The sequence below is a fragment of the Carcharodon carcharias genome, chromosome 14, assembly GCF_017639515.1.
Source record: "Carcharodon carcharias isolate sCarCar2 chromosome 14, sCarCar2.pri, whole genome shotgun sequence".
Lineage (NCBI taxonomy): Eukaryota > Metazoa > Chordata > Chondrichthyes > Lamniformes > Lamnidae > Carcharodon > Carcharodon carcharias.
The window spans coordinates 147,270,686-147,342,774 of NC_054480.1; the positions used below are offsets into that span (position 1 = coordinate 147,270,686).

At 40.6% G+C, this 72,089-nt stretch overlaps 1 protein-coding gene and 1 long non-coding RNA gene across 4 annotated transcripts; one reads left to right on the top strand and one right to left on the bottom strand.

Moving 5' to 3' along the window:
• Positions 1 to 7,353: 7,353 nt before the first annotated feature.
• LOC121287252 lies at positions 7,354 to 11,269 on the bottom strand. Its single transcript, XR_005945165.1, has 4 exons — positions 10,984 to 11,269; positions 9,021 to 9,102; positions 8,108 to 8,188; positions 7,354 to 7,982 (listed from the first exon to the last, which is right to left on the bottom strand). It is a non-coding gene; the product is annotated as an uncharacterized LOC121287252 (long non-coding RNA).
• Positions 11,270 to 11,680: 411 nt separating this feature from the next.
• LOC121286708 (RNA-binding E3 ubiquitin-protein ligase MEX3C-like) lies at positions 11,681 to 41,986 on the top strand. Of its 3 annotated transcripts, none has more exons than XM_041203707.1 (2): positions 11,681 to 11,780; positions 40,049 to 41,986. In XM_041203707.1, the coding sequence occupies exons 1-2, from the start codon at positions 11,732 to 11,734 to the stop codon at positions 41,308 to 41,310; spliced, it is 1,311 nt and encodes a 436-aa protein (XP_041059641.1). In that variant the 5' UTR covers positions 11,681 to 11,731; the 3' UTR covers positions 41,311 to 41,986. The 3 variants fall into 3 exon arrangements, with proteins under 3 accessions (XP_041059641.1, XP_041059640.1, XP_041059642.1); XM_041203706.1 differs by lacking the exon at positions 11,681 to 11,780 and adding an exon at positions 12,283 to 12,419; XM_041203708.1 differs by lacking the exon at positions 11,681 to 11,780 and adding an exon at positions 12,605 to 12,743.
• The last annotated feature ends 30,103 nt before the right edge of the window (positions 41,987 to 72,089 follow it).

Consider the following 72,089-nt stretch of genomic DNA (forward strand, 5'->3'; position numbering starts at 1 on the left):
AGACAAGTTGCAAAAAAATGTTTTGGATTGGGGGAGAGTGGATTTTAGTAAAATAAGGCAGGATCTGGCCAAGGTAGACTGGGAACAGCTACTTGTGGGGAAATCTACAGAGGAGCAGTGGGGGGTGTTCAAAAAGGAAATGGGGAGGGTACAGGCTCAACATGTTCCCTCTAGGGTGATAGGAAGGAGTAACAAGCCCAGAGAACCATGGATGACCAGAGATATTCAGGTTACGATGAGAAGAAAAAGAGGCTTTTAGCAGGTACAAGGGAAGCAAATCAGTAGAGGCATTAGTGGAGTACAGACAGTGCAGGGTGGAGCTTAAGAAAGCAATTAGGAAAGCAAAGAGGGGAGATGAGAAAGCTCTGGCTGGTAACAGGAGGGAAAATCCCAAGATATTCTATAAGTATATCAATGGGAAGAGGATAACCAGGGAAAGAGTAGGGCCCATAAGGGACCAATGGGGCAATCTATGGGTGGAGCCAGATGACATCGCTAGAGTGTTGAATGAATACTTCACATCCGTCTTCATCCAACAGAACGAGGTTGAAGGTATCGAACTCGGGAAGAGAGACTGCGAGGTTCTTAAGCAAATTGATACAGGGAGTGACAAGGTATTGGAGGTGTTGGCAGGCTTAAAAGTGGATAAATCTCCAGGTCTGGATGATTTGTGTCCCAGACTGCTGAGGGAGGCAAGGGAGGAGATCGCAGGGGTTCTGACCCAAATTTTTAATTCCCCTCTGGCCATGGGGGAGGTGCCAGAGGACTGGAGAACAGCTAATGTGGTTCTGCTATTTAAGAAGGGTTGTGAAGATAAGCCAGGGAACTACAGGCCAGTGAGTCTCACGTCAGTGGTAGGGAAACTATTGGAGAAAATTCTGAGGGAGAGAATCTATCTCCACTTGGAGAGGCAAGGTTTGATCAGGGATAGTCAGCATGGCTTTGTCAGAGGGAGGTCATGCCTAACAAATTTGATTGAATGTTTTGAGGAGGTGACTAGGTGTGTAGATGAGGGGAGTGCAGTTGATGTAGTTTATATGGATTTCAGCAAAGCCTTTGACAAGGTCCCACATGGGAGAATTGTAAAGAAGGCAAATGCACATGGGATACAGGGTAAACTGATACGGTGGATTCAAAATTGTCTTAGTTGAAGGAGGCAGAAGATGATGACAGAAGGATGCTTTAGTGACTGGAAGCCAGTGTCCAGTGGCGTACCACAGGGATCTGTGCTGGGTCCCCTATATTTGTCATTTATATAAACGACATAGATGACTATGTGGGGGGTAGGATTAGTAAGTTTGTGGATGACACAAAGATTGGCCGGGTGGTTAACAGTGAGGTTGAGTGTTGGGCACCCATCCCACCACCTTGCTGCCCACCCCTGAGCTCACCCCCATAATGCATGGGGTGGGAAGGTGCCAAAATTGGCAGCCTGCCTGCCGTATTTAAATGCACAATTAAAGGTCAATTAGAATTGTTACCAAGCCAAACTTACCCTGATAATACACTGCCCATGCCATAAAACATTTGGCGTAGGCAGTGAGAGGTTGTGGGGAGGAACTGATTTTTTTCACGCCAAGTTAAGAGGTTCGCTCTTCGGGTCTGCCCTTTGCCGATTGTGGGGCAGCACCCCCACTTAGGCTGAACTCCCCCTTCCTTTCTAAACGCCCCCTCCCTTAAACCTACCCCCTCATCCTCACTGCCTATCTCCTTAATCTACCCAAACCCTCCCAGCCCAAGACCCCAGACATGCCTGCTCCAAGGATCCAAGGCCTTAGGGTCCTCTCTTCACCAGCAGTCTCGGCAGCGACCACTGACACCTTCCTGGCGCTACAGGAACTGATGGAGTTGCCAGCCAATCTAACTGGGGCTTCAGTCCCATAAGGCCCTCATTAATCACCCATGCATCACTTTATGGCTGCAGAATGGGTTAGCGTGGAGCATGTTGGCTCCATACTGATGTGGTTTCTGAGGGAGGCGGTGAGAGGGAGTGGGGGGCCGGTGGTGGCACCATCCCATCTCCCAACCCCTGTATAATTCAGCCCCTAATTTCAAAAATGGCTTTCCCTGCCCTCACCTTCATAGCAACATGCAACAGAATAGCCTTGTATCTAGGTCCTATAAACCTCAATTGTAACAATAGTGGTTAAAAAAATGTCCTCCTCTTTATATCTAAGCTTAATAATTAGCTTTTTTGATTATTTTTGTCTACCTGGTTAGCTGGCTACTACATTTTATGGATCTGTGTTCCTGAACATGTAAATCTCCTTGGACCTACATTGATCCTAGCTTTTCACATTTAAATCATATTCGGAAAGGTGCTTTTATAGTCCAAAATGGATGACCTCACAGTTAGCTGCTTTGAAATTCATTTAGTGCAGTTCTGCCACCTCACTTAATCTTTCAATGTCTCTTTGTAACTTTATACTCCTGTTTACACAACTTAAGATACCACCAATGTTTGTGTCAAAAGCAAACTTTGATATTTGCATGTATAATCCTTAGATCACAATAACACTGACTGGGGAAAAATTAAACTTTAAAAATAGAGCAGGATATTGTCCAGGATGAAGTCCCAAGAGTTGTGCAAGTTCAGCTATCTATAGATGATCTAAGAGTTATAATCTACCCAAAGTTAAATTTGGCAAGAATTGGAGAACTATCAATTGTTTTAACACAGTATAAAGAGGGGCATAAAGGGAAGAATTTTCTTGTGGGCTCAGGACCCTGGCATTGAGACAAAAGGGGAGGTAGACCAGGGAGTTACTTTTCTTTGCACTTGCTGTCCAATTAAGGAAGGTGGGTGAGCTCCTGATGTTGCCAGCCCTTGAGGCTCAGCATCCCCAGCAGGACTGAGGCAGGTAGGAGACTTCAAGGGCAACTCAAAATGGAGGCATAAATTTAAAATATAGATTCAGAGGGGCCAAGCAAGCAGGCTCCTTGGAGAGGAGAGAGTTCCCTCCGGCAGCAGCATTGAGCTGCAGGTGTGGTCATTGCTGCTGGTGACCTCCTGTCTGGGAGATGGAATTTCTGGCTCTAATTGCTCCTCAGCCTGATGCAGGGAGGGGGCCTCCATTGATGGGGGGCCTCCTCATACTGCTGGCAAAATGCCGGTCGTCCCACTAAGTCAATCCTAATTGGGGACTTAATTAATTAAATTGCCTCCGTTCAGTGGGCAGCTGATCCGCATCCAAGCTTACCTCTGGGAAACTTCCTCTGCGGCGGGTACGTGTTGATGAGTAGGGTTGCAAACTGTGATTAATGCATTCCTGGAGGTTACATCACGTGACTTGCCCCCACGTTCAAGCCATTGGTTGGCCATCCTTGTGACGCCAATTGGAAAGCAAAAAGACTCATTACTCAATTGCGTGATGCTTGACTGTCAGCAAAACAGCCTTTTTGCTCCCATTTTCAATATTTTTATATCTGGTAAAGAGAAATGTTCAAAGAAAATTAAAAGAAAACAAGCTTTTTAAATGTCCCTACGATTTTTCTTCAGGAGTGTACTGGAGATTTACCTTCAATTCTTGGAGAATCCAGGCCATTCCTGGAGGGTTGGCAAACATATTGAGGAGCCATGCTGACAGATCGCCCCGTTATTTTCCCCAGCCCCTCACTACCCAGTCCTGAGAAAATTCTGCCCAATAATTCACTCAGCAGGAACCTTTGGAACCTTCAAAGACAGATGCTTAGAAAAGTGTGGATGTAATGTTGCTCATAAACTACTGGGGAATTCTTTACACATGAGTTATTAGAAGTAGGACTGCACTTTCTGCTCTGTGTGTCATCTTTGGATGAAGATTTTGAAACATTAATAAAATAATTGCCACACATATTACTCTCTCCAGCTTTCTGAAAGAATAAAAAATTATCCTAATAGACGGGCAAGCATCCCCTCTCCTGCACTGTATACACTCTCTGATGTATTACCCATGTATTACCCCCAACACCTTGTGTTCTTAGATTAACTGGCTGAACAATACATTAATTGCCAACTGTTGCACGCATCCAAAGAACTTAGCCAGATCATGATACGGGCTAGTTAACTAACTGACACAGATCAAAGCATCATGTATCCTGATCTGTCTGACAGTTGTATCTGAAACCTGTGAGAAGGAGCACAGTCAATAATTGGCTGGAGTCTCTATTATTGACAGCTGCGCAGCTAGAAACCAATAATTAGAAGATTATCTGCAGTTTTCCACATCCCCCAGGTGGTTAACTTCACTCATTGTTTACATTGCACCCCAGTTGTTTGAGATTGAGTTATGTTGAAGGATACTGCAGGAAAAGTGTCTTCATTGTTTTTAAATTTGTTTTTGTATTCATTCACAAAGTGTGGGCATCACTGCAAAGGCCAATGTTTAATGCCCATCGCTAATAACACTTACTGAGTGGCTTGTTAGGTCATTTCAGAGAGTCAAGATTCAACCACATCACTGTGGGTTGGATGTGCATTTGGTCCAGACTAAGTAAGGATAGCACACTCCCTTCCCTATAGGACATTGGTGAACTATATGGGTTTTTTACAACAATACTGTAGTTACATGGTCACCATTACTGATTCTAGCTTTTTATTCCATATTTTATTTATTAGCTGAAGTTCTCCAGTTGTCATGGTGGAATTTGAACTCACATATCTAGATAATTTATTACTTAGCCTAAATATTGACTAGGTAAAGACATATTTCAGTTCATAGGAAACAAAAGATCCACTAATGGGAATGGTTGGTAACAATGAACCCAAGTAGAATATCCAGAGCAAAATACAAAAACACAATATTGACATTATTAATACTTCTCATACTAGTAATGACATTTACTGTAGTAACCATACTGTAATCCATGCCACTTTAAGAAACCAAATATAAAAATAAAGGCACTATTTTCTGCTTGTTTTCTGAAGACATCAACTCCTTGCTGGGGCACAAAGCACCCTTCAGTTCCTTACCTTTATTCATGGGTGACATTGTCACAGGGCTATCTGAAGGCAGGGGTTGTCATAGCAAACTTATATTTTATCCTTACTCAACGTGTACTCAACATGCAGGATTTGCTGCAAAACAGTTAAATCAGGAACGCTGACAGATTGTTCCTATCCCTAACTCAGAGGCACTGAAGCCAATTATACCTCCATTACCAAATCAAAATTGGGACCTGCTTGGTCTATTATTTCAGTCACTCTGCTGGATAAACTTTGAACCATTAAGGGTGCACAAACATTAATTTGTTAACCTTTTAGATAGTTTGATAACAGCAATTTGCATTTAAACCTTCAATGTAGTAAAACATCCCGAGGTGCTTCACAGGAGAATTATCAAGAAAAGTTTGATGCTAAGACACATATGGGGATATTAGAATAGGTGACCAAAACATTGGTCAGAGGTAGGTTTTAAGGAACGTCTTAAAGGAGAATAGAGAGGTGGAGAGTCTTTGGGAGGATATTCCAGAGCTGAGGGCTAAGGTAGGTGAAGGTATAATCATCAAAGGTGCAGCAATTAAAGCAAGAAGCCAGAATTGAGGAGTGCAAAAATCTGTGTCGTAGAGCTGGACAAGGTTACATAGATAGGGAGAGGTGAGGCCATGGCAAAATTGGAAAACAAGGATGAAAATTTTAATATTGAGGTATTGCTGGATCAGGAGCTAAAATGGGTCAGTGAACACAGGTGTGATGGATGAAGAAACTAGTGCAAGTTAGGATATGGGCAGCAGAGTTTTGGATACCTCAGACAGTGATCAGGGAGAGAAATATGGCAGGACTTTTGTTTTGGAGTCAGGAAATGATTCTGGCTCCACATGCCAAACGTGATTTTTGTTGATTGGTCAATTAATGGCCAGAAGGCCACTTGCTGACCAACTAATTACAGCGGGCAGGCTCCCAATACTGTAGGGCCAATAGAAGGTTCCCTAACAGTGAGATAGCTGCAGCCTGCTGATGCAGGTAAGGGAGGGAGAGGGCAACTCAAAATGGAGGTGATGTCTTAACACTTTTAAAATTTTTGAAATTACAAATGGCCACAGTTGCCAGACTGCCTTCGTGGAGGAAGAACACTTCCCAGCTGTCCTAAAGCCATTTGTAAGTCAGCTGAGGTGAGGAGGGATGCCTAAATAGCGAAATGGAATGCCTGCTCATTGCTCTACCTCCTCCCTTCTCTGGCCGTGTTTCGACCATTGCAGTGGGCCTATTTGCCAAATAGAATTGCCAGTTGGTGCAGGAGATAGGCTTTCATAGGCCTCTTAATGGCTTCAATTGACTACCCACCAGTTGCAGATGGGTTGAAGTCTTGCACCCATGCCCCCAACCCAGTTTCCTTAAAAATGGTGCAGAGGAGGAACCAAGCCAACAAATCAGTATGCCAGCCAGCCGTGGGGAACTCTGGGCCTGTCCACCTCTGTTCCCGCCTCCAGCGGGCTTACAAATTTTTGCCTATAGAGTCAGTGGTCAAGGAACACAGTTTGTGGCGGGGTCGATCAGTAACGGCTTTGGTTTTCCCAATGTTTAGTTGGAGCAAATCTCTGCTTATCCAGATTTTGAAATCAGGCCAACAGTGTGACAAATCAGAGACAGTGGGTGAGTTGAGAGAGGCAGTGGGGAAGTAGAGTTTGATATTGTCAGCATACATGTGGAACCTGTACAAGATAGACAGGGCAAATGTAGCATTTTTAAAAACAAATGTCATGTATGTAGGCATTATAGTTTTCTTTATTTGGCCATGGAATGCTGACATTGCTGACAAGGCCAGCATTTATTGCCCCTCCCCAATTACCCTTGAGATGGCGGTGGTGAACCACCTTCTGGATTCACTGCAGTCCATGTATTGTAGGTGCACCCACATTGCTGTTAGGGAGGAAATTCCAGGATTTTGACCCAGTGACAATGAAAGAACGACAATATATTTCCAACTTAGGATGGTGTGGGATTTGGAGGACAGCTTGCTGGTGGTGGAGTTCCCTTGCACCTGCTGCCCTTGTCTTTCCATGTTGTAGAAGTCAGGGTTTCGGGAGGTGCTGTCGACGGATCCTTGGTTAGTTGCTGCAGTGCTTCCAGTAGATGGTACGCACTGCTGTTACTGCCTGCTGGTGGTGAATTTCTTCCTTTAATCTTTTTCTCTGGCTTAAAAAAATCTACCTAAATTTCCTTCTAACTATCAACTAATTTACTAATCTTTAGCTTGTTTCTCCTGGCAGATGAACCCCTCACATAAATGAACCATTTACCTGGAATTAGATGCAGCTCACCTCACTTCAGAGGCTCTGTAGTCACCTGCAATCTGCCTTCCATTGTGCACTACTTTTTGCTAAAAGCCTTAAACCCTTGTCCTAATAAATAAAGTAAAATATAGACATTGTAACACGCTTTAAGAATTTTAATTTGTCTTACAAAAGATTTTAGAATTCGAATGTTTCAACTTATGCCAGACTTAGTTCTTGTTATTTTCAATTCCCTTGGTATCAAAATTTGTGTCCAAAACGGAGGCTTTCCTATCCAGACTTCTGGCTTCTTTATGATTCTGAAACCATCTCTCTTTGTTACATCAGGAGGTATAGTTTCAATGAGATATGAGCCATTAACCTCAGTCTTTCTTTTTCCTGAGATAGAAAGCTCCAAAGCACATTGCGCAAGTTTTAAATATCTCCTGGCACCATTCAAAGACTATTCAGTCCTCCTCGTATCCTGGCTAACATTCCTCCCTCAACCACAAACAGATTAACTGGCAATTCATCTCATTGGTGCATGGGGGAATCTTGTGTACAAAATGGCGACTGAATTTACCTACATAACAGCAATAAATGCACTTCAAAGTAATTCATTGTTTGGGAAATATGAGAGATGTTCCTGAACGTGATGGTATTTGTTCCTTATTTACCCTTTCATCCTTGCACTGATCCTCACTCCTATAATTGAGAGATGGAGTAGATAACATTGTCTTTTGGCTTTAAGTTTTTACAAGACTTGTGTTTTTCAAGGTGTGCCATCGTCTCTGCAAAGTGGATAAAAATAGCTGATAAATCTTGTCATACAAACACATGGGCAAAGTTCAACATACATGTTTGAGTATTATATCGTCATGAGTTTAATCTCCAATGTAACTTGAAATTTTCTGACCTTCATTGGGCATTTTACTTCAGAAATCAGAAATTCCAAACCTGTTGGAATGAGTGACCAACAAGGACAAGGTGTACAAATCTGAAATAGTGAAATATATATATATTATATATATATACACTTATATATAAACACATTGATGTGAACTAATCTTATTACTAAAAAACAAAATTTTAATTCAGATTAGTAACTGTAGGTTCTCATATTTCACAATAACAGGCCATAGAAATTAAAGTAAAACATGAAATTTGTAATTGGTATTGAAATTGCTTTGGTAGTGAATTTTAAACCAAATTCTGCTCTTTTTTAATTTATCATAAATATTTTACTGGTAACGTTCATGTATAATTTACAGGATATGTGGTCCTAACAACTACCATATATTCATGAGCTTTGTTTGGAAATTGCAAGGTATTACACCAAGAAAATGTGTTTATGTGTGGCAGAATGCTACCTACCACTTGTTGGGAAATGTTATTTTTATTTTCTGGCACTGTGATCACTCAGTGAAAATGTAATTGAAAGAAAAAAGACAAATCCAAGCGGCGACATGACTTATGTTCCTTTCATGTGAATTATATTTGATGCATTACGTGAACAATGAAGTTAAAAGATCTGACTCATTGCTATATTTCAGGCCAATGTTTAACAGTCTGAGAAATGAATTGGCAGGTAACCAAATTCTCCCACCCCCAACTGGTGAACATATACCATGGATTTTATGGAGTCAGGAAAGGACAGAAAGACTCTCCTATTTCTACATTTGTCTACTTGTGAGAAACATTGAAATGTTAACACAACACTAATAAAAAATGTGCCAAAAAGCTCTAAGGCCGCTTCTAATTGACTACAGTTCAGAGGGCATAACAAGATATCTGATTCAAGAAGTATTTAAAAAAATCATAAAAAATACCTGGAAAAACTCAGCAGGTCTGGCAGCATCGGCGGAGAAGAGTACAGTTGACGTTTCGAGTCCTCATGACCTTTCAACAGAACTAAGTAAAAATAGGAAAGGGGTGAAATATAAGCTGGTTTAAGGGGGGAGGGGAGTGGTTGTTGGGACAAGCAAGCAGTGATAGGAGATAACCAAAAGGTGTCACAGACAAAAGAACAATGAGGTGTTGATGGTGGTGATATTATGTAAAAGAATGTGCTAATTAAGAATGGATAACTGGACAAGCAAGGTAGCTCTAGTGGGGGGTGGGGTGAAATAAGACTAAAAGGGCATAAAAGGTATAGATAAATGACTGGTGGAATACATTAAAAATAATGGAAATAGGTGGGAAAAGAAAAATCTATATAAATTATTGGAAAAAAGGAGGATCGGAAAGGGGGTGGGGATGGAGGAGAGAGTTCATGATCTAAAATTATTGAACTCAATATTCAGTCCGGAAGGCTGTAAAGTGCCTAGTCGGAAGATGAGGTGCTGTTCCTCTTGAACTGAGGACTCTGGAAATTTGGATTTTTCCCAATCACTTGTTAATGTATATGCCAAGTTGTGTTAAATTGAAGTATGCAATAAATGTTGCAGATTGCAATTGAAACTATGCAGATTATACATAAATCATTACCTAAGAAATATCATTTTTTTTATTTGATGTATCCATTACTTTTTGATTAATACATGCTGATGTGTGTTTATTATTTTTATGTATAATTCTAAGCACAAAGTAAATCTTTCTATATTCTGTTTTCATTGCTACATTCAGACGCATTATTTATTATGCAGTATGAAGTAATTTCTCCCCTTCCTTCCTGAAGGTATTAGATCCTTTATGAATTATGAGCCTTGATACACAATAGACTATTTGATCGTGGAAGAGATCAGAACGTAACAAAAAGGGATCCTTAATCCAATGTTTATCTTTCCTTACTCTCAACAGCAATTTCTAATGAGAAGCCCAAGTGGTTCAATTGGTAGTACTCCTGCCTCTGAGCTAGAAGACCTAGGTTCAAGTCCCAGTCTGGGATTTGTTAGCAGTAGGAGTATTCATGTGACTTAAAACAGGTTATTAATCAGCTAAAACAATCCTTCCACCATTCTCCAAAGGGAGGAGTGTGAAGGTATTCCAAACAAAGTATTCTGAGCTATCACCACATAAACCAGACGAGTGATTGAACTTGTGATCTTGATGGCTGCTTGCTATATTGCTCAAGTTTGCTTTATTAACAAAAACATGAAATTAAGAATGATTAACATATCTAAATGTGATTTCCCATTTTTAAGCAATATATTGCTTTGATAATTCTATGCGCCTGTTCCAGTCCTATAACAAATTTTCACCACCAAACGGATGTCCCAAAGTGTTATACACCCAATGAAATACTTATTGAAGCGCAGTCACTTTTGTCATGTAGGAAACACAGCAGCCAATTTACACACCGGCTTTCACAAACAACAATGTGCTAGTGACTACATACTCTGTTTCACTAATGTTGATTGAGGGGTGGGGTGGGGGAATAAATATTGGCCAGGAGACTTCTGTTCTTCTTCAAAAATAGTCCCACAGGATCTTTTACATCCATCCAAGAGATATAGAGAAGGGTCTTGGAGTTTAATACCTCATCCAAAAGGTGGCACCTCCGGCACTGCAGCACTCCCCTCAAGTGGGAGAATCAGCCTTGATTATTTTTTTGAGGGAGGGGAGGGGAGGGGAGGGGAGGGGGAGGGGAGGGGGAGGGGGAGGGGAGGGGGAGGGGGAGGGAAGGGGGAGGGGGAGCTCAACCACGCCCACGCCTCCGCCCCCGCCCCGGGAGTCGGATTTGAATCCAAGGTCTTTTGCCTGGGAGGCCAGAAGTGCGACCACACTGACTGGGCGACCCAGAACCCCATCTCCAGGAAGCTGATGCGTGGCTAGAGCTGCACGGACACTCACTCGGCCCCCGGGATGAGTGAAGTTTCTTCGCCGACGGGCAGCCAACCGCCTCCATTCTTCCATGTGGTGGTGTCTCTGGCCTGTCGTTGAGCACATAACATGTCAGCCTGTGTGTGTGTGTGTGTGTGTGTGTGTGCGCGCCCTGACCCCTGACCCGGCGGCGGATGGCCGGTTCCCATTGTTTTGCTGTGGTGACGTCACTGAGCACATTTCCCGGTTTGAGTGAGTGAGTGAGTGAGGGAGTGAGAGAGAGAGAGAGAGAGAGAGAAACAAAGAAAAAAAGGAGGGAGGGAGAGACAGACACACACACACACACACGGCGGAGTGGGGGGGGGGAGGGGGACGGGAGAGGAAAGGGCACAGGGAGCGTGAGGCGTTCAGGCACAGGGCGGGCGGGAGGGAGGGAGGGAGGGAGGGGGGGCGGGGTGGGAGGGGGAGGGAGAGAGAGACAGCGCGCGCGCGACACACAGAGAGAGAGAGAGAGAGAGAGGGACAGAGACAAAGGGAGGGAGGAGAGCGCGAGGTCGGGCGCAGGCGCAGAGAAGGGAGGAGAGCACGAGCTCTGAGCGGGGCGGGAGGAGAGAGAGAGAAAAAAAGGGAGTGCATACGCGCGTGCGCGCAAGGGAGCCCCCGGGGGGGTGGGGAGAGAGAGGGAGGGAGCGAGCGAGCGCGCGCGAGCCAGCCAGCCAGCCAGCGAGCGAGCCCGGACTCTCGCGCACCGAGAGCCAGCCGGCCGGGCGGCCGCGGGATGCCAGGCTCCATGTTCTCGGAGATGGAGCCTGTCAGCGACACTGGCGGTAACAACAACAACAACGGCGGCGGCGGCGGCGGCGGCGGGGAGAGTGGGAGCAGCAGCGGCGGCGGCGGTGGCGGGACCGGTGCGGTGGTTGTTGTTGGTGCCAGTGGAGGGGGGGCCGCCGCCGCCGTCGTCGTCGCTGCTGCTGCTGCCGGCGGCGGCGGCGGCGGCGGGGGGGGGACGGAGGAGGAGCAGAAATCATTGCGGCTCGCCTTGGATCACCTCTCCATCTTGGGGCTGGGGGAGGAAGGAGACGGCCTCTTGGGCGAGGTGGGGGGAGGAGGAGGAGGAGGAGGAGGAGTCGGTGGAGTGGTGGTGGTGGTGGCTGAGGAGGACGAGGAGGAGGAGGAAGAGGAGGAGGAGGAGTTGGTGGAGGTGCTGGAGGTGGAGGAGGAGGTGGAGGAGGAGGAGGAGGAGAGCGGCATGAATGGGCTGGTCGGGCTGCCGCACTCGGCCGCCTCGCTCTTCCACCCGCCGCTGGTGCCGCCGCCCCCCCCGCCGTTGCCGCCGCCGCCGTTGCCGCCCCCCCCCCCGCTCTTCACCATGCCCGGGGACCCCGGGCGCAGGAAGAGCGTCAACATGACCGAGTGTGTCCCGGTGCCCAGCTCCGAGCATGTGGCCGAGATCGTTGGAAGGCAAGGTAAAGACTGAGAAAGCCACCAAAATAATAAACACAACACTTTATTTTTTTTTGGGGGGGGGGGGGGGGGGGCAGGAGGAGGAGGAGGAGGAGGAGGAGGAGGCGAAAAAAAAGTTTTGCCAACTCCAAAGGAGGATGGAAATAGTTTTAAGCAGCAGCAACACAAGCAAGCTGGCGATGCAAGATACCTATATTTAAAAAAAATGTGCGTTTAACTTTTTAAAATAAAAGGAAACTTGATCAAACACAGGCTGGAATGCAAAAGAAAAACCCTCGAGAGGTCCAAACGTTTTCTTAACGCATGGGATTTATTGTGCAAAATGTGTACGTTGGGATGGGGGGGGGGGGGGGAGACCTGTATTTGAGTGGTTTATTGTTCCAAAAGGTGCTTTCATTATGGGGGTCTCACCTCCCTAAAGTGTTTTGTTGCGGTAGTATGGTTCGATTTGACTATTTCATGCCAGGAGCTGATGGTTTATTAATAATTTTTTTTTGTGTGCTCGCGTTATTGAAAGACGTTGAGACTCAAGTTTGGGTTTAATGCAGTTCCTTTGTGTGGGCTGGCGCGAAGGGATAGAAATAGCTTTTTTTTGTGTGTGCAGGACTTGCATGGATGAAGTAGCGCAATTGAGGCGTTGGAGCGTTTAGTAACGAAATCCCCATCCGATGTAAATCTTCAATTCCTTTGTGAATTGCAATCTGCGAACAAAATATTGCTTTATTTAAATACTTCATTTTATGTGGAGAATATTGTTCACTTGGAAATTGGGACGGTTCCGTTATTATTTTTCTGGGTATACATTCCCTAAACACACACACACACGCACACACAAGCTTGGTGGATGGATATTCTGAATCCAACGCATTGTTGGAACTGGCCATTGTGTAAGGCTGGACTGAAAATTTCCTTCAAACGCATTATTTTGTTCCAGTATTATATAAGCAGAAAGTGTAAGTTTTTGTGTTGGAATTGAAGGTGACGATCATTTTTTAGTAAATGGAGACCGATTTTTCACTGGTTCATTGTTTCCTTTGTTCAGGAATCAAACCATGCTCTGATTTATATGCTGACATCATAGGCTGTAGGACTGGGAGTCTGGGATTGATTTAAGTGTTTCACATTTTTGCTTTTGTTTCCAGAGCTGCAAATATTGCCATAATTTGAATAGATTAATTTCCATAATTCCTTTAGATAGCAAAATTGACTTAAGGCATTTGAGCATTGTTTTTACTAAAGTGAGTATTTAAATTGGAAAAGAAAATGTGGTCAAACTAGGGTTCTTGCTGAGCCATTGTGCAATTTTGAATACTTACAACTGTCGTGCACATTTATTTGGTAAATGCTAACTTAATAGGGTTTTGTTTTTATGTAAAGATGAAATAACCTGTTTAGCATTACAAATACACACTGAAAATGTTTAATAAAATAGATATATTCTTTCAACGTGGGCTTACGGAAATATCTAAACTGGATTTTGAAGAAAATATTTAAACTACAGGAGTTATCACTTTGCATTTCTGCTAATGAATGATACTGGCATAGTTATTTTTGACCCAGGTATGAATAACCTCTTTAAAGACCACTAGAGCAACATAATAGTATAGAAACTTGAGCACACTTGGAAATTGCAGATCTGTATATTCATTGCAAAGTAAATGGTTGCTTTCTTGCAAGTTTTATTTTCCTTTCTCCCTTTGCTCCTTCATTCCCTTCTTTTGAATTTAGATTCAAATTTGGAGCCTGATTGGCAGCCGTTGGATGCCTCATGCAAGTAGCTGAGCATTTTTCATTGTTGAGGCTAGACACCGAGCTCTTGGGCTGTTTGACTGGAGAGTAATCACATCCAAGCTTGATAGTGCCCTCAACCTGATGCTTACACGTACATAAAGTGGTAATCAAGTGTGGGAACCCTCAACAATTATCGCGTGGGCTCAGTTGGTTTTGGGTACACTTGCCAGATAAGTGGTTGAAAGTTTTCATTTTCATATGAAGTGCATGTCAGCATGCTGAGCAATTTCCAGAAACTGAATTTTGTGTCACCTCACTTGAACCAGTTATGTCACTTTGGCCTTGAGTGTTTAAATTGACTTGCAACAAAAAGTAAATAAGTTCAGGCAAGAGTAAGTTACTATTTTAAATTTCCACTGCTAAACCTGGATAAATTCCACCCGGTCATACAGCCCTTGCCAAGTGAATAATGGCTTTATTTCTGATTTTAGCGATCCCTTGAACAAACTAGCTTGGCCTTGTTTAGCATTTCCCTAAAAAATGTACCACCCTCTAGTTGGTGCTCAGTCAGCTGCGCTAATAAAATGAGACTTTTTGGAAATTGAACATTTTAGATTATATTTCCTGATTTGTGATTCCTTCCCTTTCCCCTCCACTTTTGTGTTTTCCTATAATTTCATGATGCCTTTCTTTTTTAAACTTTATTTCCATCAGTTTATGCTTATTACATGTTAACTTTAGAAAGCAATAGATTGGTAGCATCATACCTTATCAGTAAGACCAGTGCTTTCCAATGGGGGAAAAGGGGCAAGAGTTGTTTGGGGCTGAGCTGGCAGTTTGAGTAGAGGGCTGGGATCAGTTTATATATAAAGCCTGGGAAAACCTTGAAAAACAGGAGAAAATAATTTGAAAATTGAGATATGCATATACTCTCTCAAAGCCACTCACCATTGGATATGCTTGTTTTGGTATTCAAAATATAATTAATTAAATAAACCAATTAGCTGCTGTTTTCAGAAATTATTGCTATATAGACTGTGGTTTTGTCCTCCCTAAAACAACTACACTTTTTTTACATGCAACATTTCATTTCTTACAAAAATGTAAAACTTGAATCTGCAAGAAGGGAGCGAGAAAGCATCACATGCTGTTATAAATTATTTCCGTTCCCCCCCCCAATCTAATTTTTCTTGCTGTTCCCTTGAAAGTTTTTATTTTATTCATTCATGGGATGTGGGCTTTGCTGGTTGGGTCAACATTTATTGCCCATCCCTAGTTGCCCTTGAGAAGGTGGTGGTGAGCTGCCTTCTTGAACCACTGCAGACCCTGTAGTGTAGGTACACCCACTGTGCTGTTAGGACGGGAGATCCAAGATTTTGACCAGTGACAGTGAAGGAACAGCGATATATTTCCAAGCCAGGATAGTGAGTGAATTGGAGGGGAACCTCCAGGTGGTGGTGTTCCCAATTATCTGCTGCCCTTGGCCTTCTAGATGGAATTGGTCATGGATTTGGAAGGTGCTGTCTAAGGAGCAATGGTGAATTCCTGCAGTGCGTCTTGTAGATGGTACACACTGCTGCTACTGTGCGTCAGTGGTGGAGGGAATGAATGTTTGTGGATGTTGTGCCAATCAAGTGGGCTGCTTTGTCCTGGATGATGTCAAGCTTCTTGATTGTTGTGGGAACTGCATTCATCCAGGTAAATGGGGAGTATTCCATCACACTCCTGAGTTGTGCCTTGTAGATGGTGGACAGGCTTTGGGGAGTCAGGAGGTGAGTTACCTGCCGCAGGACCTGCCTCTGCCACAGGACTAGCTTCTGACCTGCTCTTGTAGCTACAGTATTTATATGGCTAGTCCAGTTCAGATTCTGGCCAATGGTAATCCCCAGGATGTTGATAGTTGGGGATTCAGTAATGGTAATACCATTGAACGTCAAGGGGCGATGGTTAAATTATGTCTTGTTGGAGATAGTCATTGTGTGGTGTGAATGTTCCTTGCCACTTGTCAGCCCAAGCCTTGGATACTATCCAGGTCTTGCTGCATTTGGATGTGGACTGCTTCAGTATCTGAGGATACGCGAATGGTGCCGAACACTCTGCAATCATCAGCGAACATTCCCACTTGTGACCTTGTGATGGAGGGAAGATCATTGATGAAGCAGCTGAAGATGGTTGGGCCTAGGACGCTACCCTGAGGATCTCCTGCCGTGGTGTCCGGGAACTGAGATGACTGACCTCCAACAATCACAACTATCTTCCTTTGTGCTTTTTATGACTCCAGCCAATGGAGAATTTACCCCCTGATTCGCATTGACTCCAGTTTTGCTAGGGCTCCTTGATGCCGCACTCGCTTCAATGCAGCCTTGATGTCATGGGCAGTCACTTTCACCTCACCTGGGGAGTTCAGCTCCTTTGTCCATGTTTCATGGAAGGCTGTAATGAGGTCAGGAGCTGAGTGGCCCTGGCGGAACCCAAGCTTGCTGTCAGTGAGCAGGTTATTGCTAAGCAAGTGCCGCTTGATAGCATTGCTGATGACCCCTTCCATGACTTTACTGATGATAGAGAGTAGGCTGGGGCAATAATTGGCCAGGTTGGATTTGTCCTTTTTGTGTTCAGGATATACTTGGGCAATTTTCCACATAGTCGAGTAGATGCCAGTGTTGTAGCTGTACTGGAACAGCTTGGCTAGGGGTGTGGCAGGTTCTGGAGTACAAGCCTTCAGTGCTATTGCCGGAATATTGTTACGGCCCGTTGCCGTCGCACTATCCAGTGAATTCAGTTGTTTCTTGATATCACGTGGAGTGAATTGAATTGGCTGAACACTGGCATTTGTGATGCTGGGGAACCTCCGGAGGAGGTCAAGATGGATCAACCACTCAGCACTTCTGGTTGAAGATTGTAGCAAATGCTACAGCCTTAACCTATGCACTGATATGCTGGGCTCCCCCATCGTTGAGGATGGGGATATTTATGGCGCCCCCACCTCCAGTGAGTTGTTTAATTGTCCACCACCACTCATGGCTGGATATGGTAGGACTTAGAGCTTGGATGTGGTCCGTTGGTTATGGGATCGCTTAGTCCTATCACATGCTGCTTATGCTGTTTGGCACCAAGTAGTCCTAAATGCACCAGGTTGACTACCGCCACCTGCAAGTTCCCCTCCAAGTCACTCACCATCCTGACATGGAAGTATGTTGCCGTTCCTTCAGTGTCTCTGGGTCAAAATCCTGGAACTCACTTCCTGACACCACTGTGGGTGTACCTATGCCAAATGGATTGCAGCAGTTCAAGAAGGCAGCTCACCACCACCTTCTCAAGGGCAACTAGGGATGGGCAATAAATGCTGTCCCAGCCAGCTAAGCCCACACCCCATGAATGAATTTTAAAAAACCCTCATTTTCAGGTATGCCTGGGGCTGCTCCTGGCATTCCCCCTTGCATTCTTCTTTGAACTAGGGTTGATCCCCTGGCTTGATGGTAATGGTGGAGTTGGGGATATGCTGGGCAATGAGGTTACAGATTGTGATTGAATATAATTCTGCTGATGGCCCACAGCACCTCGTGGATGCCCAGTCTTGAGTTGCTAGATCTGTTTGGAATCAATGCCATTTAGCACAGTGATAGTGCCACACAATATGATAGAGGGTATCCTCAATGTAAAGGCAGGACTTTGTCTCCACAGCAAAAGACACGCCAATTGATACTGTCATGGCCAGATGCATCTGCAGCAGGCAGGCAGGTTGGTGAGGATGAGGTCAGGTATATTCTTCCTTCTTGTTGGTTCCCTCACCACCTGCTGCAGAGCCAGCCGAGCAGCTGCGTCCTCTACTGAGCCACTCTTGGTGATGGACATTGAAGTCCCCCACCCAGAGTACATTCTGCGTCCTTGCCACCGTCAGTGCTTCCTCCAAGTGGTGTTCAACATGGAGGAGTACTGATTCATCAGCTGAGAGCAGTACGTGGTAATCAGGAGGTGTCCTTGCCCATGTTTGACCTGATGCCATGAGAATTCATGGGGTCTGGAGTCAATGTAGGGGACACTCAGAGCAACTCCCTCCTGACTGTACCATTGTGCCGCCACTTCTGCAGGGATGGTGATAGTGGTGTCTGGTACATTGTAACATATTCCGTTAGGATGACTGTCAGGCTGTTGCTTGACTAGCCTGCGAGACAGCTCTCCCAATTTTGGCACTAGCCCTCAGATGTCAGTAAGGAGGACTTTGCAGGGTCGACAAGGCTGAGTTTTGCCATTGTTGTTTCCCGTGCCTAGGTCGATGCCGGATAGTCCGCCCAGTTTCATTCCTTTCTTGAGACCTTGTAGCAGTTTGATACAATTGAGTGGCTTGCATTGGTGTGGTTTTGGAGTCACATGTAGGCCAGACCAGGTAACCTCGGCAGATTTCCTTCCCTAAGTGAACCAGATTGACAGCGGTTTCATGGTGGTCATTAGATTTTTAATTCCAGTTTTTTATTGAATTCAAATTCCACCAACTCCCGTGGCTGGATTCGAACCCAGGTCCCCAAAGCATTACCCTGGATCTCTGGATTACTAGTCCAGCAACAATACCACTACACCCTCCCCCATTCTGTTAGAGTTCTAAGGATCCCTCTGGTATCCTGTCCAAGTGGATACATGCAAGGCAGATGGTGAGTGTCGGTGGGCTATTGCTCTAGAGGTAGAGAAGATCATTTGACTTTGATCTAGGCCTTCCCTGCTGGAATATCCAGCAGTACTCTGAATAGTGACCAGCAGTGGACAGGCTCGTTCTATGCTTGTTCCCTTCGCACAAGCCACTACTGCACTTGCTGTCCAAAGCCCTGGGATGAAATTTGGGGTAACTAGTATTTCTACATACATGTCCCTACCAGATATCTAACCTGCAACCCCCCTGGTCAGTTCCATATGGAACAGTGTTTAACTGATTTTTTTTTTCAAAAAAAAAAATAGCTAATACCTTAAACACTCCTGCGCGTTGTGCTGATCAGGCTGACAGGTTTGTAAATTTTTTTCATATTTAAAGCTGTCCACCTGTTGTCTGGAGCGTTATAAACTGAGCAGCCAGTTAGATTACAACACTGGCTGTTACAAGTATACATCCTCTTCTGATATAGCAATTTAGATCTCTGGTTTGAACTTCACTGTTTGCTCTAGACTTTTTTCTCCATCTAATTAGTTTAAAGTAAAAATGGGTGATGATTACTGTTTTGGTAACCCTGAGATAGGAATGAAATTAAATTTATTTGATTTTATAATTTATTTAAGATCAGTTGAAGGAGTAGGAAAGAGACTAAAAAAGGAAAGGCACTTGCCACTAGAGTCAACCAATTGTTAGTAAGTAACCAGTTCTAGAGTGCAGGCTGTAATCTTGGCCAAAGAGCAACACGGAGAATAGAAATTAAGATTTGCCTTAATTCTGCTTACTATAAACTGATAAGTCTATTGTTGATGGTTTGATTCACAGCATTAAAAGAAGGTGCCTATTTGTAATAGACATCAGGATATCTCATTACCATGTGAAAGAACAGTTTTGACTTGTGCTTGGTCACAATTAAATTACATCCCTTTTAGAAATGTCACTTTTCTAAAATTGGCAGTGAATATAATCTCTCATTTTTAGGAGTTAATTGTTTGTTCAACATCACTAGGTCTGGGCACACAGCACAAAACTGCTTAAAATTATTACCAATAAAAAGACTGAATTGGCAGAAGGGGCTCAACATTTTCTGTGTCACAACTCCGGCATTTATCCTTGGACTTCATTCATTCTGCAAAATCAAATTGAGAGTCTCGCTGAATTAAAAATGCTAGAGAAGGCTGGATGACACAACCAGCTGGAATACCATTCTTTCACCCCTGACACCTGGGTTTAATCCAGTTTGTGCAACTTGATGAGTGCTCACTTGCTGACTTGTGGGCTGTTTCAACCCCCAGGTCTGGGAGCAGCACAAAATAGCACAATGCGTGACCAATAAATATGCTGAATTGAAAGTCTTGCTCAAGTAGGATACATGGGTCACTATAGTAAAAACAAACATTTGTACAAATGCAATAGGAGTTTCACATCTGAAAATGGACATAAGGCACATTATTGAGGAAGGGGTCACTCCGTAGACCTGTGCTCCGCATCCAGTTTATCATTTGCTCATGCCCATAGTTCAGTAGTCTTCTATGTTTAGTGAGCTGATTTTTGTACTAGAATCCTTAGCATCATTTACTGTTGCACGTTAAATACCTTCTGTGGACACAGCTTTCTAATAGTTAAAATTGTAATTGAGGTATATGTATATGTCAATATAGCAAATTGTTGGGGAAATTCCTTTTTAGAAAGTTTAATAAGGTGGGGAGGGGATACTTTTTGTTGTCATCCAAATTAACAGAAAGGTCAAAAGTACAAACTGGTGGATACTTGATGTTGCAATTTTTATTTAAGGGGATGGACTTTATATATCCCTCCTGACATGCCTACCTGCAGCAATGTACATTACCTAAGGTTGTGCCCTATGCATTGCCCATGTGAATTTTTTTTTTTCATGGGATGTGAGCATCACTGGTTAAGCCAGCATTTATTGCCCATCCCTAATTCCCCTTTTTCAGAGGGCATTTTAAGAATCAGCCCCATTGCTGTGAGTGTGGAGTAACAGGTAAGCCAGACCAAGTAAGGGCAGCAGATTTCGTTTCCTAAAGGACATTAGTGAACCAGATAGGTTTTTATGACAAATCAGCAATGGTCATCATTCGACTTTATTGAATTCAAATTTCACCATGTGCCATGGTAGGATTCAAACTCAGGTCCCCAAAGCATTACAGTGGGTCACTGGAACACCAGTCCAGTAACAATACCACTATGCCACTGCCTCCCCTCCTGAGTCAGCAGGCTATTCAACCACAGGGAGCATCATAGTTTACTCTTTAATATACATGCTTGAACTTGGTTTTGGGATAACTACTTTATAAATGGTTGTGGTGGGGATTTATACATCGCAGTTTCTTCAGTTGGGCAAGGGCTCATTTTAGAATTCAGGTAATAATTTTAAAAATAAGTCCTATGTTCCTTAACTGCTGCTTTTACAAAAGTAAGGATGTCATGTTGGAGTTGTATAGAACCTTGGTGAGGCCACAGCTGAAATACTGTGTGCAGTTCTGGTCGCCACATTATAGGAAGGATGTGATTGCACTGGAGGGGGTGCAGAGGAGATTCACCAGGATGTTGCCTGGGATGAAACATTTATGTTATGAAGAGAGGTTGGATAGACTTGGGTTGTTTTCGTTGGAGCAAAGAAGATAGGGCGACCTGATCGAGGTGTACAAGGTTATGAGAGGCATGGACAGGGTGGATAGGGAGCAGCTGTTCCCCTTAGTTGAAGGGCCAGTCATGAGGGGACATAAGTTCAAGGTGAGGGGCAGGAGGTTTAGGGGGGGATGTGAGGAAAAACTTTTTTACCCAGAGGGTGGTGCCAGTCTGGAATGCGCTGCCTGGGAGGTGGTGGAGGCAGGTTGCCTTACATCCTTTAAAAAGTGCCTGGATGAGCACTTGGCACGTCATAACATTCAAGGCTGTGGGCCAAGTGCTGGTAAATGGGATTAGGTAAGTAGGTCAGGTGTTTTTCACATGTCAGTGCAGACTTGATGGATCGAAGGGCCTCTTCTGCACTCTGTGATTCTGCTTTGTCACACTGAGTGTGTATGTCTCCTGTCTTACTCTACGGCAGGTGCAAGGTTTATCCATGTCTTTGATTTCTGCTATACTCAATTAACTCAGCATAAACTTCTGAATTCCAAACTTTTCAAACTGCAGCCTGACCAAAACACACTTGCCTTATTCTACGGAAACCCCTGTTCTTCCCAGCTTCATCAATTTCCCATTATATAGTGCATCAATTTCAAAATCCCTGCCCTCTTTTACTCCTATGGTCTTGACCCTCCTCCTGACATCTTTCATTTTGTTCTAATATTCCTCTGGCTCTTTCCATTTCCCCTCTGTTCCACTATCAAGTAGCTGAGCCTCTAGCTATCACTGCTGCATTGGTTTTCCAAAAACCCTCAATTTTTCTATGTAATCTTTTATTCAACCGTGTCCGAAAATCTTATTTGTTTCATCTTGCCTTTGGTCAACAACCTAAACCTCCCATAATTACTTGGTCAGCACCTAATGGCATTTCTCCTATTACTGCTTGGTGGTTTTTCTTTTTCCTCTATAAAGTGCTTTGGATACCTTATTACACTTATGACGTCCTTACACTTAAGACATCATTAAAGAGCCAAGTTGTTTTGGCAGTGCTGTTACTATAACTCAGTGTAGATCACAAAGTTTTTTACAGTGCTGAAATGGCATGCAAACTTTGATATGAGAAAAGCAGTATTGCAGTGGTAATTATTTTAAATGAAAGCAGCAAAATTTTATTTTACCTGTTGGCTATGGTAGTTTCAATAAAATGTGAAACAGTGACAATGAGAAATATAGAGCATAATTACATGTTCTTGTAAACTGACTTTTTAAAAGCTTGATGTGGCGGAGTGGTTTCGAATATTTGTCCTTCTATCTCAGAAACCTGAATGTGTTTTCAGTCAAGTCTTTTTTTATGTGGTGGAAGCTGTAAGATTCTTGTAGAAAATTAATTTGGGCAGGCTTGATGTTTATAGTGGGTGGGTTTTGCAGCACAAATTTACCCATGGACTTTATTATGTTGATGTAAAGATGGCTGATGATGAAGTGGAATCCTCTCACTATGTTAGAAGGATACTATGCTCTTATGGTTGAATTTGAAATATATTTTTGGGGAAGAGTAAAAGGCAAGCTTTATACTGGCTCCAATGGCTCGGATGTTCTTGATAACTGATGGAGTACTTAAAATGGAAGTGTTTCGTTCAGCTGCACTGATGCCCTTGACTTTGTGCATTGTAAAACACGTTTAAAAAAAATATATGCAATATATTACACATACGATTCATAGAGTCATTATAGCTTAGCAAGAGGCCATATGGCCCATTGAGTCCATGCTGGCTGTCCACTGAGCAATCCCCAGCTTGATCCCCGTGACCCTGTAGGTTTTACTTCCATATAAGTGCCAATCCAAATTCCTTTTGAAATCATTGACTCTTTCTGCTGCCACCACCCTTGTGGATACAATCATTGAAATAAATGTCCTGGTAAGTTTTTTTTAAAAATAAGAACTTTAATGCATTGAGTGTACATTAAGGATTAATTGCAATGAATTCAGAAATGACGCTGCAGGTTAAATGTACCTTGAACTGTGCTTACACATTTTTCTTACCAATTTAAGTTAATTGTTTTGGGATTCTTTATCATTCTAACTCCCAATTTAAAAATGTGCTTGGAAAAACACTTGATCACAGTGTGAAACTTGAGATGAAGCATGATATGCTTTTACATTTTGAAATTTTTGAGTTGATAAGTGTGCTTTGTCACTGTAAAAAAAAACTATAAAAGCTTAAAAACTAATACAAGCTAAAAGTAGCTGGCAGCTGAAGAATCACTCTAATTATGCATGAAAGCAAGTCCTTAAGTATGCTTTGTAGCCTAAGATGAAGGCATACCCAATTTTTCTTTACCTGTATTTATGTGGGGGGGGAAAAAACTATATTGCACATGGAAATCTAATTTTAAATGGCACAAAACGGGTAATGCAATTTTTAAGTGGGGTAGTTTTGGAGTATTCTACCCATCAAAATTTAACAGGATGCACTATTTTTAAAGTATTACATTACAATTCAGAAGGAAAAGTAATGGAATTTCAATTTTCAGTAAATAATTATATCCTCAAAAGTTACCTGAACAATCAATACTCTAAGTTGTGGTTGATTACAAAGATTTTATTTAAAAAGGCAATAATATATTTCTAGTTTTAACTTTCATCCAACCTGCATGCATTAGCCTTTGAACATGAAATAAATACTGCTACAACAAGATTAGAGATGTCCTCTGGTATATTTCAGCCTTGAATTTTGCAGATTGATGTCTGTTACTTTTAGGCAACGGTGGATACTCTTAAGTTATGCTGAACAGGAATCAGATTAATTTGCAATCAACATGAGGGAATAATAAGTGATCTAGCTAACTTGCATTCTTTATCTTTTTTGCACGTTGAAGGATTTTAAATGGTGAAATCGACACACAGGATAAATTTTGTTGTGTGAAGAAACATATTTAAGGTTATCATCCCAAAATATTCGATTGAAGGCTCTGCCACCTGTCTACTGATGCTAATGGGACTACTGTGTGCTTTCAGCATTGTGTTTTATTTGATTACCTTGTCTTGCAATTTTTTTCCTTTTTATCTTTTTTAAAAAATGATCTGTGGCCATTTAACTGTTGGTTGAATTGGTTGGGAGGTTGGTAAGGGGAGAAGAGAGAAAATAATGATGTAACATGAGATTGTACACGGCAAAGCTTCAAATTTGTCAATTATCAATGCTTGTGAAATGTAGGTTTTCGTAGACTTAACCACCTTTAGATACTTGCCATCATGAATACAGTGATATAATTGCTGAGTGATTGTTGTGAGCAGTCTTGGGCACTTTTGCAGTTATTGTTGTACTGCAGCAGGAAATGGTGTACCTGAAAAGATTAAGAATTCAAACAGGATTGCAAAAGAGCAAACGTGTTGCAAAATATTGTGAAGAAAAGCTAAATCTTTGCTTTGACTGATCTATGCAATAATTGCAAGAATCGATGATTTTAACCTCAAGTTCTAGATGTTGAATGGTGAAGATTCTACCATTACTGTGAGGTGGTAGAAATTCTGGCATGTTAAGGATGAAGTGAGGATTCAGGTTTGTAAGTGTTGGGAGAGGGTTGAATGAATATTAGATTGTCTAGCAGTTATCTATGAAAGTTAGCTAAACTCGAGAAAATGCTGAAAATATTTCATACTTTATTCCAAAAGTCTCTGCATAATATGTTAAACTCATTGGTTTCAAATCAAATATAAATACTTTTTGCCAATAAAATTGCTGTGTTTACTTTTCATAATATATTTATTTTAATTTAACCCCATTAATTGTGTTTGCCTCTGCCTCAGCTCCTCAGTATAGCTTACTCGTTGATTACAATCCCCTGCCCTCTGAAAGCATTCGTTTGATGGGGTGAATTTTTATTGTGATTATATTTTATTTCCAAAAGAAAGAAGGAAAATATACTAGCTTTCTAGTAATGAGACCATATTTAAAGTGTGCATTGAACCACTATCATTTTCTTTCTAATCATGTAGTGAATGGTCCTAAATGTGTTTTGTTTGTGGGGAAGGGAAACTACATGCAAAGGTTGCTGTTGTACACATCAGGAATACTCAGTGCCTCTTATTGTGAATTCCCTGCCGCCTGCCAAGACCATTTGAAACATCCAACTTTGAATCTTCAGGGAAGAATGAGAGTGGCGAGTGCAAACATGAAAACTATTCTGCGCAGGCAGATACCTCAAAACTTTTTAATTTAAGGAGGCTGCCAACCGCTGAGAAAATGGAGAAAGATTGGGGGAAGGTGAAGAGGGGGTGGTAAAGGCCAGTGAAAGAAAGGAGCTGAGTTTCAAAGGTGGAGGGAACTAAGCAGGATGCTCCAAAGGGTGCCCTGTGTAGTGTCTGGCAACCACTGGTGAAGTAAAGGGAGAGGATAAGGTTACAAAATTAGTCCATTGTATGGCTGGAGGAGATCACTATAATAAGTTGGTGGATTTGAAAGGGGCCTGAGAATATTAGAGTATTAAGAGCTAGTACAGTTTGCAGAAGACAAGGATTACAGGACTCCCATATTAGGACAAGGTGCCATATTCGATTGTAATTTATGGAAGGTTGAGATTGAAAAAGCCAGGTAGGAGAAAATGGATTATGGTGATGAATGTTTTGAGGCACTGGGGCAGATGGGCTAAGTTATTGTGGTGAAATAAAAGCTTGGTAACAATGAAGAGCTTGGGTTTAAGTAGACCATCAATGATTTAGTCTTGAGATGGAAGCCAGAGAAGTGGAATAAAGGCAAAAACAGGCTGGTGAAAGCCAAAGAGGATTAATTTGGTTTTGCTGATATTAAGTTTACAGAAAATTAGACAGATGTGATTGGCAGGCAGTTGGAGAATGTAGTAACAGTATGGGCCTATATAGTATATACATATACATAGGGTTAGGAATTGTCATCATGCATCTGAATTGACCCCTTGCTTGGTGCAGATGATGGCAGATTACATTCGCACAGGAAATTAACTGTGATCTTGGCAAAGCAAAAGTCATGTTGCAAGGCCTCAAAAAAGGAAAGGTGGCAATACCCTTGTGAGGCAATGTTTACTGAGAATTTTGGAGTGAACGGATATATCAGAGATAAGGTAATGGATGGAGAGAATGACAGTTGAAGTTGATGGCATGGACAGGCTTGCATTTATATAGCCCCTTTCAGAACCTCATCACGTTCCAAGTTCTTAACAACCAATTAGTACTTTTTGAAGTATAGTCACTTTTACAATGTGGAAAATGCAGCCACCAATTTTCGCATAGCAATATGCTAATGAGCAGATTTTTTTTTGAGATGTTGGTTGAGAAATAAATGTTAACCACGTCACTGGGGGGATCTCTGCTCTTCTTTGAAATAGTGCCATAGGAACTTTCCCCTGAGAGGACAGCCGAGGTCTCAATTTGACATATTAGCCAAAAGATGGCACCTCTAACCATGCAGCACTCTAAAGCGCTAGAGTGTCAGCCGGGATTATTTTGCTCAAATCTCTGGGGTGAGAATCTTGTGGGAGCCCATAACCTTCAGGCAAGTGTGCCGCCACTGAATCATGGCTGGTAAAGGGTAAGAACGATGTTGATCACGAGACTTTTTTGTCCTTTCATGGGATGCAGGCATTGTTGGTAATGCCAGCATTTTTCACCCATCCCTAATTGCCCTTGAACTGTATTTCAGAGGGCATTTTAAGAGTCAACCACATTGCTGTGGGTCTGGAGTCAAATGTAGGCCAGACCAGGTAAGCAAGGCAGATTACATTAGCTTTTACAACAGCCAATAGTTTCATGATTACCATTACTGAGACTAGCTTTATAATTGCAGATTTATTAATTGAATTCAAATTTCACCAGCTGCTATGGTGAGATTCGAATCCATGTCCCCAGAGCATTGGCCTGGCCTTCTAGATTATTAGTCCAGTGGCATTATCACGAGGCCACCAACTTCCCAATGAAGATGTGAAGTTGGGTGGTCAGCAGTTGGGATGGGCGATGATGTGAGAGAGCAAACTGCAGGCTTCAAGGATGTTTCTGCTGCAAGCGAAGACTGTAAACAAACTACAGAGAATGAGATTGGAAAGGAGGAGGGAAAGCTGGTAATTCTTGGGAGGCAGTAGCAGCCTTGGAAAATAATAAGTTAACCAATTTCTGGTGTACAATGATTGAGTTGTTTCTGCTCTCTAGGAAGATGATGTAATCATCTTTAGTCAGGGTGATGTAGTGATGCTCTATATTGTGGTAGTCCAGTTGTATCTGACAACATTCAGTCATGCTATTCAGTTGACAAGTACATTTGAACTTATGAGTATAGTGGGAGTGCAGAGTTAACTGTTGTTTTAAGGGGGAGGTGGTTGGAGATTACAGAGGTAGAAAGATGGAAATGATGCAATCAGAGAAATTTTTAATGGAGAAAGGGAAAGTTGAAAGCCCAAACATTTCCGATGTCTTTTAAACAACATCTAAAAATTTGTGAAGCTCAGCTTGTTAATTTTTGAATTATTTGCATCTACGCGCATCTTTTTGATTATAGCTGGGGAAGATTCTAGTGTCAGAAATTCTATTTGGTAAAGCTTTAAGCAGAAAATTTATACATTTGGACTGCAGCAGCTACAGACAAGACATACTTGGTTGAGATTGTATATTGTAAACCTAGTTAATTTTTATCATAAATTAAAACATACCCATAGATGGATTGTTTTCGTTTTAGGAAGCTTTTGCCATTTTGAGTGTTTCTAATGGTAGCAATGACATTTGTGGAATTGCACAGTTTGAAGTTGACTTGAAATTGAACAGATAATTGGTGCTAGAGTTTAAGACGCTGAAGCCCTGCTTATTTTGAGATTCATTACCAGTGCTAAGCAGCACAAAATGCTTTAATATGTACTTAAAGATATAACGACAAGTATATGTCAGTGACTATTAATGTTTTTATTTAATGTATATTTTAGCATGTTCATTTATAGTCATCAAGTTTAATTTAGTAATGACCTGCCGAGTTTTTCCAGCATTTTCTATTTTGATTTGGCAGTGCTTTGATTTTGGTGGGAATAGTGTTGAAGTCATTGTGCAGCTGTTGGTAAGCACTTGGGCTGTCTCTGCAGTAGTACTATAATCAACGTCATGATTTAAAATCCCATCCTTTCACTTTTGACACATGTTTTTTTTTAGATAAGGCTGATAAGTGGCAGTCTTTTGGCTATTCCTAAATTAGATTTGGATGGTCCTAGTCCAGTTGCTAGTGGTTAAGTCCAAGTTTAAAAAAACTACCCATAATTTTGCACTTGAGTGTGTGGTCAGTAATTCTCACTTGATGAAGTTTGGGAGACCCTCTGAGATTGTAATTCAGGGCAAATGAATTCTCCATTTATATCTAACTTTGGAGTGGTGGACTGATGCCAAAAGTATAAATATTTTCTTTTCTGTTTGGTATCCTTTACTTTGAGCTGCATGACATGTCAAAGATACTGGCAGTATGGTGTGAATTTTAAGATAAAAGCAAAAAACTGCGGATGCTGGAAATCCAAAACAAAAATACCTGGAAAAACTCAGCAAGTCTGACAGCATCTGCGGAGAGGAACACCGTTAACGTTTTGAGTCCGAATGACCCTTCAACAGAACTCAAGGGTCATTCGGACTCGAAATGTTAACTGTGTTCCTCTCCGCAGATGCTGCCAGATTTGCTGAGTTGTTCCAGGTATTTTTGTTTTTGTTTTGGTGTAAATTTTAGTCTTGCCTAAATGAGAGTCTTTTCCTTTTAAAGATTCAGCGGTGCACTATTGAATTCACAATAAGCAAGCAGCTGAATCCAAATCTTAATGGCAACAAGAGCCTTAATTTCTTTGAAAGAAAACACTGGGCTGCTTTGGTTCAGTACATTTATGTAAGGAAGGAAGGGCCCAGTTTCCCTAATCTGCTGACTCAGTTGATCTCAACCTTGCCTGCAATGGAAGGAAGGATAGAGGGTGTTTAAAATTTGCATCAGGGCCAGAGGGCAGAAAAATTAGACTATATTTCTGCTTGTGAAATTCTTGCTCCCTGCAAGAAAGTGTTTGTGAGAAAATTAGGGAGGATAAAATCTTGCTGATCTACAATACTTTGAGTGGCGGAATAGTCCATTTAGTAGCTAGACTGGCATCTGAGTAAAGACCCCTTAAATGGGGTACCAAATGGCCTATCAGTAGCCATGGGGCAATAACTCAACATGAGTCAACACCATCAGGAGAGATGAGGGCATGCTGCAAGATCACACTTGTACGATATGGTGCCAGATCGGCTCAAAAATGCACCTGGTAATTGTTGACGATTCGTATGTGTAAAGAGTGTGTTTTTAAGCCCACCTTATTCTCTCTAATCACTGCTTTTGCTTTAATATTGTCCTTTTAATCTGATCGCTCAGCACCTGCAGTGGAGATTTTGCTGGAATTTCAGCTCTTGTGCAGATATACATGCAAGAGGACCGAGTCCATTGAGTGATATTAAAAAGGTCCAATTATACATATGTTTTATCTGTGATTCTGAAAACACAAAGGTAACAAAAATGAAACCGATCTGACAATATTGACAAATCGGATTGATTGAGTTTTGTTAGCAATTGAGCACTGAAACATTAAAATGGAGAGAGAGTGTTTTCTGCCAGGCATTAGATAAAGGGAATTTGAGGCAGTTGGCGTGGACTGAAGTACGGTGTGGTGAAGAGGTCCTAGCTGCCTAAGAACTTTGCACTGCAGGTAGTTGACTGACTAAGGAGGCTTTGATGATGCCACTTGGTGAGAACACCGGAAGCAATTCCTTATTACTGGTACCCTTTTTTTTTAAATGTTATTCAACCATTACCTTAAAGAATAGAAAACCCACCATTTTAAAATTCAGCTTTCACCAGAAGTTGTGTATCCACTGAATAAACATTCAGTTGTCTCAGGAAGTTTCTGGCACTCTTGTTTTACACATGAGACTGTCAGAATTCAATCACGCCCACTACCCTTATGCAATGCGATGCTTTAATAGCTGCTGAAGAGATGGCCTAGTTTTAGTCAACTAACTTTTGTTTCAACCAAGGACCACTTATGTTAATAAAATGGCAAGTAAATTATAAACTCCTACAGAGTTACATGTATGCTATACTTACTAAAGGGGGATTCCAATTCAGATGTTGGTTAAGTAAAATATCAGTTCTAGAATATTGGTTGGGGTATAAAAACTTGGATTCATATTTTTTGCACAAATTAGCTTTTGTGGAGATTGCCAGCTTGAAATGTCAGTCTGGTGAACAGGTGGAAAGGAAAGGATGCTGTGAATGCAGGAATTTCACAGAACACAATGAACTAGGAGCTGACACTTGAAGGGCACCATATCAGATGGAACAAACTGTCAGCAGCGTGCTGTTTGGATTTAAACTGCTGACTATGGGTTTGCAGGGTGAAATTGATGTTCGTTAGTGAGAAGCTGTCAGTTGGGGAGGAGCAGTGTCTGACTGGGTATGAGTTGGTAAATAGGGTGATGTATTATGAAATCAGATGTGAAGTATCTGGGATGCAATGTCAAACTAGAGATGGGTGCGATCAATCACTTAGGAGATGTGTGTAACTCAGATGGTGAGATTTTTGTGGATGCTGTTTAAGATGGGACACGTGGTCAAGGATACAGGACATGTATCCAGTAATCCAGTTGGGATTATTTTTTTTTTCACCGACCCTAGTTGTTTTTAAGAGTACAGATACCACAAAACTATGATAAACGTATATAAAACACAAACTTGTCCCCAGTTAAAGCATTGTGTCCAACTTTAGGAACGGCTTTGTGGAGGTTACAGAAGAAATGTTCCAGGGATCACAGTTACGAGGATAGTTCTCCTCAGAGCAGTAAGAAGAGAAAAGCAAAATACTGTGGATGCTGAAAATCTGCAACAAAAATAGAAATAGCTGAAAAAACTCAGGTCTGACAGCATCTGTGGAGAGGAACACAGTTAACGTTTCGAGCCCGTATGACTCTTAATCAGAACTAAGAAATATAGAAATGAGGTGAAATATTAGCTGGTTGAGGGGGGTGGGACAGGTAGAGCTGGATAGAGGGCCAGTGATAGATGGAGGCAAAGAGGAGATTGCCAAAGATGTTATAGACAAAAGGACAAAGGGGTGTTGACGGTGGTGATATTAGCTAAAGGATTTGCTAACGGTGACATTAAGAGCAGAAAGTTAGACGAGCAAGTGACAGATGGCCCTAATGGGGGTGGGGTAGGAGGAAGGGATTGAAGTAAGCTAAAAAATAAGAGATAAAACAATGGATGGATATACATTTAAAAATAATAGAAATTGGTGCGAAAAGAAAATATATAAATAAAATTATTATTGGAAAGGGGGGGACCGGAAAGTGGGTGAGGATGGAGGAGAGAGTTCATGATCTGAAGTTGTTGAACTTAGTATTAAGTCCGGAAGGCTGTAAGTGCCTAGTCGGAAGATGAGCTGCTGTTCCTCCAGTTTGCATTGAGCTTCACTGGCACATTGCAGCAGGCCAAAGATGGATGTGTGGGCGTGGGAGTGGGGCGGTGTGTTGAAATGGCAAGCGACAGGGAGGTCTGGGGCATGCTTGCGGACAGACCGAAGGTGGTCACCCAGTCTGCGTTTGGTGTCTCCAATGTAGAGGAGACTGCATTGGGAGCTGCAAGTGCAGTGGACTAAATTGAGGGAAGTGCAAGTGAAGCGCTGCTTCACTTGAAAAGAGTGTTTGGGCCCTTGGACGGTGAGGAGGGGGGACGTAAAGGGGCAGGTGTTGCACCTTCTGCAGTTGCATGGGAAGGTGCCGTGGGAGGGGGTTGAGGTGAAGGGGGTGATGGAAGAGTGGACCAGGGTGTCCCGGAGGGAACGATCCTTGCGGAGTGCTGCCAGGCGGGTTGAAGGGAAGATGTGTTTGGTGGTGGCATCATTCTGGAGTTGGCGGAAATGGCGGAGGATGATCCTTTGAATGTGAAGACTGGTGGGGTGATAAGTGAGGACAAGAGGGACCCTATCATGGTTCTGGGAGGGAGAGGAAGGTGGGAGGGTGGATGCGTGGGAGATGGGCTGGACACGGTTGAGGGCCCTGTCAACCACCATGGGTGGAAAACCTCGGTGAAGGAAGACATGTCAGAGGAACTGTTTTTGAAAGAGGCATCATCAAAACAGATGCGACGGAGGCAAATGAACTGAGAGAATGGGATGGAGTCCTTACAGGAAGTGGGGTGGGAGGAGCTATAGTCGAGGTAGCTGTGGGAGTCGGTAGGCTTGTAATGAATATTGGTGGACAGTCTTTCACCAGAAATTGAGACAGAGAAGTCAAGGAAGAGGCAGGAAGTGTCAGAGATGGATCATGTGAAAATGATGGAGGGGTGGAAATTGGAAGCAAAATTAATAAAAACAAAAAAACTGCGGATGCTGGAAATCCAAAACAAAAACAGAATTACCTGGAAAAACTCAGCAGGTCTGGCAGCATCGGCGGAGAAGAAAAGAGTTGACGTTTCGAGTCCTCATGACCCTTCGACAGAAGTTCTGAGGTCATGAGGACTCGAAACGTCAACTCTTCTCCGCCGATGCTGCCAGACCTGCCGAGTTTTTCCAGGTAATTCTGTTTTTGTTTAGCAAAATTAATTTTTTTCCAGATCCAGACGAGCATGAAGCAGCACCGAAGCAGTCATTGATGTACCAGAGAAAAAGTTGTGAGAGGGCGCCTGAGTAGGACTGGAACAAGGAATGTTCCACATACTCCATAAAGAGACGGGCATAACTGGGACCTATGTGGGTACCTATAGCCACACCTTTTATTTGGAGGAAGTGAGTCGAGTGTAAGGAGAAATTGTTCAGTGAGAGAACAAGTTCAGGCGAGGAGAGTAGTGGTGGATGGGGATTGTTCGGCCCTCTGTTCAAAGAAGAAGCAGAGAGCCCTCAGACCTGGGGGATGGAGATGTAGAGGGATTGGACATCCATAGTGAAGAGGAGGCGGTAGGGGCCAGGAAGTTGTTAATATGATGTCGGGTGTCAGAAGAATCGCGGATGTAGGTGGGAAGAGACTGAACAAGGGAAGAGAGAATGAGAGATTTGATAAAGGTGTTTAAAATTGTGAAGGGTAATGAAGGGAAAGTTATGATCCTGTAAATAAAGAGAAACCATTCCCAATGACTGATGGATTACAAGAGGGGACAATTTAAACTGATTGCATCGCCTCTGATTCTGTCATCAGTGAGTCGTTAGGATTTGGCATACACTGCCTGACAGGGTGGTAGATGCAGATTCAATAGTAGCCTTCAAAAGGGAATTGAATAAAATAAAAAAGGAGGAAAAGTGCAGGGATATGGGGAGAGAACGGGGAATGAGATGAATTGGATTGCTCTTTGAAAGAATAGGTGCAGACTTGATGGGTTAAATGGCCTTCTGTTCTATACAATTCTATGCTACTATGATTCTATGGAAAGTAACCCGGGCCATTTTTTAAATAACTGAAGAGCTACTTGAATGTTATGATAAGAGACTTCATTTTAAATAGCCACTTTTCATTTTTGCACTTAATGAGATTCCACAAAAGTAATCAGGTAAATGACAAGTTCATCTATTTTTGGTGGTGGTTATGGAGGAATTTGGGCCAGAATAAAGAACTTCCTACTTTAAACAGAGGGCAGCAATTTAAGATGAAAAGTGACGAGAAGAAAAAAACTTTAACGCAGTGAGTGGTTAGGATCTGGAATGCACCACCTGTGTGTGTTTTGGAGGCAGATTCAATCGTGGCTTTCAAAAGGGAACTTGATACTTACCTGAAGAGAGAATTTGCAGGGCTATGGGGAATAGGCAGGGGAGCGGATCTAGCCGAGTTGCTTTTGCATATGGACATATCTGGCTGAATGGCCTCCTTTAAGCATTTTATGATTTTCTGAAAACTGGTAGGATCTTTCTATTTGAACTATTAAATGTGAACAACAGCAACATAAATAACCCTGATCTCCTTTGGTATTGACTAGAACGTGAGCCTAAATTGTGCTGCAGTCCTTAAGTAGAACTTGAGTCCACAACTTTCTGATTCAAAGCATGATGCTACCAACTTGGAAAAACTGATCCTTAGGAATTAAATTGATCAGTACAATGAGTTTGGATGTCTTTACTCTGTACCTTAACTGAGAAAAGAGCACCCAGCACAAAACTGCCATCATTTGGCATTAAATTGGCACTTAGAGGATAGCTGATGTGAAATATTTAGAAAAAAACTCAAAGCACTTGATTGGATTTGCCTTGGTTTTGATGGGTGCCAAGGTAAAGTGTTCCATTGTCAGCATTGATATTCCTTAGCATCAACCAGATGCCATCTTCAAGTATGAGGAATAAGTGTTCAGAGTCATACATTTAAAGTCTGTATATGGAAGACCTATACATAGTTGTTTTCCACCTGCTTAAATGGTTATATAATTATTCATTGCTTTCATTCGAGAAGAAGACATATGGTGATGCGTAGTCACAATTTATTGTAAACAACTTGGATCCTGTGAAAGATTATGCATTTGAAATAATAACTTTTTTTGGATGTCTGCACCTTTATTATATAGCTTAGTAAGAAAGAGTGCTACTGAAACAAGATTTATTGGCCACTTGTAATAGGGAATTATGGAAATGTTAATTAAAATAATAATGAGTAATTAAATATAGGTTATCTAATTGCAGAAAACTAGGGAGCAGAAAAATCTACAACACCTTAGCATAAGATTGCATCCATCTTAAACTGTATGGATAAGATGAGGTTGATTTGAGACCGTTTTAAAACAGGAATAGCCAAACTTCTATGGGCCACAGTTTGTACCATGAAGCTTAGGTGATAGCACAGTTATAGAATGCTAAACCACAGGTGCGTTGTGCTGTTAGTAGAGCTATTGAATTAATCCCACTCCTCTGCTCTTTCCTGTTAGACCTTTACATTTCCTCCTTCAAATACTTGAACAATTCTCTTGAATTCTTTTGAATCTGCTTCCACCACACTTTCAAACCGTGTTCATGATCACAACTTGCTGTGTAAAAAGAAAAAAAGTTTCCTCATGTCACCTCTGATCCATTTGCTAATCATCTTAAATTAGTGTCATCTGGTTATTGATGCACCTGCCATTGATAATATTTTCTCTTCATTTAATCTTTCAAAAACATTGGTTGGGATTTTCCAGCCCCGTCCACCACTTGGATCTTATAGTCCCGCCAAAAGTCAATGGACTTTTGGCTGACCTGCCACATCCCCCACAGTGGCTCCCATCACGCCCGGAAAATCCCAGCCATACGTTCTTAACTTTCTCTGCTCTAAATATAACAACCATAACTGCTCCAGTGTCTTCACATAACTGAAACCCTCACCCCTGGTATCCTTCTAGTGTGGTATCCAGAATTGAACACATTACTCCAGCTGAGGACTAGCCAGTGTTCTTTAAAGGTCTAGCATAATGTCCTTATTTTTGCACTCTGTTACAATAATAAAGCCAAGAATCCCACATGCATTTTTAAACAGCCTTCTCAACTTGCCTTGCCACCTTCAAAGATTTCCGTACACACACACCTCCAGGTTCCTGCACCCTCTTTTAAAATTGTACTATTTCTTTCATATTGCCCCTCTTCATTCATCCTACCAAAATGCATCACTTCAGACTTCTCTGCATTAATAACTGCTGTGTCTGACCATTTCATATATACACTTTATAAAACATTTCCATGGATCTGCATGTCAAATTGCAGATACCAGCATTTCTTGGTATTCTGATTGAAAATGTATTTGGTGAGGACCACCACTGGCAGCATCCCTTTCCAAACATCAGGATCCCACAATAAGAAATGAGAGCCCACATAGAACTGAATTTGAGAGCAATATTACCAGAGCTTGATGCCACTCGTGTTGTAAGGATATTTCAGCTTTGTGAGGTCATGACCAGAGCAGTTTCTGGCTCAAAGATTGGACCTTTGGATAAGCTAGAGATCTCTATTCTCTAACAGTTGAAAAGTCTGTATGGGTCAGTACTGGCATCAGTGGCAAAGCTTTAAATTTTCTCCCACCCATGGAACACAACATTATTACTTTGAACATTTTTTTTACTAGAGTATGGACTTAATGATCAATTTGCTCATTGAGTATATTCTATCATAATGTAATCCATGGGAAGACTTTGAGCTTGACTGTCTAGCCTTTTAACTTTCTATTTGCCACAATTCTGCAACTATCGATCTGCTAAAACACTCATTCATCTATGATGTCCTTATCCTGAGCAAAATTCTGTCATCCATTGCAGTCAAAACCCCAAGTATACATTTTCTGGCATGCAGCTGGATCAGTCATCTATCTCTTGATCTGGCTGGACCACATCAGGTGCCATCAAGCCTCATTCTTTCCTAAAATTGCCTACAACTCCTGTACAGCAGAGATAAATCCGACTTCATTACTGCATTTCCAACTGCCTCTGTGTTGTCAGACTGATGGTCTGATACCCTGTTTTAGATAAAACTGCAATTTCCACCAATTAAACATTAAGAGTTAAGCCACTATTTTGGATCTCTGACACAAATTCTATACTTGCCACTGACTCCATACCTCTTCTCAGCCATTGCCTAGGGTAGAACCAGATGGTTTTCAGCCTCTACTTTCTGACTTGAGCAAAGCTTCTAATCCTCTTATCCTCTTACCAACCTTTTTCCACCTCTAACATTGCCGGACGACTCCTTTGCCTCAGTCCATTTTCTATAGAAGCTCTCAGCTTTTGTCACTTTCAAATTTGATTATTCTAACTCTCACCTAGACAGTTTCATTTTTGCCCTCATCTAAAGTGCTGCTGCTCACACCCTATCCTATATCAAGTTACACTCAGTCATCGTGCCCTGCCCTTGCTTACCTATGACCCTTAAAGCCTGCTCTGCCATTCAATAAAATCGTGGCTGATCCTGCAATATCCTACATCCCTGGTACCCAGAAACCTGTCAACCTCAGCCTGCCAGCTGCCATGGCTAAAGGCAACGCAACCTTTGGAATTCCCGACCATAGCTGCAAAGAACTGTACCTGTTCCTCTGACTATGCTTTCTCTATCGTTACCATATTCTTTTTCATTCTCCTTCTCCACTACCCTGCCCCATCCCCAATTGAATTGTCATTGACCAACTCTAAGTTCTACTTAATCTAAGCACTTTGCATCCTGATGTGTCCAGCCAACCTCCATATTCCTGTTGCCATGCAATGCCTGCAGCTCAGACTCCAGCTCAACATCTGAGCCGAAGTTCTTGGAGCTGTATATCGCAGTGCTCTGAACAAACTTTCATGTGCAGTTATGTCACGTCACCTGCTCTGCCATGTTTATCTATCCCTATTTATTTTATAAGTTAATTTAATTTTAATTGTTTTAGTTTACTAATTGATCGAATGTATGTTACTATTACTAATTTGGTAATGTAATATCTAATCCTAGCTTACAGCCAAAAGATAAACACTCTGGAGGTAAAAGAAGCAGCACCTCCTTCTCCCTCAGTATTGAATTCCCAATTTTATCACTGTTAACAAAGCACTCTTTCATGACCACCTTGTGTGGTAGCAAATAGTGTTTACTTATGTACAGTTTGATTCAAACCCAAGTTAAACTGCTAATTCAGCTTCCTCCTACCGTAACTAACATCTACTCAGATAGCCGCCTTTAGCTGATTGACGGTTAACTGCCACTGACAGGCAGTTTCTGTTAAACTAGTTACTTGAACCAGCTTGCAGTTTCTTATACATTTTTAAATTTCTAAGTCAAATTCTAAATGTTAAATAAATTTAGCTTGAGAAATATTTACCAAAGAAATTCCCACTTGAACCAAACTCCTGACAGCACTGTTAATGAAGCACTCTTTCACAACCACTCTGCGGTCAACACTGTAGTGTTGGCTGTCAGAAATTCCCTCCCTAAACTCTGCTTCCCCTGCCTTTAAGACATTAAACTACTTTGACCAAGCAGTTTCGCTGTGCTCCCAAAGAATTCAGAGCAAATTCTTTTTTATGCAGTAGAAATTCTGAACTAATTGTGTTTGGGATCAAGATTTTGTATCATTGACAGGGGGTTTGTTACTTACACCTGGGCCAGAATGTGATATTTAAGGTGCTCTGACCTTGAATATTGGGATATATTAGCCTAGTAAATTTGCTGCTTTAGAAGGAAAGAGAAAACGCTGTTGTGTGACAGTTGCAATGATGCCATGGTAAAAGCTAGAATCCACACCAGCGTACCAGAGCAATTCATTGGGAGACCTAGTACTACTAAATGTTGGTATTTACTTTTAAATGTCACATGATGCAAACAAGGAGCCCTTACTGGTGTACTGACTGCTAGGACACATTTCATGTTTGTGTCAAATCTCATTCGTCATAAGATGTATTGGTGTAATATTGTATATCCCTGTAGCTTGACAATGAGATTGTCGGTCCGTTTCCTTATCAGAATATGTAGCTCATCCTTCATAGCATCATGGTTGCTAAAGATGCTACTGTATTTATTCTACATCATGTACAATGTCATACTTTGTGCTTTTCATTTTTGGGTTAACTTCTTCGTACCTTTAAGTAAATCCTAATGTTAGTGTGAAGGAGAGAATTTTTTCTCATTTTTCATGCCCATAACAGCATTAGTATTCCCAGGCCCCACAGTATCAACTGGTCACAAATTAAAGCACCATGAACTCTGCTTCAGTGCCTTTACCCCAGCTTCAGAGGAACAATTTTTACTGTATTGATGCAGTAAAGTGTTATCCTTATCTCTTGTGAAAAATTCTTCCAGTTTACGGTTTGGTTTGAATAATTGTGGTAGATGTGCACTTTCAGGAAACCTATATTTCTTTATCAGCTTGCATAATTATTTGATAATAGTTCTCTGTGAACGTCTTGTTTCATTATGATATGGAAATTACTACTCCAGATTATTCAGATTCAATTTTTTAAACCAACATCCTAAATTTGCATCCAGTTTTCACTTGTACAATACTTTCAATGTTGTGTTGAAAAACAGAATCCTAATAACTAGCTTTTTTTAACCACACAGTTTCAATAGAGGCGGATGACCAGGCAGTAGAATATATCTTTGCAATTTGCTTTAATGCTTACATTTGGAAAATACTTTGTTTTAAATCAAAGTATGGACACGAATCACTCTACTTGCTAGCTTGCCTCTTAAATTCTGATCATGGTTTGAAGCAGTTGATTCTTTATGTATATGCTTTGGGTAATGTAATTCCAAGATAGAGCTCCTATTGGACATGTTCCATCTCCATGCTGATTACAGCATATGTTTAAAAACCAGAAATCTCAAAAATAGTGAAGCTTTATATAATCATGTTTTTCTTAAAAGTTAAGTTAAAGTTACTGAGCATTGCAGCTTTAAATGCATTAATGTACATATTTGTGACAAAATTTCCTCAGTTCCACAAAGCCGTGGAATTTCAAACCATGTTTGTTCTTCGTTTCTCATAGCACCTTTGTGAACCTGCCTAAAGAAACCAGAATATGCATGGATCTTTAAAGAAGCTTTATTGCACAGATGGTGAATAGAGGGAACAGCTGCATTGTTTGGTCAAAATATGACATTTTGTAACTTACACCAGCATCTGCCAATCTTTTTGTACATTCCAATAAAGGCACTACTTTTTAAATTTGTCTAACATATTTTTTTTCTTCAAAGGTTGCAAAATTAAGGCTCTTCGAGCAAAGACAAACACGTACATAAAAACCCCTGTTCGAGGTGAGGAACCTGTATTTATTGTCACTGGGAGAAAGGAGGATGTAGCCATGGCCAAAAGAGAGATTCTTTCTGCAGCAGAACATTTCTCAATGATCCGAGCATCTCGCAACAAAACAAACGGACTAGCAGGAGCTGTGGCAGGACCTCCAAACCTGCCAGGGCAGACAACAATCCAGGTGCGTGTGCCTTATCGTGTGGTGGGGCTTGTGGTAGGACCCAAAGGAGCTACCATAAAAAGAATTCAGCAAACAACTCATACATACATAGTCACTCCAAGTCGTGACAAAGAACCAGTCTTTGAGGTCACAGGCATGCCAGAAAATGTGGATCGGGCCAGAGAGGAAATTGAGGCTCATATTTCAATGAGAACTGGAGTGCTTATCGACTTAACTGCAGACAATGACTTTCACTCCAATGGGACTGATGTAAGCTTAGATGGCATCGGCACTACTGGAAGCCTGTGGTCCAAGGCCCCCAATCCAGCCCGCAGACCTGCTGCTAGCTTTCGAAATGACAGCCTAAGTTCTTTGGGAAGTACTTCTACTGATTCTTATTACAGCAATAGATTAGCAGATACCAGTCCAACAAGTCCATTCAGTACAGGCAGTGGTGGCTTCACATTTGGGGAATCACTTACCTCTGTCAATTCAGATGAGCGTGATGTGGGCTTGGAGTATCCAGCAATTGATTGTCTTAGTGGGCCTCACAGCATGATATGGTCTCCATTTGAGCATGGCAATCCTATTCAAGCCTTTAATGGTAGCTCATCTGTCCAAAGACGCACTAACAGCATTAGTGGCTCTTCCACTCTCCGTGTATCGCCCACCATTTCTGATGGTAGTGCCCTTGACCATCCGCTGGCTAGGCGTGTGCAAAGTGACCCTTTAGCTAATTTAGCGTGGCTACCCAACCAGACATCCCTGTCTGCCTTTTCTAACAGCCCAGGCTATTCATCGTCTTCACTCCCTGGGAGTACCTCAGCAACATCTGGCTCTCCCACAGACTCAAGTGGTTCTGAAAGCAGGCCGAAAAACAACCGTGACTGTGTAGTTTGCCGTGAGAGCGAAGTGATTGCAGCGCTTGTTCCTTGTGGTCACAATTACTTCTGCATGGAGTGTGCCAACCGCATATGTGAGAAAGCCGAGCCCAAGTGCCCTGTCTGCCAAAAACCAGCATCACAGGCCATTCGTATATTTTCTTAGCGGCATCATGTCCTAGCAAGTACTGCAGGCAACACAAAGAACAGAATAACCGCTGTACAATATACCCTAGACAAACCTTATTTTATTTCGACTGGAAGACTATATTTCCTAGAGGAGATGTTTACAAATTAGCTTTAATTTTAACCCAGTCATCATTGGCAATTTTGGAATAAGTTAGATATTGTTGAGCAGTTGTAACCACATGTGCTGATTGTGTACTGCTTGTCAAAGTTACTATGACAGTATTCAGTTAGATTTAAATAAAGGAAAGGTCCGCCGCACTTTGCAGATATGAGTTTTTAAAATTTCTACCTAGCATTTTATTTTTTAATGCATAGAATATATCTTGTACACATAGCTGAGAAAAGCCGAGTGGTTGTATGTTTTATAACACCAGAGTTTAATTGTGACAGCACCAGTACAGATTACTAAATATTCAAGTTTTATCATTTGTTTACCTCTTACTATGTATATGTAGGGAATTTATAGGACTGAAAATGTACTTTATTTGAATAAATTTTAAAAACTAAATATATTTTATTTTAAGATAATGGACCTTTAACCTTACATGGCTAAAGTACTGATATATATTTGCTGAACTGACTTGACGGTATGAAATTGTATTAAGAGTTTTATTTTTTGACTTAAACCTTCTTAATAAAAACTTTTTACAGTATGTTGTGTGGAAGAAAAAGCATTTTGTTGTGTGACCATTTGATAGAAGGGGTACAAAAAAAACACTCATTTGAAATCTAATTTTGCACTCTGTAATGACAAGTAAGCCCCAGTAATTTTAAATGAGAATGTAGGAATGTGAAAAGATTCTTGGAGAAATTGTCCATTGAAATGGAGCAGCCCTATCCAAGCCAAGTGACTGCCAAAATGTTTATAAGTAAAATCTTTTAAAACCTTGCACTGTGTTCAACTACATGGTAAATAGAGTATCAAGGGGGAAACTATTAGAATTAATGCTGCTATTCATATGAAAATATCAATTAGGAGCAGGAGTAGGCCATTAGACCCCTTGAGCTTGCTCTGCCATTTGGTAAGATCATGGCTGATATGATTGCAGCCTCAACTCCACTTCACGCTATATGTTTGGTGTGAATGAACAAACGTCAACATTTAAAATCTCAGTAAACAAAGTACAATTAACATAATGAGAGTCTCTCACTCTCACATTTCTTGATAGTTACCCATAGCCTGGGGAGAAAAATACTTGAAAGTATTTGTGTCCTTACATGATCCTCCATAATTGAACATTATTCAAAACAAATTGATCTTTGCCTGACACTCCTGGTGGCCTGACACTCCTGGTGTCAAATGCTCAAATATTTGCTTTTAATAAAATATTCTATAATACAAAGTTAAGTTCTGCTGGTATTTAATTTGCATAACTATTAATACAGGGTAGTATTTGGATGTGAAGTATATCATTTAGTTAGATGTCAAGGTAAGTGCCATACAAAAACAGAATTACCTGGAAAAACTCAGCAGGTCTGGCAGCATCGGCGGAGAAGAAAAGAGTAGACGTTTCGAGTCCTCATGACCCTTCGACAGAACCATACACTGGCTTTAAGGGGCATAGATCTTTGTGAAATATTTTTGATGCCATGAGCTTACAAAAGTAGTGTATAGCCTTTAGAGGCTGAAATTGGCATGAGCTTTTAACTAGAAACGTAACAACTTTCATATATTTGAGATAACCCATGATCTGAAAAGACTAATCGTGGAGTTTTGAGTAATGCATAAATTTGAAATACATCAAATCTACTTCGCTCTCCCACTCAAATATTTTAATGTTTTATATATGGGGATAGAACAATTTTATAATTTGATCTTCAGTAATGCTTGTTTAATTTTGCATTGTCACAATGTTCACTCAGTTACAAATTGGTAGTTATCATGCACATATCAGACTGTTGTCTCATGTTTATTAATATACACACTTCAGCTTTTGTTTTCCACCACAGTACAAAGAAAATGTATAAAACTAAATGCATAGATAGCTGTCAGCAATTTAACTGGTTGTATGTCAGGTAAATTAGGATCAGTTCTCTGTTTGAAAGTAAGTGTTTTTATGTATAGTGTAGTGCATCATAGTCATCTGATGCCTCAATTATTTTTCATTAAGCAGCAGTTATCTAAAGCATTTCTGAAAGTAGTATGAATTTACTGCCTGTTGGCAATGCTGTCAAATTTGGAGCAGTGACGTGTAGAAGAAAGCTAAGCTTTAGTCTAGCAATGCTTAACTTGTGGCTTCTGACTGCTGATACATTTTCTAAACATAAGAAACAGGAGTAGGCTGTACATTAGCTTGAAACTGCTCTGTCATCAGTAAAATCATGGTTGATCTGTGATCTCAACTTTACTTTCCCAACCTATCCCCATATTCCTTTATTTCCCTAGAGTCCAAAAATCTGTCCATATCAGTTTTGAATATATGCTCAACAACTGAACACCCAAGCCTCCTGGGGTAGAAAATTTCGGTGTTCAACTGTAAGTAAATTTCCAAAGGGTCACAACACGGTGAAGGAATCCCTCCAAATCTCAGTCTTAAATGACTGACCCCTTATCCTGAGACTATGCCCTTGAGTTCTAGACACTGTCGCCAGAGAAAACAGCCTATCAAAACCTACCCTGTCAAGCCCCCTCAGAATCTTTTCTGTTTCAGTGACATCACCCCTCTCATTCTTCTAAACTCCAACATATATAGGCTCATTTTACTCAACCTCTCATCATAGGATACCCTCATCTCAGGAATAAACCTAGTGAACCTAAGGTATGTCACTTCCAAGGCATCCTTCCTTAAATAAGGAAATCAAAATTGTACACAGTGCTCCAGGAGAGGTCTCACCAAAACATTGAAAAATTGTAGCAATACTTCCTCACTCTTGATCTTGCAATAAAAGCCAACATTCCATTTGCCTTCATAATTGCTCGTGTAGCTGCATACTAACTTTGTTTCTTGTCTGAGGACACCCTACCAAAGTGAATAACCTCATTTCCCCACACACTCCATATGCCACTTTACTGCCATTCATGTAGCCTGTCTTTTATCACTTTTCAGCCTCTAGTGTGTTGTCCTCACAGCTTAACTTTCTCACCTAGCTTTGTATCATAAGCAAACTTGGATGATACATTACTCTTGGTCTCTTTGTCTAAGTCGTTAATATAAATTGTAAATAGCTGAAGCCCAGCACTGATCCTTGTGGAGCCTCACTAGTTATAACCTGCCAGCTTGAAAATGCCCTGTTTATCCTGCCTGTCCTTCCTGTCCATTGACCAATCCTCTGTGCTAATATATTACTCTGCCAATTCCATGAGATCTTTTATGTGGAACCTTGTTGAATCCCTTTCTGAAATCCAAATAAACCACATCCACTGGTTCCGCTTTATCCACCCTAGTAGTTACATCCTCAATTTTTAAAAAAAATTGTCAAACATGATTTCCATTTCATAAACCACTGACTCTGTCTTAATATTCTGTTTTTTTAAAAAAGTGCCCCATTACAACATCCTTGGTGGATTCCAGCATTTTACTTATGATTGTGAAGCCAAGTGGCCTGTAGTACTTGATTTTCTCTCTCCCTCCTTCCTTCCTTGAACTGTGATGGCCTTCAAATCTTACTGTGACCCTGAACCGAATAGGCCTGGAAGGTTCTGCGTTTAATTCCAGGCATGCACTAATTAGCTGTCAACCAGGGAATGGTTGTGTTGCCCTTCAAGCCCCTAGACTTGGATAATGTCTACTTAGCCATCCTGCTGTGAAGACAGAATCGACCAATAGGCCTTCACATTCAAACAGCCTGTTAAACTCACTTTTCAGGTTTGCACATGAAGGGTAGCAATGTACCTCACAGCTGCCAAAACTTGGGCAGGCATCCATGTCTTCAGAATGGAAGTTTGCTGGAATGGGGGCAGAAATTAGAGATTTCAGTTGCTACAGTTATCAAAGTTAAGACTTAGCAATTAAAATTGAGCCATGGTACAATAATCTGCATGTTATTTTAATTTTTTACTTTGAAAATATGCAGCCATGTATTCTGATGCACAATATTGAAGATGCAGAACATTTACCACTTTGTTAGAAGAGGTTACATTTTACACAATGCCAGACAGTTTTGTACAAAATACTGAAATATGCTTATGACAAGTATGTAAGTTATGATGTGTGATGAGTTTGTATGCCTTTGGGCTATAGTCTATGACTATCCATAGGCCCAATTACAAAATTAATGAAAGCTACCTTAATAGTTCATATTGATTAGATCAAGTTTATCTGCAATTTGACTTTGACAATTTGCTTGAGAGTTAGCTCCCTTAGCTTAGTTTGTTTTAGCTTTGTTAATATATAACTGAGAATGAGAAATTGGGGTAGACAACTTATTTTGATTGAAATATTGGGTTAAGAGGTGGTGGGTCTTGCAATCCAAAGTCATGTTGCAGTATAAAATGGCATAGTACTGAAACAGTAGCCCCCTATAAACAATGGATTGATCAGCCCAGTGCTGGAAATGCTTGCTTACAACAAATTTGTGTCATGCTTCAATGCTCAAAGCTCTGTAAACCAAACAACAATAAATGGTGTGAAATTAATCTAATTTCTAGGCATGGTATTGTGTAAACCCAAGAGGTTTGGAGGGAGTGGGTGAGAAGTAGGGTGGATCAATCTTTGTACCCATTTGAAATTGTGTATATATCTACATATTAAAATTGAATTAAGTCTCACGTCAATCTGACTTTTTTCTCCTATTGCATAATTTAAGTGAAATCCTCTGCCCTGTACAAGTCAACATTGCAAGTTCTATTTTTCTTATTTCTGTTTTGAGCGATTTCATCCTTTTTGTATCTGCCTTTTACTCCATCGTTTTCTGAGCTGCCATTTTTGCCTTCTGAATTATATTATTTTTCTTTTGTGTATGTATCTTTATTTAAGGGAAAGCTTCAATGTCGCAAGATATATCTAGGTGGTGAAGACTTTTCAGCTATCTTTGTCCACCTAGAGCGAACTTAAAATTCCATCGTGACAGCCAGATGTTTTTGCTATCAAGGTTTTGCATTAGTGTCCTGTGTTGACCATTCCTCTGAAGCAAATTTACTAAAATTTCCAAATCAGTACCCCCTAAATTTTCTAGTATGTGCCAGTGCTCTCTTCTCTTTTGTCTGTAGTGGTTAGTATGTAGTGTTTCAGCAACAACCGAGCATAAATTTCATAGAAAAATTCCAAGGCACTTGGCAAGCTTCAGGAGATTGTGGGAGGGGTGACCAAAAGCTTTTCATCCAAGGTAAATTTAAGGAAAGGTTTTAAAGGATGTGAGTGCGGAAGGGTTTAGGAAAGGAATTCCATGGCATAGGGCCTAGAAGCTTGAAACATTGCTTATTCTCAGTGAAGTGAAAAGAGGGTGCGAGACTGGCTGCAAATTCTGGGAGGTGTTTTTGAACTGGAGGAGGTTACAGAGACTGATGCCATGAAGAGATTTAAACGTAAGCATGGGAATTTTAAATTGAAGATTCAATTTACTATCAACAAATTAGTGCGGACGCAAGTGATGGATGTGAGGGATAGGACTTGGAAGTAGAGTTGCAGATGAACCGAAGTTCAGAGGGTGGAGATTTTTTTTAAAATTTGTTCTTCGGATATGAGCACTGTTGACAAGGCCATTTATTACCCTCCCCTTATTGAGAAGGTGACGGTGAACATTGAATCACTTCCATCCATGTGGTGTATGTACACCCACTGTATTGTTTCAGAGGAGTTCTAGATTTTGACTTCATGACTGTGAAGAAATGGTTATTTAGTTTCAAACCTGGATGGTGTGTGACTTGCAGCTGACAGTGGTGTTCTTGTGCATCTGCTACCATCTCCTCGATGGTAGAAGTTGCACCTTTGGAAGGTGCTGTTGAAAGAGCCTTGGTGAGTTGCTGTAATACATCCTGTTGGTTCATACTGGTGGAGGGAGTGTCAATTAAGAGGGCTATATTGCCTTGGGTGGTGTTGAGTTCGTGTTGGAGCTGCAAACATCCAAACAGGTGGAGAGTATTCCATCATAGCCCTGACTGGGGCCTTGTACAGGGTTTAGGGAGTCAGGAGGTGAATCACTTGCTGCAGATTCCCAGCCCTTGACCTAATCTGCAGCCACAGTATTTTTTATGGCTGGTCCAATTAAGTTTCTGGTCAGTGGTAACTTCCAGGATGTTGATGCTGAGCAATTTGGTGATGGCAATGCTGATGAATTTCATAGGGAGATGATTGGATTCTCTCGTTGGAAATGGTCTTAGCCTGGCATTGTGTGACGCGAATGTTGGTTGGAAGGCTGACAAGAGGAACATTTGAATAGTCAAGTCTGATGGTGACCAAAGCATAGAGGGGCTATGGTGATGAGTAACTGCTCTTGAGACCTAGGCAGCATTTGACGGAGTATGGCACCATGCAGCCCTAGCAAAACTGAAGTCATTGGGGATTGGGGAGTGGGTGGAGATACTCTCCACTGGTTGGTGTCATACCTAGGACAAAGGAAGATGGTTGTGATTGAAAAGGGCACAGAGAACAGGAAAGTTTTCAGTTTGAAAAGGGTGTAGTCCAGGAAAAAAAGTAACTTGTGATGTCACAGGAAGCTATTAATTTGATTGGCGAATAAGTGCTCATTCTAAGGGACAGTGTGAGAGAAACCAGCCTAGGACAGGTGAGTTAAGGTAAATCTGGATTGAAAAAAAAACAAACTTTAAAATAATAAACCAAAATTTGAAACTGTTAAAATTTAAAATCAAACTAAAGATAAAAACAATAAAAAAATAAAGTGATATAAACATCTAAAACACATACCTTGTATTTAAGAAGCATAAAACCTTTAGTTGTCAGTGGTACTAGCATTCAATAAGCACAGTAAATTGTTGCATACATAGGAAAAAGTAAAGTATATAACAAGTTAGAACGGCGGGACAGGTGTTATGTTGCAGCTGTGAGATGTGGGAGCTTTTGGACGTCAAGACGATCCGTGATAAACACATCTGCAGAAAGTGTAAGCAGCTTGAGGAATTCCAGATCAGGATTATTGGTCTGGAAGCTGAAATGCAGACACTGTGCAACATAGGGAGGGGTGAAATACCTGGATACTTTGTTCCAGAAGACAGTCACACCTCTTAGAGGGTCATCTGTTTTGGCCAACAATGAGGGACAGAAGGATGTCACTATCAGCGAGGCAGGTAATGGGACTTAGCAGACAGTGGGGAAGGAGCCTCAGGCTTTGCAAATGTCAAACAGGATTGCGGTACAACCTGTGTGGATGAAAGCAAAGTCTGCAGGGTTGATGAGCTGGTTGGCCGTGGCACTGTGATACAGGAAGCTATTCAAGCGGGGGAAGCACAAAGGAATGCAGTGGTAGTCCAGATGGCTATGTTGCCTGCCTGATGCCAGGGTTCGGGACATCTGCTCGGGGCTGGAGAGGAACTTGCCCCTTGTGGGAGGGGTAGGATCCAGTTGTCGTCCATGTAGTACCAATGACATAGAACTATGAAAGAGGTCCTGCAAAGTCAGTATGAGGAGATAGGTACCAAATCAAGAAGCAGAACCTCAAAAGGTAATGATCTCTGGATTATTATCTGAGCCACGTGCAAATTGGCATGGAGCAAATAAGATTAGAGAGATGAATGTGTGCCTGAAAGACTGGTGTGGGAGAAGTGGGCTCTGATTTGTGGGGCATTGGCATCAGTACTGGGGAAAGTGGGGGCTGTACTGTTGGGTCATTTTACACATGACCATGCTGGGACAAGTGTCCTCGCAAATTGCACAACTAGGGAAGTAGGGCTTTAAACTAAATAAGAGGGGTGAAGGATCAAGTTTGGGTAGAGGTAGCAATTTGAGGCGTAGTGTCAAGACAGAGAGCAAAATAGTAATATGAGAAATGAAGGTCAAAGAATGGCAGGAAGGAACAGAGCAAAAAAAAACTAAGAGTACATCAACAGTCAAGACTAGATGTTACAAGGGTGACAAAACTGAAGGCTCTCTATCTGAATGTACATAGCATTCATAACAGTAAATGAATTGATGGCCCACATTGAAGTAAATAAATATGAACTGATAGCAATTACAGAGATGTGGCTGCAGGACGATAACGATTGGATCCTTAATATTGAAAGGCACATGACATTCAAGAAGAAGCTAGGTAAAGGTGGAGGGGTAGCACTTAATTAAAGGGGGGCATTGGCGCAATAGCTAGAGATTACCTTGGTTCAGGGGATCAGGATATAGAATTGGTTTGGGTGGAGATGAAGAATAGTAGGGAAATAAGTAGTTAGTGGGAGTGGTCTACAGACCCCCTAAAGTAGCCTCAATGTAGGACAAAGTATTTAAGAAAAAATACTCTGTGCTTGTGACAAAGGGAGGGCATAATCATGGGAGATTTTAATCTACACACAAACTGGAAAAATCAGATTGGCAGTAAATGTGGTGATAAACCAGCCTGTATTTGGCTGAGCAGCTTTACAGCATTTTTCAAATGTAAGTCAGTTGTATATCCAACGATGTTTCACAGGCAGCATCCAGGGGGCCAGAATCCAGCCCATGAGCTGCCAGTTGGACAAGCCCACTTTAGCTTATATTGTGCCTCCTCACTCTTCCTACCAAATGTATCGCTCTGCATTTCTCTGGTTTAAATTTCATCTGCCCATTCTACCAGCCAGCAAAAATCCTCTTGAAGTCTATCACTATATTTCCCTCAGCTCACTATACTTACATGTTTTATGACATCTGCACATTTTGAAATTGTGTCCTGTTCATCCAAGTCCAAGTCACTAATACATAAAGAAAAGCAGTGGCCCTTGAACTGACCCCTGAGAAACCCTTCCAGTCCAAAAAGCAGCCATTCACCAATACTCCATTTCTTTTCATTCAGTCAATTTTGTATCCATGCTACCATCACTTTTATTCCATGGGGTTAAACTTGCTGGCACGCCTGTTAAGTGTGCTTTATAAAAGGTCTTTTGGCAGTAAATATACACCACACCAGCTGTGTTAGCCTTATCAATCCCCTCTGCGAGCACATCAAAAAATTCACTGAATAAAATGTGCCTTTAAACTGATCTGTGCTGGCTTTCCTTTATTCACCCTTGTCTGAGTGACTATGACTTGAAAATTGTGTCATTACGACAAAGAAGGCAGTCTTTTGGCCCATCGAGTCCATGCAGAGCAATCCAGTCACTCCCATGCCTCCACTCTATCCCTGTATCCCTGCAAGTTTATTTCCCTCAAGTGCACATTCAATTTCTTTTTCATGGAAGCTCACATGATCAGAGAGTTCTGGGTCAACACTTGCTGCACAAAAAAGTTCACCCTCATATCCCTACCTGCACCTTTTGTCCAAAACCTTAAACCCCGTCCTCTAGTGCTTGTGCAATCAGCTACTGGGAATAGCTTTTCTTCCTTCCCCAAACCTGTCATAATCTTGTATATCACGTCAAATCTTCCCTTAAACTCCTTTGCTCCACAGAGAACAACCTCAGCTTCTCCAACTTCTCTTTGTGCCTGACCCCTCATCCCTGAAAGCATTCTGGCAAATATCCTCTGCTCCCTCTCAAAAAACTTCACATTTTTCCTGAAGTGTGGTGACCAGAACTATATGCAATACTTCAGTTGTGGCCTAACCAGAACTTTATAAATGTTCAGCAGAATTTCCCCGCTTTTGTACTCTACCTCTATTTATGAATCCCAAAGCTTTGCTAATCACGCTCTCAATATATCCTGCCACTTTCAAAAATATATGCACATAAATCCCCAGGTCCTTCTGTCCTTGCACAATCTTTAGAATTGTGGCATTAAGTCTATATTGCATCTCACCATCCCTTCTTTAAATGCATCACCTCACACTTCTATTAAACTCCATTTGGCACTTGTCTGCCTATTCTGCTAGTCTATGTCCTGTACAGTTGATTTGTTTCATCCTCACTGTTGGCCACACCTTCAAGTGTGGTATGAACAAAATTTGTAATTTTATGTATCCCAATTAGACAAGTCACACAAGTCATCAGCGATGAGGAGGAATTTCTTCTCTGAAGGTAGTTAATCTGTGGAATTCTTTACCACAGAGGGCTATAGAGGCTGGGTCGTTAAGTATATTCAAGGCTGAGATAGATTTTTAATCAGTAAGGGAATCAAGGGTTATGGGGAAAAGGCAGGAAAGGCCATGATCTCATTGAATGGCGGAGCAGACTTGATGGGCCGAATGGCCTACTTCTGCTCGTACGTCTTATGGCCTTAACTATTTACTGCATTGATAGCTGATCCACCATGAATGGACCCGTTGAAATTCCATTTCATAAAACCCAGTGTAGCTCTCAATGTCACTGTTAAATAAATCAGAAACTGGCAGTACTTATGCTGCCAGTTCTTTTTTCTTGTGTGCAATAAACTTTTATCTCCTGCTGTTCCTCATTTCTATATTTTAGCTAACTCTTTGCAACTCCATAGCTGCTGCCTTCGGTTCAACTTGTCTTTGACCCATCTGCCCCCACCAATAAAAAAGGTTTATCCTTTGCTGAATTCAAGCTTCTAGTCCAGTACAAAGAATAGTTAACTTTTCCTAGTTCCTTGCAATGATTTATTCTTATGACCATCTGTACAGAAAAATATATTCAAAATTAATATTTTTCCTTACTAAGAGGGACAGTTAATCTTTTCTGCATTGGTAGATTCATAATCACTGCTGGTAAAAAAAAAGATAAAATGTCAAAAATGTAAAATAGACAATCTGTCCAAATTTATTGCTGATGTGAGCATTCTTCTTGACAAATGAACATAAGAAATAGGATCAGGTTTCAGCTCCTTAAACCTGCTCCACCATTCGATACAATCATGACAGATCTTCCACCTCAACTCCACTTTCTCTAAATCCCTTGATTCCCTGAGATATCAAAAATTTATCGGCCTCAGTCTTGAATATACTTAGTGACTGAGCATCCACAACCCTCTGTGATAGGCAATTCCAAAGATTCACAACCCTCTGCATGAAGAAATTTCATCTAATCTTAGTCCTAAATAATTGAACCCTTATCATGAGGCTGTGCCTCTGTGTTCCAGATTCCCCAGCCACTGGAAACAACTTGTTAACCTCTAACCTGTCACACCCTTAATTTCCTCATTCTTATTCTGGTTACTTTCTATTTATGGCATGTAATTTGTATCTTCTACTATGAAGTCAGACTCAAAATATTTGTTCGATTTCTCTGCCATTAACTCATTCCAATGATAATTCCTCTTGTCTCTGCCCTAAGGGACCAATGTTTACTTTAGCTATTCTTTTTCTATACATGTCAAGGATCTTGGAATCTGTTTTTATATTCCTGTTTAGTTTGCTCTCACATTCTATTTGTGAGGATCCATGTGCTTTGGGAAGCATGTATTTTATTTTTTCTGTGATGTCCCTTTAAGACCAAAGTGGGCTGGGGAATATTCTGAAAGAAGGTTAATTCATTTATGAATATGACATCATTAGTTTCCAAAAAATACCCATGTGACATGGGGTTGCTATGGGGGTGAACAGCTAAAAAGCAAAGGGTAAATAAAATGCTAATTGCAGGAGGTTGGGTCAGCCAGTGTTTTTTGTTTGGCAGTTCAGAACACTGAGAATTCATGTAAAGAGGTTATGTAAAACAGGGTTTATTCAAAATGGAACATTTTTCTGTTTGGCAGCCTTCAAACAGATCCTGGTGTTGAAACAAGTCTTTGAGAATAGAGAAACAATGTGTGTGATATATAGTTGGAAAGAACAGAACATTGAAGACAGGAAGATCAAGGGATTGTGGAATGGACAAGATCCATTCCTGTTGATCCAGTGTTGACAGAGCTCACCAGACAATTTAAAGGGACGGAAAATGGAGTCTCTGGGGATGCTGTGCCATCAAGACTGTTGTGACCTGAGTGAGAGAGAAGGTTTGTAAACATGCACCTTGTTGGTGTTAACCATATCTGGAGACTTTGAATGCAATACAGCTGCTGGTGAATGCGGCTCAAGGGCTGAAATGATTGGATGGAAAGTGAGAGATCCTACATAGCAGAGGATGAGTTGGAAAGACTGAGATTACCTGACCTGCCATATTTTTGTCGGAAGTAATATGAGTGCTTGTGAGCTATATCTTTGTTGCATCGACTATTTAAAGTGAAATTTACTTGTTTTTTTGAAGTAACCATCATCTGTTAATTAATGCTTTTATGTGTTGATTTTAATTGGTTTGTTGCAGCAAAAGTTTTAAAAAGTAAAACCTTGTCCAGCAGTTTTCTTTCCATTGGCTCCGTGGAGGATTCCTGTCTTTTTAAAAAGTTATCAATCTCTACGGGACCATAACCTTTTTTAATCAACTTTCTGTTAAATCAATGGTTCTTTTCTTTCTCCTTCACCATTTCCTCATTCCAAAAGGGAGTATTAATTATAATAAGTTTTTTTTTCTGCTTAAGGCTTTGCTAATGTTCTTTTAATGAACTCATGCAACATTGAAATTGAAAGGAGAATATTTCACACCAGGGGCAAACCAGGATTTTCTCACTTCAGCTATTTCTCCCAAAAATCACTTTTGAGGCATTTAAAGGGTCATTATAGAGAAAAATTAAGATTTATATAAAAAAAATCACAGCAAGTAATTCCAAGCACTAATTTATTTTTATCCTTCCATCTGTACTGTAAAAATGATAAGTAGCCAATCACATTGGTCCTGCTATAATGATCCTTTAAATGTTTCAAAACAGTTAATGAGACAATTAATCAGTATAAATGTTTATTACTAAAGTTTGTTAATCCAGCTGTAAAGTTCACAATTTTTGGTGAAAAAAATTAGCTGAGCAGCTGAGAAAATCTTGGATTGAGCTGGAGTAAGATATTCACTTTTCAATCTGCATGTTGCATGAGTTATTAAAAGAACATTAGCAAGGCCTTAAGAAAAAAAGTCAGTCTTTTTTCTAATTAAAACTCCTTTTTGCACTGCAAACTGTTTCTCCTTATTTACCCTACTAAAGCCATTCATGATTTTGAACACACATCAATCTCCACTTAACCTTCCTTGCTATAAAGAGAACAACATAAAAAGTCCCTCATCCTGGTATCATTTTAGTAAATCATTTTTACATTCTCTCCCAAGACCTTGGCATCCTCCTTAAAGTATGTTGCCCAGAAAAAACCACAATACTCCAGTTGGAGCTTAACCAGTGTTTTTTTTAAAGGTTTAGCATAATGTCCTTACTTTTGTACTCTCTTCCTCTATTAATAAAGCCCAGAATCCCACATGTTTTCTTTTAACTGCCTTCTCAAATTATCCTGTCACATTCAAAGTTTTGTATATGTTCACTCCCAGAACTCTCTGTTCCTATTTATCTTTTAAAATTTTATCATTTAATTGCTGTGCTTCTCCTTATTCTTCCTTCCCAAATATCTAACTCCAGACTTCCCTGCATTAAATTTGATCTGCCATGTGTCAGCCAATTTTACTAGATTTATGTCCTCGTAAAATCTGCTACTATCCTCCTCCATTGTTATATTTCTGAGTTTCATATCACCAAGCATGATCCAAGTGCAGGTCAACAATAAATATCAAAATCTTATGCCTTTGTCTTGGTAGTCATGCATATGGTTTGCAACCAAATTAGAGGCATATCCCTCTCACTATCCTCATAGTTTTGATTGTTCAAAACTCAGGTTTATGAAGAATTGTGTCCCCATAAGACTTATAAATTGAATATCAATAACACTAATATCTGTTTTAACCCTTATTCTGGGGTTAGCTTCTCTTGTTCATCAAACGGCCATTTGAGCCAAGCTAGCTCAATGCCTCAAACAAAGGCAGTTCCACGCTGAAGTCTTGGAATGTAAAGAATGCCTCTCCTGGCTTACTCCTGCTCTTCTGTCTTAGGTTCTTATGCTTATCCTCTTTTTCATGAGTTTCAAAAGAATTGCTACTTTAGGCTGTGGAGTCAAACTAAGGTTTAATGGCAGAATGTGAACTTGAGGGTTATAGATCTGGTGTACAGTGTTTCAACTAAAATGAACCATTTGTTTTGATAGTTAGAGGGACTTACGTGGGATGGCTCAAGTTCAGTTATTGTGCAATCTATTCCTTTGACAAGATCAAAGCAACAACATAGTTGCGCCACTAAGACTCCTGGTTAGCTAAGCAGTGACCTGCATTCAACTGCAGTTTATAGCGTCAAGAATGTTATGCTCTGTTGGAATTTCTATTGCACAATACTAAATACCACATTCTTCTCAACCTCAGATCCTGTACCCTGTTTGGACTGAATTATCTTGGCCATAGATTTGTACTTCAACGCCTGCTTTTCCTGTAGAACTGAAAAAGGTCAGGATAAAGAAGAGAGTGCTCTGTACAGAGAAAACTCAGCCAATCAAATGCTGTCTCCATATTAGTATGAAACAAGCTGTGGGTCACTGTATTTGTCTTCTCTTCATACTGCACATCCCTCCCATTCCCTGCACCAATCAAATATACCTTTACTTTTAAAGTGGATTCACCTCAATGCACAGCATGTTGAAGAATCCTGTATTATTTGGTTGAAGTTGGAGACCAGTATTGTGTCTCTCTTTTTCAGTTGCAAATTTAATGAAGTCTCAGGCACTCATCACAACCTTATGGAAAACATACAGGCTTCCAAATTCCATCTATTTCGCATGAGGTAACCTCTTCACCAGTCATACAGTTAAGATGATAGGCTTCTCTAAAGGTCCAAATAGCCTCCAATGCACGTAAATATACCGGAAGAAAAATGTGCCCTTTCCAACAGCTCACAGGTTCATGCTGGGAGGTGGTTCACAGAATCACAGAATGGAATTGTTAGGGCACAGAAAGAGGCCATTTGGCCCAACATGTCTCCACTGGCTCTCCAAATGAGCAGCTCACCTAGTACCATTCCCCTGCCTTCTCCCTGTAATCCTACACATTCTTCCTTTTCAGATAACAGTTTAATTCCCTTTTCAATGCTCCAGTTGAACTTGCTTCCACCACACTATCAGGCAAAGCATTCCAAATGCTAACCACTCGCTGTTTCTCCTCATATCACTTTTGCTTCTGTTACTAATTACTTTATATCTGTGTCCTTTCATTCTCAACCCTTTCATGAGTGTGAATAGCTTCTCCCTATCTACTCTGTCCAGACCCCTCTTGATTTTGAATACCTCTATCAAATCCCCTCTCAGCCTTCTTTTCAGGAAAACAGTCCTAACTTCTCCAGTCTTTCTTCATAACTGAAGTTCCATATCCCTGGAATCATTCTCATAAATATTTTCTGTACCCTCTCCAATACCTTCACATCCTTCCTAAAGTGTGGTGCCCAGAATTGGACGCAATACTCTAGATGGGGCCAAATTAGTAACTTATACAAAGTCAGCATAACCTCCTTGCTCTTGTACTCTATGCCCCAATTAATAAAGCCCAGGATACTGTGTGCATTATTAACTGCTCTCTCAACCTGTACTGCCACCTTCAATGATTTATGCACATATACACCCAGGTCCCTCTGCTCCTGCATCTCCTTCAGAGTTGTACCCGTTATTTTATATTGTCTCCCTATGTTCTTCCTTCCAAAATGTATCACTTCACATGTCTCTGCATTGAACTTCATCTGCCACTGCCCATTTCATCAACTTGTCTGTGTCCCTTTGAAGTTCTCCGCTCTCCTCCTCACAGTTCACAATGATTCCGAGTTTTGTATCACCTGCAAACTTTGGAATTGTGCCCTGTACACCAAGATTTATGTCATAAATATATATCAGGAAAAACAAGGGTCCCAACACTGACGCCTGGGGAACTCCAATAAAAACCTTCTTCTAGCACAAAAAACATCCATTAATCATTTATACTGTTTCCTGTCACTCAGCCAATTCCATGTTGCTACTGCCCCTTTTATTCCAGGACTTTGCTCACAAGTCTGTTGTGTGGCACTGTATCAGACACCTTTTCAAAGTCCATATACACCACATCAACAACATTGCCTTCAATAACCCTCTTTGTTACCTCTTCAAAAAACTCTAGCAAGTCAGTTAAACATTGAAAAATGAAGTGATAATCCCAAAAATTGGCTTTTTTTAAATAACTCATCTCACACTAACCTATACTTATTACAATATTACATTATCAGATGCATGCATTAACATTATGTAAGTATGTGTATATATATATAGATATATATATATATATATATATATATACACACAAGCCCTTGGTATCAACATTTCAGTCCAATGTCCAGGTTTTTACAAATGTCCAATTTCAAACTCTTGATAAAGCAAACAGATTTTCTCTACCAGCAACATGTATAATTCGTAGATTAAATGGTTGTAATAATAGACTCCACCTGAAAAGTCTTGCAATTTTGTTTTGAAATTTGTCCAAAAACTTCAAAGGATTGTGGTCTGTATAAACTTTTGTTTTCTGATGAATCGTTTGCAACATAAATTTCAAAATGCTAACACCAAACCCAAGGTCTCTTTTCTGATCGTTGAATATCTTTTCTGTTGCATATTCAGCTTCCGTGAAAAATACCCTATCAGTTTTTCAATTCCAGGGTCATCTTCTTGTAACAGTACAGCCCCAATGCCTATATCACTCACGTCAACAGCAAACTTAAATTGCTTGGCATAATTGGGTACTGCCAAAACTGGTGTCATAGTTAATACATTTTTCAAACTATCCTTCTGACACTCCAGTGCCCATGGAAACCTTGTTTCTTAATAGTTCAGTCAGTGGAGCAACCACACTACTAAAATTTGGTACAATTTTCAGGTAAAACCCAGCCATGTCCAGAAATGTCAAAACATCTCACTTTGTTGTAGGCGCTGGGAAATCCACAATAGCCTTGACTTTCACACCTCTCGGAGCCACCTTACCACGTCCATTGGTATGGCCCAGATGTGTAACTTGCGCTTTTGCAAATTCACTTTAGTCAGGCTCATCACCAAATTAGCTTCTTGTAATCGAGTAAATAATTCTTCCAGATGCTGTAAATGTTCCTCACATGCCTGACTGAAAACTATTAGATCATCAATGTGAACAGCACAATTTCTTAGACCTGCAAATACATTGTTTGTCCATCTTTGAAATGTCACAGATGCATTCTTCATACCAAATGACATGACTTTAAACTGATGTAGTCCAAAAGCTGATATCTCCTTTTCTCTCTCCGACAATGATACCTGCCAATATCCTTTTAGGAAATCAATCTTTGTGATAAATTTCAATTGTCCCACTTTCTCAATGATACCTTCCAACCATGGTATAGGATATGAATCCACTTTTGTCACCACATTCACCTTACGATAGTCCACACATAGCCTTTGCGTTCTATCCGATTTCGGTACCAGCACAAGAGGCGAACTCCAGTTACTGCAACTAGATGCAATGATATCATTTTGAAGCATGAAGTCAATTTCTTTTTGTATTTGTGATAACTTTGCCGGATTTAATCTATAAGGATGTCACCTTATTGAAGATGAAACTGGTACAGAGACATCATGTATAGCTAAATCTGTCTTCCCTAATTTATTCCCACAAATAGGTTTGTGTGACTGCAATAGCTTTTCCAAATCACTTTGACACCTGTTTGGAAGGTAACTCAATATATCATTTAAATTTTCAAGTACACCTTCATTATCCAATTTAATTAGAGGAAAATCAATTCCAGAGTCATTATCCACCATCACTAATACCTCCTTTTGTTCCTCTTCCCTGTCTAGGTATTTTTTAAGCATATTTACATGACTCACCCTCTGCTTCTTTCTTCCATTTGGAGTACTTATTAAATAGTTTACTTCACTCAATTTCTTTTCAATCCTGTAAGGCCCACTAAATCTTGCATTTAATGAATCTCCTAGTACTGGTAACAACACTAGTACTTTCTCTCCAGAAACAAAACTGTGAGCTTTAACTTTCTTATCTGCCTTCACTTTCGTCACTTGCTGTGACATCTTTAAATGTTCCCTAGCCAACTCACATGCTCTGTTCAATATTTACCTGAAATTTGATACTTAAACCAGGAGAATAGTTTCTGAATTTTGAACCATCAATTTCAATGGTCCCCTTACTTCATTACCATAAACTAGTTCAAAAGGACTAAAACCAGTTGATGCATTAGGAGCGTCTCTAATAGCAAACAACAAGAATGGAATCTCTGTATCCCAATCCTGTGGATAATTCTGACAGGATGCTCTCATCGTGGATTTTAAAGTTTGTTGCCACCAAAGCTCCTTGTGACTCCAGACGGTGAGCTGTTGAGTTAAACTGTTTTATCCCCAACCTGTTCATTACTTCCATAAAGAACTGTGACATGAAATTTGAACCCTGACCTGATTGTATTTCCTTAGGTAAACCATATCTTGTAAAAAAAAATTCAGTTAACTCCTCCACAATCTTCTTAGTTGTAATATTTCTTAAAGATAACACTTCAGGAAACCTGGTAGACACGTCCATTATTGTCAGTAAGTACTGATTTCCACTTTTAGTCTTAGGGAAGGGTCTTACACAATCAATCATGACCCTAGTACAAGGTTCTTCAAATGCTGGTATTGGGATTAAAGGCACTGGCTTAATCATTGCTTGTAGTTTCCCTGTTACGACATGTGTGACAGGTTCTGTTGTGGCCTAAAGACAACTGTAGGGGGGCCCACTCAGTATTGAAAGGGTTAATGGAGCAATTGAATTAAATGATTCAGCCTAAGAGGAAATCACTGCAACCTTGAAGAACAATAGCATCTTGTCTGACCACTATAGCAGGATGGGCCTTCAGACATGTGTCTCTCTCTTGGGCTGAATGTAATCAAAGTTGTGATAGTCAAATTATAAACAACTGCACCTGTGGTGTAGGAATGGAAATTCACTGGAACATGGATTGGTCAGTAGACTTATGCAAATAAGTGGATTGAGATGTACAAAATTTACTGATTGGTTGTAAAATGCTTTTAAGCAAGTCTTTGTGTATTCTGCTTTGAGATGGTACAATAACTCTCGCTGTATTCTCCCTTGTACACAAGTAATAAATGGGGTTTCTACGACGAAATGATGCCTCGGTGTGATTCATCTCCGACAGTTCCTACAGAATTTGACTACATCCCTATGCAATCTTGGTCAAAAAAATAGCTCTGTATCTTTTCCTGTGTCTTCCTAATTCCTAAATGTCCCTACACCCCCCCACGGGAATTTCATGAGCAATTCTCAGAATCTCATCTCAACATCCTCATGAGATAACAATCTGATGCAGCTCACTCCAGCTTTCAGTTGCTGAGAAATGAACCGGCCTCTGTTCTCTCATTAAAATATCTCCCTTAAGGTAATAACATACTGGAATAGATTTTGCCTCTGTTTCTGAGTTTGCTTTCTGATATAATTGTTCTAATTGCAAATCATTTTTCTGGAACTCCACTAACCTCCTTGAGTTAAACACGTCAGCTGAATTGTACTATAGCCTTTCCTCCTGAACAATGTTATCAAACACACTGTGAGCAAATTGGATTTCGACATCTTCTTCTTGCCTTTGAACTACCTGCCCTTCTTGTTTTTCTTGTTTCAACCTGACTGTCTGTGACCTCGTTATCACATAATCTGGAAACAATCCAGGATGCTCCTTCTGTAACACCTCTGTTGAAAACACTTCCACAGGCTGCTCAACTACCATAGGCATCCCCCACACCTGTGACCCGGCTATATCATTACCCAAAATAAATTTAACCCCTGCAATGGACAATTTTTCCACCACTCCAACAATAACTTCACCCGTCTTCCATTTGCTCTTTAAATTTACCTTCCACAATGGAATAGGTTTAGCGTCTCCACAAACCCCACTTATTCCACCTGCAATGCTCCCTCTGAACAACAAATATCAATATCCCACAACATTAAGGATTGACTATCCCCGTGTCTCTAAAAATTTTAATATCTTTACCTACTCCACCCTGTACACATGGAAAGACTTTCCCTTCACACAAAAAGTCATTAAACATTTCCGTAACCTGCTCCTCAGAATTCTCTTGGGTAAATTGTGAACACATTCCCACTTCTTTACCTATCACTGATTCTTCCTATTTTACCTGTAGACAAACCATTGGTTTTTCCTGTGCCTGAACCTAAGAACCTGCAGTACTTTTAACTTCCAGAACTTTTCTGCACCCCAATAATTCCAACAGATTTTCCCAGTAATTTCCAACACACTGACTTTGTGTGCCCCACTTTATTACAATGAAAACACCTCAATTTGCAAATGACCCTCCTACCATCAGCACCTTCCTTTTTATTCTGAGAACAAACTTTCTGGGAATACCCGGCTACTCCTATTCCCTGACTACCTTCCTTTCACTTTCCAACTTTCTATCCTTTTCCAATTTGAAAGGGTGATGACATTTTTTTTTAGCTCTATGAACTAACTCATAATCATCAGCTATCTCTGCTGCTTGCCTAACAGTTTGAACTCTCTATTCCTTCACGAGTTCTCACTACTGAAGGGATTGAAGTTTTAAGTTCTTCCAAAAGAATTACCTCTCTAAGAGCTGCATATGTTGTCTCTATTTTTAATGCCCATATCCATCAGTCAAAATTACTTTGTTTTACTCTCTCAAACTCAATATAAGTTTGCCCAGGCTGTTTCCTCGTATTCCTAAATTTCTGCCTGTGTGCTTCAGGAACTAACTCATAATCACTCAAAATAGCCTTTTTCATCACATCATAATTCACCGATATTTTTTCAGACAGCAAAGCATATACCTCATGTGCTCTACCCACCAATTTAGACTGTTACAATAATGTCCAATTTTTTCTGTGGCCATATCATCTGTTTAGTTACCTTCTCAAATGAAATAAAGAACGCTTCAATATCTTTTTCCTCAAACTGTGCAAGAGCTTGTACAAATTTAAACATCTCCCCACTGGGCTCTACTCTGGAGATAAGTCCTTCCCCACCTCCTGGCATCTCTTTTTTAGCTGCCAACATTTTCAGTTGAAATTCTCTCTCCCTTTTTCTCTTTCCTCCTCTATCTTCACAATTTATAACTCCCTTTGAAATACCTTTTCTCTTTCCTTTGCTTCTAATTCAATTTTTTCAGTTCCTTTGCTTGTTAAAGTTCAAGCATCTTCATTTGTAACTGAAGTCTCACAATCTCCAGCTGTGATTCACTAGTATCAGGTACCACTTCCAACTGTGGATGCTGTGCTATATCTTTAATTACATCTGATTTCCTAGCCCTTGCAGGTAACCCCAATTGTAATTTATCAGCCAACTCTGTTAACTTACTCTTGGAATTCCAAATCAATCAAGGAATTACAAATACTAATCCCAATGAGCCCCCAATTGTTATTCCACAGCAGTGTAAAGGCTGAGTTGTTTAAACCTCAGAGGAAAACTTGAACAACGTCATAACCTATATTTTCAATTGGCATGTTTGAGATGCAACTCTGAATTCAGGAGTAAGACCACCAAGCCTCAAGAGGTTTTTTTAAATATAGAAAACTAAATTAAACATTTATTAGTTTAACAACTAATTAGACACATACACCTGTCCACAAATTACTACCATAATAACTTTTAAACAAATTCCTAAATTAATTACTCCCAAGTAAATCTACACCAAGGCAACAGTAACCCACAGACTTTAAATAGACACCAGGCAAAGCACATTTGACCTTACGAATTTAAAATGAGGTCCCTTGCAATTTGGTTCCTTTGCAGACACAGTTTTAGGCTTACAAGTTGGTTACATCTTACATGCCTCTGACCTGTACACACACAACTCCTTTCTGTTTATACCTAGCTTCCCCATTGAATGTAAATTTTCCATTGTATTACTGTTTTTCTTAAAAATTTTACCTCTCCAAACAATAATCCTTTCATTCCAACAATTTTATTAGGAATATAAACAGGTTGCTTGGTGTCTCCCAGCTAGGTGCAAGATTTCACCCATTCTTTTGAATGGTTTATTCAACAAATGCAAACGTACCCTTTATCTTCTATCCTTATGTTTATCTAATTAATATCTCAAACTACTATACATCAAAGCACCCAGACTAGCTGGCTTTAATCCAATTAAAACACACACAGACACACACATAGACACAAACCCTACTACAATTCCAATTTAAAAGTAATTTCCAATAACATTATAGATATTAATTTCTTATGAAAGAAGAGATGCTTTTGTCATAACATCTAAAAGTCATAACATCATAAAACATCTCCCACACAATGGGAGATATAGTAGAACAGTAGGGTGATTGATTTGTATTTGCGTCTTACTAATTGGGAAGTACCTTGCTTTTTATTCACACTACAGCAGTATTGCTGATCTGTATTGTGGTATGGAGAAAATTATCACCCTGTTCAACAACATTTTAGTATCTAACATGTAAAGATTTTTGTACCAGTAGAATATCTGGACATCTTTATACGTTCACAACTCTGGTGTCACATTTTACCCCAAGAAGAACTTCTGACTACATATCCGTGCCTTCACTTAGACTGCCTATTTCCACCTCCATAACATTGCCTGATTCTGCTTCTGCCTCGGTTGGTACGCTGCTGAAACCCTCACCCATGCCTTTGTTACCTCTAGATACTCCTGATAGGCCTTAGTAAAATTGATGTATTCCAAAATTCTCTGTCCATCTCTTGATTTGCTCCAATTCTTGTTCACCCATTAGCCCTGTCCTCACTGAGCTATCTTGGCTCTCAGTTAAGCAAAGCCTCCATTTTAAAATTCTCAGCTTTGCTTTTGAATCCCTCCATGGCCTTGGTCTCCCTATCTCTGTAATCTCCTCCAGCCAAAATCCCCAGAGATAGCTGCACTTCTAAATCTGGCTTCTTGAACTTCCCCAATTTTAATCACTGCACCACTGATGACCATGCCTTCAGCCGCCAAGGCACTTAGTGTTAGAGAAATTCCCAAGCCTAGTTGTGATGAAGACACTGAGACTGGGGTGCTTTGGTAGAGACTGTTTATTGCAGAGCTTAATTCTCCACTCTAACACCTCGTCCCTCAGTGCTGGCCAACTCTTCTTTATATATACATCTAAGTATCGTTAACTAATCTATACCCAACACCTATTGGCCTTATTACCTTAAACTACTGTGTATTTAACATCCATCAGCAGAACTTATTAGATACTAACATCTACACACTGGAATTCCTTGCATAAACCTCTCTGCTTCTCTACCTCTCTTCCCTCCTTTAAGACGCACTTCAAAATCTACCTCTGACCAATCTTTTAGTCAGACTTAATATCTTCTTAGGTGACTTTTTGTCAAATTTTGTTTGATAATATGACTGTGGAGCACTTTAGGACATTTTTTTATGTTAAAGATGCCATGCACATACAGGTGGTTGTTGATAGACAGCCCAAAATCACTATAGTTAAATGGTAATTAGATAGTGTTATCCCTTTCATGGCATCCACAAATATACAGATTTTGATTTGTAACTTGCAGCTACTTATAGAAATTCTTTTTGCTATGCATGTAAGTTAAGTGTTAAAAGCCTGAACCATGATGAAGGTTACACACACAGCTTGAAGCAGGGAAAACTTGTGGTTCCAAGAAAAAAACTGTAACATTGATTTGTATGGCGGGTGAATTATAAATGACTCAAGCAATCTGTGATTGTGCTCCATCTGTACATGAATCACTAAATTGGTACTAGGCCAGCAGTTATTTTTATTTTATTTCTACAGATAGAGAGTAAGAGAGTTTATTTACTCTCTGGCAGATGGTCCAAATTTTAGTATTCAGAGCCTTAAGTTGCACGCCATGTTGCTTCAGGGACCACATATAAAGTGTTAATCCATATCCATTAATGTGCAAATATCTGACCCTGCGTATGTTAATAGATCTTGCTGTTAGGATTTTGGATTTCTCCATGTTACAACCTCTGTAGAGACGGATAACTTTTAAAGAAGAGATTCGAACTTTCAGTTATGAGATGAAAGAATGACCCGACATGACTTTACGTTTTAAAACTTTCACTGTAACAAATGAATAAAAAAAGCTAATGACTAAACACTGCTTTAGTTTTGTTTGGCAACATATACTTTAACTACTGAAAGCGATTCTTCCCTTGTATACTCATCACCCTTCACATTCTCTACTGAAGTTTTCCATTTTCGGCAAACAGGCCATACAGCTTCCAATGGGTTCCTGTATGCCGGTTTTACCCAGTAGTAACTTCGAGTGACAGTCTCCAGGTGCTTTCCTTAGTTTTCAGAGAGTTTACTAAATCCACTGCCTGCAGTAAATCCTGTTCTGATGATTCTTCTTCCTCCTGACCATGCCAGAACAAATCTCCTGGAATCCATGGAAGGCTGCAGGATGCATCCCTCCAAATGAAGACTGTCTCCCTCTTGCATCTGGCTGTGGTAGCTTGCAAAGTCAAGCCACCCTTTCTCTCTGCTGACCTGCTGTTTGTCTGTGAAATTCACTGATTCAAATCCAGGAGGATTAGCTCAAGTGCAGAAAGAAATTGAATTCATGCTTCAGAATGACATCTTACAGTCTAGTTGCAGTATCTGGAGGTCAGTATGGTGATGGTGCCGAAATCAGATGGAACACAGAGACTGTGTGGACTATCAAAAAGTAAACACAGTGACAAAAGCGGATTCATATCCTATTCCACAGTTGGAAGATTGTATTGAGAAAGTGGGACAATCAGAGTTTATCACAAAGATTGACTTGCTGTGAAGGAATTGGCAAGTACTGTTATCGGAGAGAGCAAAAGAAGTATCAGCTTTTGTAACGCCAGATGGACTACATCAGTTTAAAGTTAAAACAAAATGCTGCGGATGCTGGAAATCTGAAACAAAAACAAAAATTGCTGGAAAAACTCAGCAGGTCTGACAGCATCTGTGGAAGAAGAGTCATACGGACTCGAACCATTAACTCTGTCTTTCTCTCCACAGATGCTGTCAGACCTGCTGAGTTTTTCCAGCAATTTTTGTTTTTGTTTCAGTTTAAAGTTATGCCATTTGGTATGAAGAATGCACCAGCATTCATTTCAAAGATTGACAAACAAAGAATTTGCAAGTCTCAGTAATTGTGCTGTTTATATTGACAACTTGGTAGTCAAAGGTGGGAGGAGTATTTACAACATCTGAAAGAACTCTTTGATCGACTGCAAGAAGCTAATTTGATGGTGAACTTGGCTAAGAGTGAATTTGCAAAAGTGCAAGTTTCATATCTCAGCCATACCATTGGACATGGTCAGATGGCCCCAGGAGATGTGAAATTAAAAGCCATCATGAATTTCCCAGTGCCTACAACAAAACAGGAAGTTTTGCGATTTCTAGGCATGAGTGGATTTTACCAGAAGTTTGTACCAAATTTTAGTAGTGTGGTTGCTCCATTACTGAACTATTAAAAAAGAACAAGAAATTTCAATGGACACAGGAGTGTCAGAATGCATCTGACAGTTTAAGAACTGTGTTGACTACTGCACCAGTTTTGGCAGCACCTAATTATGCCAAGCAGTTTAAATTGGCGATTGATGCTGGTGATCGGGGTATTGCTACTGTGTTGTTACAAGAAGATGAAACAGGAATTGAAAAACTGGTAGGATATTTTTCATGGAAGGTGAATGCACATCACAAAAGGTACTCAACCATTGAAAAAGACTCTGAGTCTGGTGTTAGCATTGCAACATTTCGCCTGTTTATTGTTGCAAGTAATTCTTCAGAAACAACTGTTTATACAGAGCACAATCCTTTAAAATTTCTGGACAAATTTCGAAACCAAAGTGCAAGGCTGTTCAGATGGAGTTTATTACTGCAACCATTTAATTTACAGATTATACATGTGACTGAATGAGAAAATTTAATTGCAGATGCATTGTCAAACGTTTAGAGTTCAAAGGAAATTGGACATTTGAAATGGACACTAGGCTGAAATGACCTGCGTTAATACAAAGGCTTTGTATATATTGTCATGTTAATGCATGTACCTTGTAGTGTAATAGTTTTGTGTATATAGGTAAGTATAGTAATCAATGTAAATTGGGTTGAGGAAATGAAACTGCCTTTTAAAATTATGATGGCTAATTTTGCCAGAAGGATGGAGGTGTCAAGAAAATATATTTTTTCTAATATTATTGTGGGATACTTTAAAGCAGGCTTGTGTTTGTGTTTGTGTGTGTGTGTATGGTTCTGTGTGTGTGGCTAAGTTAATTAAACTAGACTGCAAGGTTTAAATTATCAAAGAAGTCAGGTGTAAAATAGGCATTTGAAATGGAGATGTAAGCTAGGGGTGAGGTCTCAGCAGATATGGTGTGAACGAAATTTGCGTTTGTAGGTAAGTGGAGAAGTGTTTGATTTTCAAAGGGACAGGAAAATGTTTACAGCTGGCAAGATAAATAAGGCAAGGTTATTACATTGATTTTTCCCAGAAGTGCTGGCCATAAGGATAACATGAAAAATTGTTATATTCTGGGAAAAGTAACTTCTAAAGACAAGTGGAAACAATGAGATTTACAAATCAAAGGGGATAAGATATATTTAAAGAAGAATAGACGGCTGTGTGAGGTGTGGCCATATGAGAGCTTGAAAGGTGACTGTGTGAAACAGACTTGGGGGAAAACGCCTCTAGCCACCCTGAAAAAGTTTGCTGTTCCAGTAACCAAAGTTGTGCTAAAGCCTTGGAATTCCATTGTCCAGTGGGTGCTTGTGGTAATATTGCTGGATGGCATTATACATTTGGAATCTATTTGGACTGTTGCCTTAAAGGAGGTGTGTAGTTGGGAATCTGGTTAAGTAGAAATTTTGGGAACTGTTATAACTGTGTAACTGTAACCTTGTGTGTGTAAGCATTTTCTTCTTTTGTTAATAAATGTTTTAATTTGATCTTTAAAATCTTTAAAGGTGGTAGTGGACCCTTGGCTTCAGCACACAAGCCTTCTCGTAATAAATACAAATTGCAAAATCGTGATAGCGTGGCCAAGTTTCCTTGTGGATTTGGTGAGCTTGGCAAATACCACCTACCATATCATAACATATCAAACATGTAAATCTAAATATCTGTGGTGGAATTTTATACTGGCAGAATTTTAGGGACCCGCCAATGGCAATGGATTTTTGAACAGCTTGATGCCTTGGCACTGTACTTGCCACAATACTGCTGTAAAATTCTACCCCTGGTTAATGTTCAAATGCTGTATTCCCAGCCCAAAGAATTAGGTAGTGCTAATAGATTAGCCCAAAGAGTATATATTGGATCAAGTTTATAATGCTTGTATGCGACAAGGTAATCTAGTGTAAAGGCAGACCCGATCTGTACTGATTTAAATATTATAAAATGGTGCCATATATATCTCAACTATCTGCAAGTTCCATTTTAAAAGCTACCAATTGTAGCCCATGTGTTTTTTTAAATTGCCTGAAGAGGTCCATGCATGTGTTTTTCAGTTATTTAGCTAAGTAAAGCTAACTTGCCAAACACAGCCATATTTTTTGCTCTTGCAGCTTTGTGTCTTAGTATTCAACCATAGACATTGGGAAAACTGTAAGGATAGCAATGTATCAAATATAAAGCATTTTTGTCTAAAATTTAGCAGTCTGGGCATTTTTAATTCTGTCATGATATTTAGGGAGCAACACTTATAGAAATCATATGGGAGTGGGACCACATTATTCAATGCAAGTACAAATATCTTGTAGAATCTTTTTTCAAATGTGACATGATAGAAGTGCGACATGCTTGAGACAAAAAAAGGATGACTTTGGACTTGTGGCCCTCAAAGCTCTCCATCACCTTTGTCATTTCTGGACATTTTTAATCTCATTGATAGGGAAGATTATCATAATTAATCAACAATTCCATTATCATTGCATTATGCCACCAATCATTGTATCTTGTCCCTCGAAACAAGGATGACCTCTGCCAGGCTTCTTGATTTGTGTATCATCTGGTGACTCAGCAAGCCAATCCTGTAGCCACAGATCTTTGGGCAGGGAGGTCAAGAGTTGCCCTGAGGGAGGGGGGGGGTGGTTCTCAAGCCAGGGTTTCTGCTTTCTCTCCTTATGCTTTTGTCATTTCTCCACAGCAGAGACAATGTAGCCATTTTAGGACTTTTGTGGTTTGTTGGGTGAGGCACTGCCACATGACATGGTTAGCTGCAAGTTCCTTCCATGCACCGATGATGTCAATTTGTCCCCTTTTCAATGAGGCCTTCAGAGTACCCTTAAAACATTTTCTCTCCCCTCCTTGAGATCGGATGCCATCCTTAAGGACAGCAGAAGGCAAATTTGATAGATTTTTTTTTTGCTCCATTTTGAAAACAAATGACAATTATGCAACTTTATGTGGCCCCAAATACTTTCAATATTTATCAACCTTTCTTTTTCAAATCACTAAAGCTTTCTAAGATGAAAGCAAAACACTGTGGATGCTGGAAATCTGAAATAAAAACAAAAATAGCAGGAAAAGCTCAGCAGGTCTGACAGCATCTGTGGAGAGGAAGACAGAGTTAATGTTTTGAGTCTGTATGATTCTTCATCGGAACTAAAGAAAAATGGAAATGAGGTGAAATATAAGCTGGTTGAGGGGGGTGGGACAATGCTCCAGTGAAGCTCAACGCAAACTGGAGGAACAGCACCTCATCTTCCGACTAGGCACTTTACAGCCTTCCAGACTGAATATTGAATTCAATAATTTTAGATAATGAACTCTCTCCTCCATCCTCACCCCCTTTCCGACCCCCCTTTTTGCTAATAATTTATATATTTTTTTAATATATATTTTTCTTTCCCCACCTATTTCTATTATTATTTTTAAATTTATTTCCATCCATTGTTTTATCTCCACCTTTTAGCCCATTTCAATCCCTTCCCCCCACCCCACCCCCACTAGGGCTATCTGTCAGTTGCTCGTCCTGCTTTCTACCCTTAATGTCACCATTAGCACATTCCTTAGATAATATCACCATCTTCAACACCCCTTTGTCCTTTTGTCTATGACATCTTTGGCAATCTCTTCTTTGCCTCCACATATCACTGGCCCTCTATCCAGCTCCACCTGTCCCACCCCCCTCAAACAGCTTATATTTCACCTCATTGCTATTTTTCTTTAATTCTGATGAAGAGTCAAACGGACTCGAAATATTAACTCTGTCTTCCTCTCCACAGATGCTGTCAGACCTGCTGAGCTTTACTAGCTATTTTTGTTTGTATATCACTAAACCTTTCTGTAGCTTTCAAAGAGTCAGTCAGGCACTACATGCGAACACTATTACCTCCAAGTTTCCTTACAAGTAACAGGCCATTCTGGCTTTGATACTCAGTCAAATCCTAGAATTTTCTACCTAATATCATGGAAGCACTGCCATAACAGCTGCAGTGGTTCAAAGAGGAAACCCACTGCCAGTTTCTCAAGACAATTATGGATTTGTAATAAATGTTGTCCTGCCTGTATTTCTAATCGACTGTATTTCTAAGAACAATTATTTTTTAATAAAAGGTGATTGGATAGTTTCCATCAACAGCTAGAAAAGGAAAAGAAATGGTTGGTAAATATATTACCTTGTATCAGCAGTTGTAAGCTAATTATTTCTACAATACGAAGAACTAAACTAATGTTTCCTATTGTAAAAATGTTCTTTTATTATTGTTATTGGCTTGCTAAACTTTTAGTAATTTGTTAGCTAAAGCTTGAGTCAAAGTTAAATGTATTGTTATTCTGCAACCTTCCAAAGATGATATCTTTTTTTTATTCATTCATGGAATGCTGGCTTTGCTGACTGGACCAGCATTTATTGCCCATCCCTAGTTGTCCTTGAGAAGGTGGTGGTGAGCTGCCTTCTTGAACCGCTGCAGTCCATGTGGTGTAGCTACACCCACAGAGCTGTTAGGAAGGGAGTTCCAGGATTTTGAGCCAATGACAATGAAGGAACGGCGATATATTTCCAAGTCAGGATGGTGTGTGACTTGGAGGGGAATTTCCACATGGTGGTGTCCCATCTATCTGCTGCCCATGACCTTTTAGATGGTAGTGGTCGTGGGTTTGGAAGGTGCTGTCTAAGGAGCAAAATGGTGAGTTTTTGTAGATGGTACACACTGCTGCTACTATGCGTTGGTGGTGGAAGGAGTGAATGTTTGTGGATGTTGTGCCAATCAAGCAGGTTGCTTTGTCCTGGACGGCATCAAGCTTCTTGAGTGTTGTGGGAGCTGCACTCATCCAGGCAAGTGGACAGTATTCCATCACACTCCTGACCTGTGCCTTATAGATGGTAGACCGGCTTTGGGAAGTCAAGACGTGAGTTACTCATTGCACTATTCCTAGCCTCTGACCTGCTCTTGTAACCACAGTATTTATATGGCTAGCCCAGTTCAGATTCTGGTCAATGGCAACCCCCAGGCTGTTGATAGTGGGGAATTCAGTGATGGTAATGCCATTGAACATCAAGGGGCAATGGTTGGATTCTCTCTCGCTGGAGAAGGTCATTGCCTGACACTTGTGTGGTGTGAATGTTACTTGCCACTTGTCAGGCCAAGCCTGGATATTGTCCAGGTCTTGCTCCATTTGGACATGGACTGCTTCAATATCTGAGGAGTCGTGAATAGTGCTGAACATTGTGCAATCATCAGTGAATATCCCCACTTCTGACCTTATGTTGGAAGGAAGGTCATTGATGAAGCAGCTGAAGATGGCTGTGTCGAGGACACTACCATGAGGAACTCCTGCAGTGATGTCCTGGAGCTGAGATGACTGACCTCCAACAACCACAGCCATCTTCCTTTGTGCTAGGTATGACTACAACCAGCAGAGAATTTTCCCG

What these genes read in the sequence shown, in the direction of transcription:
- LOC121286708 (XM_041203706.1), top strand. Translation starts at nt 12,323, where the DNA reads ATGCCCGGGGACCCCGGGCGCAGGAAGAGCGTCAACATGACCGAGTGT. An exon ending in CGAGATCGTTGGAAGGCAAG is followed by an intron (nt 12,420 to 40,048) that starts GTAAAGACTGAG and finishes TTTTCTTCAAAG; the next exon opens with GTTGCAAAATTAAGGCTCTT.